This window comes from Erigeron canadensis, chromosome 5, assembly GCF_010389155.1.
Source record: "Erigeron canadensis isolate Cc75 chromosome 5, C_canadensis_v1, whole genome shotgun sequence".
Lineage (NCBI taxonomy): Eukaryota > Viridiplantae > Streptophyta > Magnoliopsida > Asterales > Asteraceae > Erigeron > Erigeron canadensis.
The window spans coordinates 14629492-14701580 of record NC_057765.1 but is presented as its reverse complement, the minus strand read 5'-3'; the positions used below and the strand labels follow the sequence as shown (position 1 = coordinate 14701580).

At 37.3% G+C, this 72089-nt stretch overlaps 1 protein-coding gene and 1 pseudogene across 1 annotated transcript; both read left to right on the top strand.

The window, feature by feature from the left end:
• Nucleotides 1-7839: 7839 nt before the first annotated feature.
• Nucleotides 7840-8337, top strand: LOC122601229. Its single transcript, XM_043773990.1, has one exon. The coding sequence runs from the start codon at nt 7840-7842 to the stop codon at nt 8335-8337; it is 498 nt and encodes a 165-aa protein (XP_043629925.1).
• A 13543-nt stretch (nt 8338-21880) lies between these two features.
• Nucleotides 21881-57222, top strand: LOC122601228 (annotated as a pseudogene).
• The last annotated feature ends 14867 nt before the right edge of the window (nt 57223-72089 follow it).

The window sequence follows — 72089 nt, the reverse complement described above, 5'->3', positions numbered from 1 at the left end:
TCGGGTTACATGGTGACTGTCCTTGGCCAGGGTATGTCGAAAATGTCATAACTCAAAGGAAACTGGAAGTACTGAGTGTTTAAGAGTACAAATATACCGGTAATCGTGGTTGGATCACTGTTCATAATTAATAATAAGAGAATTATTTCTCACTTGCAGACTTATTTAAATACTAATCTGATCTAATTTGCATAAACTTAAGATTTCTTGTACATAAATAAAGTAGCTTAGTTTTATTTTTTATTTTTATTTTTACTTTTATCTTCATTTTTGTTTACTTTTATTTTGGTAATAAGTGTCAGTTTGTGTGTCAAACTAGTTTTTATTGCACGAGAGATTTGATAAGCATTAAAAGTCATAATTCTTAGTGAATTATATAAGTGTTGCTGCTTACGGTATAGATGCTTACAAGATGGATTTTCTAATTAATACATAAGTTTTTAATTTAGAAAATGAAATGTTTTGGAAATTGAAAAGTCAAAATATTTTTGAATGTGTTTCAATTAAATTTTTGAAATTTCAATTGTTTTTGGTAGATAAGTATGCTTGACAAAGATTTGACTTACCTTAGATTTTATTTTATCGATAGGTTAAGCTTTTGGTTGTTTTGCATATTGATAATACTTTGTTGATTTTGATACATTAATGAAGTTTGTTAAGTGTGCAGGTTACAGATAATAAACTCATGATTTAGTATTATTTATTTTAATTTCTTTTTATGTATTTATACTACTTTATTATGTCTTGACTTATGATTTATGTTCTTTATTTTTGTATATGTAAATCGTTTGAATTGCAGATAAGCTTCAAACAACAGGTGCATTGGACGATCTTGATGCTGAAGAAGATTTAGAAAGTATCGATGATGAAGATTTTGAAGAAGGAGTGTTCATTACTTCGGAAGCTGATAGACAAAGGTTGCTTGAGACACCTTATGACTTTGATCGTGTCTTTAATGAAGATGAAGTCATTCAAGTTGAACCGATAGCTGAAGTAGAACATCTCAATCTCAATCCAATCAGAGATAGTCCAGATGAACCTAAAAATGCTGCAAGGTTAAGATTTGCTGTATATGCAAACATAGTCGATGAAGGATATAACAATATTTTTGATCTATACTGGAATATAGATGCTACACGAGAGGCTGACCTTGGAAGATTTAATATACCTCCGGTGGAGCAAGATCATGAGTTTATTGTTAATAGACTGATTCCAGGTTATAGAGGACATACTGGTTTGATGATACGTGATACGTATAAACCATCGATGTTTTGGGAATATATCTTAGACAAGGATGCACCCAAATACTTCTTAGTGATTCAAAGTTGGTTCTATGATCACAGAATCAAATTGTTTATTATCAAGAGAAAGGAGGGTTGCCAGTACATGTCAATAAGTCAAAGACATTTCCACTCTCTTAGTGATTCAGACATGATAGATCTGGGAAGACACTGGTTCGTTAATCTTCAGAGCAATGGACTTGCAGATTTTTACTGGAATAGATTCAGAGATGAAAGAATTAAGTATTTCAGTGACAGAGGTCTGAAGCCAGAAGAAAGGATGATAAAGCTAACACCTTTGAAGAAGATTAAGAATCCAGATGGCACATTTAGGTTTGTTCAGAGAAGGATTAAATGTGTTAAGAAAGTTCCCGCTATCAGATGGGATCAAGATATGCTGACAGAGATGACATTTTGGCAGATAGATATCAAGTCAGGCGAAGCACAGATGTTTGTTGATGATTCAAAGAAACAGATGTTGCTACGCATGTATGATCCAATGCAGGTTGTCAATTTGTCAAGAGGTGATCAGAGAAGACTTCTGGATACACCTTGTTCAGCTGTGGATTTTTGGAGAGTTGAGGAAAGGCGCTATCGCAACATTCTCGCACACTGTTTGCAAGAGAGAATTCATGCGAATAGCATCAGACTTTTGTTTAACGGATAATTTGAAGTTCAAGTTTTGAAGACTTTAAAGAGATCTAGTTGCAATCGTCAAGGGGGAGTCTGTAGATGCAGATTCGTTGTGACAATCGCAATATAGATTTGATTATCGTTTATGTTTTTAAGAACTTGTGTGTAATCATTTAAATAAGAACTTATGTTGATATTTAATAATTATGTTTGAACTTCAATATTATATCTGTTTATGTTTTGTAGTGTGTTATATATTGTTTTGCAGGTACAAGAACATAGAATCAAGGTTTATAAGTGTCGTAGAACACTTAAACGGTGATTGAATGTTATGTACGAGTCAAACAAAGTCAAACAAAGAACTAAAGGTCGTCCCTCGTGCTGACGTCATTAGCATGTAGGATGAACCTCGTGCTGACGTTAGCACGAGGTAGAACGATTAGTTATTGTTTCAGGCCTAATACGTAATTAAGGCCTAAGCCCACACGATCCAATACGTAACTAGTATAAATACAAGACCTAATCTACGAAATTAGGTGAATCGTTTTCAAATCTTGGTTAATAGTTTACGAATTTATGAGCTAAGGTTAATTGTTCCTTCGTGTAGTCTCTTACACGAACCACAAGCCTTGTGCATCTCCTTGGGTTGGTTAATTGCTCATTAATCAATGAAAGGCAATAGCAATCTAGTTATCTCAAGAGGATTCCGCACTCTTGACATAACGAATCACGTCTTATTACGATCCACGCAACAATAGGACACCTTACACTCCTAAACCATCTCCTAAAAATCTTCTTGCCGCAAACTATAATCCTGCCGATAATGTCAAGAAGGCATCTCATATATCTCTTTATGCTGATGCCCTCCGCATAAATATGAATAACTGGATGGCAAAACTCTCAACAAATCACACTGCCACTTCTATCATTGGAAGGTTGAACACCTTCTTCTTGAGTAGTCCACTCTATGGTGCTTTAACTCTAAATCCGGGCAAAATGTATCATGAATATCTCTGTGAATTCTGGTATACTGCTGTGTACGTGGAAAGTGATGAATCCATCCACTACACCTTAAAGCAAGGAACCAAACACTTCACCATTACTGTTGATTCCCTCAGTCTCCCAGTCAATTCTATCTGATATGCCTCCTCCACCCCTACTAAATACACCAACACCCCTTCCAGAACAAACAACAACAATTTTTGAATCACCCTCTGCACCAGAAATTCAACATTCTGAACCACTGGCAGTTACCCAACCAACTGAAAATATCACAAGGGTGTTGCCAGTATCATCAATCACCAGAATCACCAATCCTTCCAGTGGTCTCTCCTCTTCTTCTTCAACTGAGGTCCAAGGCCTTTTTGATAAGGTGGCGGACCTGGAGAGATCACTTCAGGCTTCTTCTCAGGTTATTTCTGACTTCAAATCTATAATTTCCAATAATCTTAAGTCAAAAATGAACATTTTTGCTGGTAATGAGAAGATAGTCTTTGAGAAGCTGGATGAACTTGTCATGGCTACAAATAGAAATTCTGAATCAGTACAAGTTGCAGTCCAGGGTATCAAGGAGGATGTGGTAAGAAGTGTTCAGACTGCCATTCAAATTGAAGTTGCTCAACCTCTGGCTAGTCTGACTGGTGATGTTCAGAATTTGACCACTAGAATAAGCTCTCTGGAGAGCAGGCCAACCCTGGATAAAAACTCAGTGGTCAGCACCCTCAGTGATGAAGTTGTTAGGAAGTTCAGAGGAAATATGTTGAAAGAAATCACTGAGGAGGTGTCTGAAACTCTCCTTAGAAATCTCCGAGATGGGTTGTTGCCTGAAGTTATGAAGATGATTGAAGCCCAATTGCCTCGCCACTTTCCTCAGGATCTTGAGATAATAAAAAAGGAAGTGATGCAGTTGAGGAAAACTGTAAACAACATTGCTCCAGTGTCTGGTCGAACATTTGACTCTGTTGACAGACATAAACTGGATCAGGTATGGAATCATCTTCAGTCTGGAGATGCTTTCAAGGGGAAGGTTCTGGTTCTGCAACAGAGAAGGTTGATCATAGGAAGAAGATCGAAGTCTGGAAGAAGGTTATTGATGAAGATGTCACTGGTACTCAAGCCAGTGGACAAGTTGAGGAAGAGGCTGCTGGTACTGATGCCATTGAGCCAGTTTTTGAAGAGTTCCCAGATATCACTACAACAATGAAAAGTCTCAAAAGAAAGAAAGTGGTATCTGGGGAACCAATAAATGAGGCAGAAGAGTATGTGTCTGCTGATGAGGACAAGGCAAAGAGACTGGATCAAGAGTGCATCTTAATTGAAATCTTCAAGAAAAACTTAAAAGATGACGTGATTGCTCACCAATTGGATATGGCCAGGCATGGGACTCTGGATTCTTACAACGCTGGTAGGTTGGGCGTACAAATTGAAGTTTACAAGAAAATGAAGGATGATCCCAGGCTAAAGAAGTGTCTGGATGCCATGGATGACGTCTATATTCGATCCATGTATGCTCAGGATGAACAAGTATATGATTCTGAAATTTATGGGGTGGGCATACTGGATCTTATTACCTAGAGAAGAGAAGAACTGAAAAATCTCCAGCAACAAGTAAGGAGTAATGCAACTGCTCTGGAGCATGAATATAGGAAGAAAGTCAAGGGTTTGCCCAAGGCACCAGTCTGAAAAACCAATGCTGCCAGAGATGCAGATCTCAGCACCTTCATTCCCTTGAACACAACTGAAAGGATTAATAAAGAAAAATTTCAACAAGTTGCTGAACAGAGAAAGGTGTCCAGGGAAGTGGATGAAATGGTGAAAAGGGCTCAGACAAAGGAAAAGTATGAACATTTGTCACAATTTAGAGCTGATGTCCGACCAATAATGGGTGCTGAGATCCATCTGGCAGAAAATCATGATAACTTCTCTAAGTTCCATGTCAAACTCTTCAGAGAAGGGAACTTTACTGATGAAAAAAAAGACACCTCAATCAGAGCTTTTAGGTGGTCAGAGTTAAGAGAGATTGGGCTTTCATTCAGGGGTAAAGATGTCTCCCAGGATATGAAATATTTTATGAAGAGGATTGGCAAGGAATGGATGAGGAAGGAGTTGATGGAGATGGAACTGGGCTTAAGGACTTCTCTTACTTCGTCTTCATCTCCAGGTGTAAAGAGGAAGGCTACTGAAGAGCCAGCTGGGCATGCTGAAAAGAAATAGGCCTGACTCTGATATTATACTTGTATTTATTTTAATGTTGATAAAATTATAACTTTCCTCCAGTTGATGTCTGTAAATATAAGTTGCAATTCCTATTTTTTTTACAAGTACTTATCCAGATTAAGTCTAGAAATTAAAATGTACAAACTGGGAACACTGATGATCTATAAAGTGGCTCTCCAGAAAATCAAATTAGACTTAGTCAAATTTTTCAAGGATTCTTCAAGCACAAACTTGTATAGATAAAAGCTTGAAAATCCTTGCATAATTTCTAAACAAATAGGGGGAATTTGTTAGGTCCAGATTTACTAGACTAGCTCTAGACGTGACTACTGGAGCCCTCTGAAGATTTGTCCAGAAATTATGAGAAGACCAGTGAACAACTTACTTGTATAGCAATCTGGATTCCACCAGATTTGTTCACTGGACTTCACTCCAGTCAAGATCTTTCCACTGAAGAACATTCTCACTTAAGTCTGAAGAAAGAAGTCTGACAAATAGCGGAGCTCACTGGAAGACTTACCAGATCTTCTGACTGGAGTCCTTGTCAGAGTTCTAGACCTTACAAGTCTGAACACTGATTACGAGGAATTGACTTTATACCTTTACAGGCCTTTAACCGGACAATCCATTTGTCTCTTGTTAAAAGCCTTACACGCATGTAAAGGTGGTTGGTTAATTAGAAGATAAGTCACTATCATGTGACTTTATTCTTGTACTTTAATCAATGCTTTTAAGGAATTAATGTAATTTCCTTAAATGTATGTAACCATATTTGTACGGCAAAAAGAATATTATATTTATTCTTTTTGCCTTTAAATACCAAGTCACTTCCTCGTCCAAATCACATACTTTTGCAATTTGGTGCCTTTGCTCAAATACTCTCGATCTAAACAGTCATACTTCACAACTTTAAGTATTTCGATCAAAGAGTTTATTTAGCAAAGATTAGATCACTTGTAATTCATAGGTTGTTTAGATACTTACTTTGTAATATCTTGTTCCGCAACAACCTTGTATTTTATTTAACATCAATAAATAAAATACTCTTGAAAATTACATTGTGTCTCACCATTTACTTATTTTCCTATCTTTATATTGCTTAAGTACGTATTACGTTATATATATTCTTGCATTTATATTTATCGTAATACTAGTCCAATCTAGTGCTTACTTGAAGTTAATACTAGTCCTATCTAGTGATTACTTGACTTGTTATTCTACACTTGTGGGTTAAACCATCGAGTGAGGGACTTCACATTCTGAACTAGTCATTTTTCTAGTTCAGAATTACTTGTGAGTCAGGTTTACTTGATATACTTGTTTTATTCGACTAACATCTTGTGCAGGGACTCACATTTGGTATCAGAGCCTCAAGGTTAAATTTATAAATTTTACAACCTTTTGATCTCACAAGATGTCTGGCACCGAAGAAACTAATCCTAATGTTAATGTTAATGCTAGTAATCCACCACCACCTCTTATTAACAACAATATACCTTTGCATAATATCCATGTACATTTTCCAAATAATCCTATTCCTAAATTCGACGGGAACAGTGTAAGTGCACGTCTATGTCAAAAGTAGTCTAGATTGTTTGGGCTTATATTGTAATATGTCTTTGTCATGTGATTGTGATTAATGTACTTTGTATTATGCATAGAATACTAGATTAACTTTGAGTATTGAATGTATAATGATATTCTGCTAAGGAGGAAATACGACCTCATAATTGCAGGGTCAATTACGAGGTGGACATAGGAATACGACCCCGTATTTGCAGGGTCAAATTCGAGGCTAGAGCACAATTACGAGGTCGTAATTGAGTTGAGCTAGGCTCTGAAATACGACCTCGACGTGCTGAAGCCTTTTAGGTATTTCCTACAAATACCAAAACCCTAACAGAGTTTAGGGTCGAACATTTGTCGAATTATCAAGCATATTTGTGCAGGTTAATAGGTCAAAGGTCGTTCCGCTAGCCCGAAGAAGACCTGCGAGGCAACAGGTGATCTAGGGGCTTTCGTTGTGAATCACCACGTTAAAAAGAGGGATTCCGCACCTCTGGATAACGGGATCAAACTATTAACGATCCTCGTCAAGGGGACTTACAAGTGTTATCAGAGCCTCTTGGTTTCATACCGGAAGGTTATAGTTTGTTGGTGATAGAATACATTGATTAGGGTCGTTTAAACGTGATTCTTTCACGAGTTTACGACCGGAAATCTTGGTCGTGGTATATCTTGGTGTTTGCAGCCGTCGTTTGAGTGTTTTTGGCATTTAGGGTTTCGAATTCAAGAGAATCATCGGACCTGTAGCGTTTGCGACCTTGCGGGCTTATATTACTTCGTCCAACTCGTATTTCGACTTGGATAGCTAATTACGACCTCACCAGTTCAATTGCGACCTCGTATATCGTTTGCGACCTTGTGAGCTCAATTACGAGCTCACAGTTCAATTACGACCTCGAGTTCTAATTGCAACCTCGTATCTTTGGACCTCGTGAACTTTACGACCTCGTTTTTTTTTAAACAGTTCATGAACTTTACTAGCTTTAAGAAAATGACGTCACAGTTACCCGCAAATTATCAGGCGTTGCTAAATCAAATGATTCTGATGGATCATGAAACCGGAAAGGCGAACTCACCACCAAAGTCGATAAGCCTTGACAGATACTTCAATTGGAAGGGCAGATTTGAGTGATACTGCAAGCTGATGGATGTGAGGATGTGGATATGCATTACAAATGGTTATACTCCTCCAATAGTACCAGGTGAAACTTCAAGTTCGAGCGGTGCTAGGCTTGCTTCATATGAGCAAATGGATGTCGATAAGAAGAAAGATTATGAAGCTGAAAGCAAGGCATTGGGTTCGCTTCGAATGGCTCTCCAAGGGGAAGTTCTTCATCTGTTTAAAAAGTATGATACATCAAAAGGCTTATGGGATGCACTCAAAGAGCATTGTGAAGGTGACGACGATCTCAAGAAGAGTAGAAAAGACTTGTTGAAGAAGCAGTATTATGTGTTCACTAGCTTCAAAGATGAAACTCTTGATGAGACACTAGTTCGTTACAGTCATCTGCTGGTTGAGCTTGCCTACTTTGGGTACAATCCGGATCTAGAAGACGTGATCGAGAAGTTGTTGGAGGCATTTCCTATCAAATGGGAAGGATTTATCACTTCTATCCAACAAAATCCCGACTTCAGTAAGTGAACTCTAAAACAGATTATTCAAAAGCTGAGAAACCAAGATATGAAAAGAAAGTCGAAGGAAGCAGGCAGCAGAGATTTTGTTCAGCGTCTTGAACTCTATCATAGCAAGACAAGCATTCCTTCCTCAAGATCTTCAAGTGGAGGGATTACAGCCTTCTACAGTAGAGATGATGAGAAAATGAAGAGGACGATGGATTCTGTCAACAACTTGCTGTATGTAAGCTCTCCGGAATCAGCGATTGTTGTGCATAATGGTAATCAGAATAGTAGTTCTCCAAGCTCGGGTTTAACAGGTATGCCGATGAGCATAAGATCTGCAGAGGGACATCTGGGCATGCTCGCTTCTTTTTTATCGGCTCATGAAAAGCTAATTGGAGGAAAACTAACTGATCCTGAACTGGTTAGGGAGGATTACAAGTAAGTTGATCCAGATGATGTTAGGTCGAAAATCGACTAAGTATGATTTGTTCAAAATAGTTGAAGTTCAGTGAAGAAAGCTTGCTCAGGATTCTGAAGTCATTCAGAATAAAGCTCACTGAAGCTTCACTTCAGATTCAGAATCAACCTACACTGAAGACGTTCAGACTAAAGTCAAAGACTGAAGACCAAAAAAGAAGATCATCTCAGAAGCAGAGCTCAGAGAAGATCTTACCTGAAGTTGAATCTGAAGAGGCTTAGTGAAAAAGTATTTACAACACTTTTTCACTGATTTCGAGGAATGTCTTTTTGCAGCTTTAACTACCTTTACCCGGTTAATACCTTTATACCTCGCATTGGGAATGTTTTAGCAAAAGGTTGGGAATAAAGTATGTAATGTCAAATCATAGAAACTTACATACTTTACCTTAAACAAACATGTTATGGATTTGTCCTACAAATCCATAAATGCACCCAACCATATTTGTACGGCATTTGCCATGTCATCAAGACATGTGTGCCTATAAATATAAGACTTCTCACACTTGCAAAATGCTTGGAACTTTGGCAATTGCAACGAGTGATATTACTCTAAGTATTCTTACGAGTAATTCCTTGTCGCATAGATCATTTGTACTTCTAGGGTTGTTTACATACTTTCACAAGTGTGATTATCTTTGTTCCGCAACAACTCTTGTATTTTGTTTATAGCATAAATAAAATACATTGAAAAATACATCTCGACTCATTTCCATAATACTTGAACATAATTAGTATTTATATAGTTTCAAGCACTTGTTCTTTATTGTTCATATCCATATCTGGATCGTGGTTCCTAACTAGTCTTTGTCTAGATTCGAACCACTTGCCAGTCGGGTTACTTGATGTAATTGTTCTTAGTGATAACTTGTTATTATATCTTGTACTTGTATTACATCTTGTGTGGATGGACTCACAGATGATCTGGAAGAAATGGACCTGAACTTGCAATTGGCTATGTTAACTTTGATAGTTCAGCGTTTCACTGATAGAACTGGAAGGAAGGTGATTGACGGCAAGGTAGGGTTTGACAAAACCAAGGCGAAGTGTTTCAATTGTGATGGCTTTGGACATTTTGCACGTGAGGTCAGAGGCCAAGACGTGACAACAATTCAGCTACAGGTCGTCAGAACATCAATCAAAGTGGTTCTATTGCTGGTCAGAATTATGGGCGTCCATATGCTAATACTGAGGACTGCAGCTCAGGAGAAGTTGACAACTCAAGAGCATTGGTGGTTTAGTCTAATGGTACATATAATTGGGGTTCGACTAGTGCCGATGATCAGAATCATGCATTCATGGCAGAAATTCAAGACTTTGATGGAGGGATGAATGATCTTGTTGATAATTCATTCGACTATACATTGTATGCCAGCTCGGATGATCATGATAGTTTTCATTAGAAGGTAGAAAAGGAACCGAAACCATCACAACCAGTAAGAGCTGAAGTAAGAGGAGCCTCTACTGAGGCCGAAATGTCCAATGTCATAGAGGTTTCCACAAAAGCTGAATCTAGTTCACAAGTGCAGAATAAAGACAAAGGTGTAAAGATTGAGATACCTGATGATCTAAGCACATAAGAGCTTGTAAACTTCGTAGCTAATCTTGAAGCTCCTGAACAACAGGTAAGTGTTTGAATTAGCTAGCGAAGTAACTGACCTTAAAAGGGAGATTGAATTAGCTAAGATCCGTTTAAATGATGCTACTAGTGATCGTTCTAAGCTAGCAACTGATGTAATGGTTTATAAAGGTCATTCTAAAGAATATCTTAATCGGATAAAATCTGAATAAGAAAGGTTCGAATCTCTTAAGGTTGAGTATGCACAGTTACTAGGCAGAAAGCAGGTGTTGGATGCTGAATTTGAAAGGGTAGTTAAAGAAAGTGCTAATAAGGACAAGGAATTAGCAGATTCTAGAGTACAAATTATTGAACTAAGTGGGAAATTAAATCAAATGAGAGACATAGGAACCATGATGGGTCACCTTAGAGATGCTAAGTCTAAAGGTGAACAACCTAGTTTTGTCTAGAGATACAATGCTGTGCCTCGACCATTTAGTCACAATTACGACAGTTTTCAGAACCTGACCTTAGAAGAATCAAATAAAACTGAATCTAAAAATGTGCCCAAGACTACCCCTTCTGAGACTAAATCTAGTGATGTTCCTATTCCTGAGACATCTAAGTCAGAGGAATCTAAGAACAAGCCTAGTGTACCTAAGGCTCACTCAGACCTAAGAGAAGCCAAATCAAAAACAGATAACAAATTAAAAGGTGTTGAAAAGGAAGTTGAAGTTGAAACTATTGTCTATTATACTTTAAAAGGTAATGACAAAGTGTTCTCAGCAAAGGAGTCAGATTTAAATGGTAAATATCCGAAAAACATTGAACAAATTTGGAGTCTTGAGGAACCAATAAAATCTGATAACTTGCCAAAACTATGTAAAGAGTTTAAAGATAAAATTTTCAAAAAGGGTTTTGTTCAAACATCCACAATGGATGCAGAAGGTCAAAGTGTACAATCTGAAACACCAGAAAAATTTGCTGAAAGAAAACTTAAAGAAATGTTATCTGTTGGTCGTGGTCCTGAGATTCAGACTATGAAAAGATATGATGATCCTATTAAAGCTCCTACTACTTGGGAAGAAGCATATACTACTCTTGAATATATTGATGAATTAAGGGGTCAAGGGGTTCCTGTACCTGAGATAGTTCATGGTGACATATCAATGAAGACTTCTAAAAGGTCATGCTTTAAATGTCGTGAGATAGGTCACGTGTCAAGTTGTTGTCCTTATAAGAAGAATAAGTCTAGGATATCACCTGAAAAATCTAGAGGCAGTATAGAGTCCAGTGAAAATTCTAGTTCATTGAAGGGCATTTCAATGAAAGATTATAAAGATAAATATTATGAAGAGTGTATAAAGAGAAATCCTGATAGTTTAGCAGTGCATAATTATAAAAGATTTTGGAGAATTTGAAAAGGACTGTGAAACTAAGGATAATAAGCCTAGAAGTGTCTCTTTTAGAGAAGGTTCTAGTGGGTCGAGTCAATCAAGTAACTGGAGATGTAAGTCTCCACACAAAACAATGTTAGACCAGTTTCAGAGACATAGTCCTAGGAGATTATCTTCATCGTCTCCTGAGAGAATGTCTAGACTTCAAAAGGATTTGAGGCATAATGACTAGAGGCTTCCTACTATTAGGAGACCTAGTGGTTCCCCAAGTCGTCGACCCAGTAAAGGAAGAAGTTCATGGACTTCTCCCAGAAAAGGACCCTCCGGCAGCTCAACTGCTAAACCGACTAAAGCATGGGTCCCTACTTGTGGTTACTGGGCCGATATGGTTTCTAATGAGGAAAATGAAAGACCCAAAGTCAAGAAGGCTAGGGGTCCCTTGAGAAACTAACATGTTTGTGAATGTGCAGGAGCTGCTAAGGAAGACCGCAGGTTTATGGTTTGTCAATAGCGGAAGCTCCAGGCACATTATGGAAGACAAGGGTCTAGTAACATAGTTTACTCCTGTCAAAGGATCATATGTCTATTTTGTTGATTCCAATGGCGGAAATATTTCCGGGGTTAGATGAGTTATTCAAGGAAGTGTTTTAATTGACAATGTTAATTTTGTTGAAAAACAGGATCAAGACTCTTTACGAAGTGTACGGATGTCAGAGAAGGACTTGGAAAAGGGAAAAGTATATCTTACACATTATACACTAAAGGGTGGTGATCGGGTTTTTACCAAGAGAGAATTTTTAAAAGACTATTTTCCTCTGGTTTTGATTGACAAAGTATGGAGTGTTCAAGTTAGCAAGGAGGATCGCAATCGTGTTCATCCTAGAGTTGTGCCTCTCGTGTTAACTCCTGAACAATAAGAGATATGCAAATCTCATGAACAAGCTATGAAGGACTTTGAAGATCGGTTAGATAGACGAAAAAGAAAACTCCGTGAAATTGATGATCATTACTTCAAGAAAACATGCTCTAATTAGTATTATCATTTATGTTTTCTAAAGTTTGTTACAGACTGTTTACTGTAGAAGATCATTTCTAGATGATGATCTATAGTATGTCTTCTTGTTTTTAGATATGCTTTATGTCTGTTCCACAATTGCAGTAATTTAATCACAGGGATGAAGAAACTGGTGTTGTTGAGGAAAGAGACATAAGTGGATGTCAATCTTAGGAGAGATTTTGGAATACATTACAGCAAGTGAATGCTTGCTCACAGGCTCAGAGGATTACGGTTAGAAATTCCTTTTATACTCTCATAAAGAAGGAAACTTTATCCACCATATCTATTCCTGTTAAGCACAATTGACTTAAAGTTTTATTTATTTAGAACTTTGTGCTGAAGAGAAATTAATGTCATGTTTTAAAAATCTTTATTCTATCAGAAGGTGACTTTAATTTAGCTAATCTGTTCACTAAGGCTTTCGACCAAACTCGTTTCGAGTTGCTAGTCCAATTGATTGGAATGAGAAATATATAGTGACAGTGTCTCTCAACAGAAACTTTGTAAAATGTGTCGTGTTGTATTGTGATATGTCCATTTATATGGATATTCCCATATCGTTTCTAAGTCATGTTAAGCTTAATTATGTGCAAATTACATGTATATTCGATGCTTTGATGGTATTGTTAGTGGTTGTAGCCTTAGAACAGGTGAAATGGTTAGAAACAGCTTTCGGATGATTAGAAGATGCATTAGGATGGTTCATGGACGCATACGAGTAAAGACAGAATGAAAACTACAAGTTTTGGCTGAAAACAGAGCAGGTGCGTCGCACCTGGTAGAGTGGTGCGGAGCATTTTCTTCTCAGAAAGTTGGAAGATGTTAGAAAGCAGGGAGGTGCGGTGCACCAACCCTGTGGTGCGTCGCATATCGGGCAGGATTATTTTTGGAAACAAGGCCAGGTGTGCCGCACCTGAAGCTTGGTGCGTCGCACCTGTAGGTCGGTTTGTGAAGACTTTTTGTAAACTCTTTAAATACAAGACCATAACCCTCCCATTCGATACACAATCACCTCCAGTCGATTTTAGGGTTCTTTGGGGCTATTCTCAGCAGCTTTTTCGTCCATCAAGGTCTAAGAGTTGTTTGTGAGCTTCAAGGCATTCGGTTATCGTTTTTCTTAGCGTTTACTTGTTTTCTACACATTGGTACAATATGTTCTTCTATATTTTTACTCTTTGTGCTTTGTTTATGATTATGAGTAGCTAAATAATTCGTCATCCACTGAGATGAAGTGATACATTGAATAATGGTTGCATAATCTTTTGAATTCAAGTTGATTTGATTTAACATTGTGTCGTAATCTTAGCTTATTAATTATTTGTTATTTAACTCTTAATTGCAGATAGTTTTTGCATGATCTCAGTGGTAACTTAGGTTGTGTAGAAGTTATTTTGATTGCTTGGTTAGAAACGATTGTTTCTGTGACGTGTATGGTAGAAAGTAATTAATAGTTAATAAAGGTTGACGGATTAATGGTTGGGTACAATCAATAGACACAATTGTTATCTAAATAACCAAAACAATTAGTTGACTAGGAAAGTTATGAAAGACGTCTTGGGGTACCGGTCTTAGTAATGGAACTAGTTAATTAAGGGAATTGAATAAAGTAACGAACTTGACGGGTACGGGGTGAGTCTTTGTTTAGTTCTCGGTTATAAATCAACATATTTGAATTGGTTCTTCAATTATATGCAACCTAAATAATGTGTATCATGGAGTCGAATTGGATGATCTTCTCATCCTATTTGATTTAAAACAATTTTCTTTTCGATAAATTCTTAGGAATTTCTAACTCTTTCAATCAACTAACTTTTAATATAAAAACCAAGATGACGGGGTGTCTTTAAAAACCAAACTCTTTTTAACTACTTAAAACTCGCTAGCTCTTTGTAGTCTCCGTGGAACGAACCTTTACTTACTTTAATCTATATTGCATATGAACGGGTCCACTGCCCGATTGTGTGCGGTATTTGATTCAGAGTATTTTTAAGGATTTTAATTTAACTAGATTTTCACACATCAAGTTTTTGGCGCCGCTGCTGGGGACTAATTTAAGAGCTTTAGTTTGAGATTTCGTAGTTGATCCTTTCTTGTACTCAAGTGCAAGAAAGTTACTTGTTTTCTTAGGTTAATTTTCGATTTTTTAGTCTTAATTTTTCTGTTTTGTTTTGTTTGTGTAACTTGGTGCGTTTTACGGTTTTCTTTGTTTGTGTTTTCAGGTTTATTTCTTAGTTAATGACAACAAGGGCTGCCGGTATACCGCTAGTAAGTCCTCAATCTAATCCGGGAAAAACGAAGAGACGAGGAAAGAAACCTTCTAAAACCGTTTACCTTTCACCTAGCAAAATAGATTTCTTAAACTTAAACGTTGAAGCTGAAAGTTCCATCCATTCCACACCACCGGAAAATAAACAACCAACTCCACCGAAAACTTCACCGAAAAATTCACCAAATTCAACATCAAACTCCACTCCACCCTCTACACCTCCTACTACACCTAGAAACATGGCCGAAGACATGGTTCATCCGTGTGATAGGACTATTGGGGAGAGTACTCGAGTCATTGCACCTAATAGGGGCTCGGCTATTCGTCCTCCAACCACCACTCCAAATTTCAATGTCAAAGGTAATCACTTGTCTCGGGTTGAAGAAAATCAGTTTGACGGGGTTGTTAAGTGGGATCCGTATGATCATGTGGAGAAGTTTGAGAAGGTTTGTCGATTGTTCAAGTATGGGGAGACTCAAATGCCACATGTTAAGCTTGAATTGATTCTGTTGTCTCTCACGGGAGAGGCGGCGAATTGGTATTAGAATCTCGATGAAAAAATATTTGAGACATGGGAAGAGTTGAGGGAAGGATTCATTGAGCGGTTCATTCCGGCTCAATTGGTTGTAACAATGAAGTTGGAGATTCGGGCGTTTAAGCAACTTAGTGGTGAGGATTTGGTAGATGCTTGGAAAAGATTGAAGGAGTTGATGAGGAATTGTCCCGGGCATGGTATTCGATTGAATGAGCACATTCTTATTTTCTTCCGGGGTTTAGATAGCCGTACTCAAAGGGAATTGGATTGGGCTTGTGGAGGTAACATTAATAATGTCACTTACAACGAAGCCTATAAGATTATGGAAGATATGGTTCGTACAAGTGTGATTCGAGAAGCGGGTAGGACTAAACCGGATCTTGTGATAACGGGAAGAAGAAGTGTGGCTCGGGTTGATAGTGGTGGAAGTAATGATGTTGTGGCTGAAATTAAGGCTTTGGCAAGTCACATGGATAAGCAATTTGCAAGCATGGATGGTAGGTTCGGGTTGATTGAAAAGGATTTGAAGACGGCGGTTGCGGGATGTGATATTTGTGGTGATAGGCATTACACGGAAGATTGTGATAAAGCACCACGGAATGAAGAAGTTGATTATGTTCAAAATCAATATCAACCACCGTTTGCAAATCGAGGGTTATTTCAAAGGAATGGAGCTTATCAAAACCGGTACCAAGGTAATTCTAATTCTTAATTTAATTCTAATGGTGCAGGAAATTATAGGTCCACATTGGGAGTTTCATGGCAAGGAAGAAATCCTAAGCCTAAGCCTTCCGGTTCGAATGATGGAGGTAATAATTATCAACACCCGAATGTTAGGAATGAGCATGTAAATGCCATTACTACTCGGTCCGGTAAGGTAGTTAATTCTCCTATTTCTCCTTCTATTTCTAGTGCTACTAATATTCCTACGCAGGTTAATAGTGAGGACGAAGAAGATGAACAAGTTGATGAAGAGATTGTAATGGAGCCGAACCAAGCCGTGAAACCACCGGCCGTTCCACTTATATCTACTACTCTGGTTGCTACACCGGTAGATAAACCGACGGTTGTTGAGCCTCAAGTCAAGCCATATAAGCCTAAAGTTCCTTTCCCTCAAAGATTGAAGAAGGATAAGCTCAAGGAACAATACGGTAAGTTTGTAGACATGATTAAATCAGTTTATATTAATGTGTCTGATGTGGCTAATTTATACCCATTACCCACATCGTTATTGGCCATTTTACTATATGTTTTAAGTCGTTTTTGTATGCATTTGGCGCGTTTATGGTGTTTGTTAGTCTTTATAGGCTCTAAACAGGATACGCATTCATTTGGTACATTTTTGGATGATTATTGGCCTGGAAGTGCAATATGATGTTGAGAGTTGAATTGAGTGGAAGAGACGGCAAAGTTTGACGAGTAATCGAGACTGAAAGAATTTGGCTCCACACAAGTACAGGACTGCGCCGCAGTGGAGATGTATCGAGTCCACTGCGTCGCAGCCCAGATCTACGGAAGTTCATTGAAATCATCTGACTGCGCCGCAGTCGGGAAGGCACGAAGTGACTGCGCCGCAGTCACTAAAGGAAGAAACGAAGCCGAGGAAAATGACTACGCCGCAGTGGTGGTCACACAAGCCACTGCGCCGCAGTCACCATTAAGTCAAAGTCAAGATCACCCCACTGTGCCGCAGTGAGGGAAGGCTCAACCCCACTACGCCTTAGAGGGTGCACGGGAGAATCAGACTTGCCTTGTTTTTTGCATCAGATTTTGGAGGAGTATAAATAGAAAACCCTAGGTCGAAAATTAGCTATCAAAAATCTTTCTAGGATCTGTTCTGCAAGGGTTCTTCTTCCTCCAATCAAGATTATTTCTTAGGCGGATTCGTTGAAGATTCACGGGCACCCATCTAGATCGTATCTACTTATTGTCTTGCATTTTATTTTCTTCAAACGATCGGTACATCATGTTTCTCTTATATTTTATTCATTATTGTGAATTGATCATAAGTGGCTAAACGTTTAATCACCCACCTTGTGAAACTAGACAGATAATGTGATTGCAATATTTTTAATTCCAAAAGGTTTATTTAATTATCGTTGTTCTGTGATCTTGATGATGTTAACTCTTTTCATTAATTAATTTTGATATTGGTTGCATATGATTCTTCGTTGGTGGTACCAGTTGAATGTGTATGTGATTTTAAAACGGTTACTTGTCTATAAGTAATTATCACTAGTTCATGGTATGATAGTGAATATCATTGTAAGAAAAGATTAATTTTGTCAACGTGATTGATATCGATTGGTGGTACCATGCTATTGTCACATAGGTTCAATTGATAATTTGATAGTCAATAAAACTGATTGTTAGAAGAATTGTCTTAGTTTTGGTGGTACCGGCTTGGGTAATTCGACTAGTAGTTAGGTGATTCGATAATTTGTTCACGGTTGGTGGTACCACGTGAGCAGCTTAATCATGTCACGATTATCTTTAAACTCTAGAGAATTTGTTATTCATTAAATGCAATCACATTTGAAGTCGAGGGAAGTCAAGGTGGATGACTTTTAATTATATTGTCTGAAATGTTCTTTTAAATTTATGCAATAATTTTGCAAACCCATTTACTTTATTTGTCAAGAGAATTTTTGAAGCAACACCCGTTTTCTAAACCATTTCATAAGCAACTAATCATTTCCTAATCCCTGAGAACGAACTCAGACTTACCTCTTAACTATATTACAAACGATCGGGTCCACTGCCCGTGAGTGCGTAGTAGTGAGTTCTTGGGTTGTTTTAATTTTATAAATTTAAAGCTCGATTTTGCACTTCAGTGTGGACAAAACCAAATGAGTGTAGTCAAACTCGAAACCTTTCCTATCACTCTCATCGGGGATGCCAAGGATTGGTTCAATGATCTTCCTGAGAATTCAATCACTACTTGGGATCAACTCAAAGAGGCTTTTATTGGAGAGTTTTATTCGGTTAGAACTCAAAGACAATTGGAGAATTTGATAAGGTCCTTTGTGCAAGAAGATTGGGAAGATGTTGTTGATGCATGGATCCGATTCAAGGAAATGTTAAGAAATTGTCCGGGACATGAGTTGACTAAGGAGAAGTATGTTGAGCTATTCTTTGATGGATTGAATAAGGGTTCCAAAAGAGAGATGGGATATGTTTTTGGTGGAAGTTTTAGTAAGATCACTCCAAATGAAGGTTATGACATTTTGGAGCGTATGGTGAAGGATAATGCGGCCATGGATGATAAGAGGTTTTTGAAGAATGAAAGCTGATTTTAGCAAAGCAAGTTTGCAAGAGCAGATGGAAGCAACAGTTCTATTGTCATTGATGAGATTCAAGCTTTGTCAGCAAGAATGGATAAAGGATTTGCTAATCAAGAATCACGGTTTGGATATTTAGAACGAGATGTGAAGGTGCTTGCGGATGGGTGTGATCATTGTGGAGAGACACACTATTCAGAAGAGTGTCCTAACCGGGGACCTGAAGATGTTAGTTTTGTTCAGAATCAACAAGGAGGTTTTCAGAGAAACACCGGTTTTCAGAATCGGTCATTAGGTAACAATTCTTATAACTCTTCTTTTCCTGCTAATACTTCTCATTTTTCTGGTAACAGGTGGCAAAGGAGCAATTATCAAAGTCTGCCACAGCAGCAGGAGACTCAGCAAAGCCAAGGATCGGGTTCTTCTTCTTCTACTACTGATCCTAATGCCGAGTTGAGAGAAATGATGAAGCAGATGAGGAGCAATCAGATTGAGACAAACACAAGTATCCAGAATATAAGGGAGGATACTAGGGAGTTGAGTGAGAGGCTAGACAGGATTAATGGTAAAGTGGAGATGAATGCCAAAAACCACGATATTAATTTTAAGGATCTTGAAAGTAGGATGGCTGCTCTCACTAGGCCCCAGGGTGCTTTGCCTAGTAACACTCAGCAAAATCCGAGGCAGAATCAAGGGTCTAATAATGGTCAAAAGTACACTCCACCTCCTATTCGTCAGGAGTAAGCAAAGGCCATTACTACTCGTACAGGTAGATCCTATGCCCCTCCTCCTAATCCTAATGTTATTATTTTAGATGTGCAGGATACAAGAAATGAAGAAGCTGAAGATGTTGATGAGGAGATTGTGATGGAAGATCAACCGACTGTGAAGACTCCGGTTACTCCACCAAAACCGACCGTGACACCCGAGGCTAAGCCATATAAGCCTAAGGTTCCATTTCCACAGCGGTTTAGGAAAGCTAAGCTGAAGGAACAGTATGATAAGTTTGTTAATATGATTAAAAATGTTCACATTAATATTCCTTTAGTTTATTTGATACAGGGAATGCCAAACTATGCCAAGTTTATCAAAAAACTTGTGATGGATAAAGGAAAGACGGATGGGGTGAATGCATCTAATTTGAATGCCGAGTGCTCTGCTATCTTGCAGAACCAACAGATTCCACCCAAGCTTGAGGATCCAGGGAGTTTCCTTATCATTTGTTCTATTCGTTCTTTGACTTGTAAGGCACTTGCCGATTTAGGTGCTAGTATAAATTTGATGCCTTACTCGGTATGGAGTAAGTTGGCTTCCGGAATTTTGAGACCTACTCGTATGAGTATTCGTTTAGCTGACCATTCTTTTCAGTATCCCATTGGGATTGCTGAAAACATGACTGTCCAAGTAGGTCATATAGTTTTTCTTGTTGATTTTGTGATCCTAGAAATGGAGGAAGATACTAAGGTACCCTTGATTTTAGGTAGACCATTCCTTTATACCGTGGATGCTATCATCCGGGTGAAAGATAAGAAAATTTCTTTGGGTGTGGGTACTGATAGAATTGTGTTTAATGTAGAAAGATCTAATAAGCATTCTTACTCTACTAATGAGACTTGTTTCAGGATTGACGTTATTGATGATGCTTTAGATCAAGAATTTCAGGAATTCATGGAAACGGAAGTTGATGAAGATCTCGTTTTCTTAGGAGTTGGAGATATCGGTGATGATGATTTCTTTGCAGAGGTGATGGCACTTAATATGGATGAGACACCTCCAGAAGATGAGAGCTTTGAAAAGGTTGTTGCTGATGGAAGCTCGAGGGTACCAAATTCGGTTGATGTACCCCCTACTGATCTGGAGCTTAAGCCATTGCCTGCCCACTTGGAGTATGCTTACTTGGCAGGTAAATCCTCTTTGCCCGTTGTTATCTCGCCCGCACTTTCGAGTGACGAGAAAAATCTTCTTTTGGCCGTGCTCAAAGCTCATAAGCGGGCTTTTGCTTGGAAGACCACCGATATTCCAGGTATTAGTCCTGATTTTTGCATGCATCAGATAGATTTTGTTGATGATGTTAAGCCCGTTGTCCAAAGCCAAAGGAGGCTTAATCCAAATATGAAATAGGTGATTAAGAAAGAAGTGATTAAACTGTTAGATGCAGGGATCATTTTCCCGATTGCCGATAGTTCTTGGGTAAGTCCCGTCCACTGTGTTCCCAAAAAGGGGGGCATGACGGTAATTGAAAATGAAAACAATGAACTATTGGCCACAAGGATTGTCACGGGTTGGCGGGTTTGCATAGATTACCGTAAGTTGAATGATGCCACCCGTAAGGATCATTTTCCCCTCCCATTTATTGATCAAATGTTGGAAAGACTTGCAGGTAATGAATATTTTTGTTTCTTGGATGGGTTCTCCGGGTACTTCCAAATACCCATCGACCCGAAAGACCAAGAAAAGACCACTTTTACATGTCCATTTGGTACCTTTGCTTACCGGCGAATGCCTTTTTGCTTGTGTAATGCCCCGGGCACCTTCCAAAGGTGCATGATAGCTATTTTCTAGGACATGCTTGAAACCTCAATGGAGGTTTTCATGGATGATTTCTCGGTATTCGGGGATTCTTTTAGGTCTTGCTTGCATAATCTAGATAAGATGTTGACTAGGTGTGAAAGGGCTCGTCTAGTTTTGAATTGGGAGAAGTGTCACTTCATGGTGACCGAGGGGAGTGTTCTAGGTCATAAGGTGTCTAGGGCCGGGATAGAAGTTGATAGGGCCAAAATTGATGTAATAGCTAAGTTACCCCCGCCTTCCAATGTGAAAGGGGTACGTAGTTTCCTTGGCCATGCCGGTTTCTACCGGAGATTCATTAAGGATTTCTCTAAGATTACTCGTCCGATGACCCACTTGTTGGAGAAGGACGTCCCTTTTGTTTTTGATGAATCTTGTTTAAGTGCTTTTCAGGTATTGAAGGAGAAGTTGACTAATTCTCCAATTATGGTTGGACCGGATTGGAATTTGCCTTTTGAGCTGATGTGTGATGCAAGTGACTATGCTGTTGGAGCCGTGCTTGGGCAAAGGGATGATAAGCATTTCAAGCCAATTTACTATGCTAGTAAAACCTTGAATCCCGCCCAGCAAAATTACACTACTACAGAGAAGGAGTTGCTTGTGGTAGTCTTTGCATTTGATAAGTTTAGGTCATATCTAGTACTAAGTAAAACTATTGTTTTCACTGACCACTCTGCTTTGAAGTATTTGTTTTCTAAGCAAGATGCAAAGCCTAGACTAATTCGATGGATTCTGTTGTTGCAAGAATTTGATATTGAAATCAAAGATAAGAAAAGTATCGAGAACTTAGCAGCTGATCACTTGAGCCGGTTGGAGGACCCAAACCGGGAGGAGCTTCAGGATGGGGAGATTAAGGATAACTTCCCCGATGAATACTTAAATGTCATTTCTAACTCTGATGAAGGTCTTTGGTTTGCTGATATTTCTAATTATTTGGTTGCAGGTGAAATACCAAATGATTTCTCGGGTCAACAAAAAAAGAAGCTCATATCGGATGCTAAGCACTATTTCTGGGATAATCCATATCTGTTTCGTATTTGTGCAGATGGTATGGTAAGAAGATGTGTCGTATGAGCTGAAACTAGGGAAATTTTGGATGCTTGCCATTACGGGCCAACCGGAGGTCACTATGGTCCGTCGGTTACAGGTAGAAAGGTTTTTGATGCAGGTTTCTATTGGCCTACAATTTTCAAAGAGGCTCAAACATTGGTCAAAACCTGTGACATTTGCCAACGACAAGGAAGCATCACAAGACGGGATGAAATGCCACAGCAAGGAATTCAGGTATGTGAGGTTTTCGATATTTGGGGCATAGACTTCATGGGACCATTCCCACCGTCTAACAAGTTTCAGTACATCCTAGTTGCTGTTGACTACGTGTCTAAGTGGGCTGAAGCCAAGGCTTTGCCTACAAACGACTTGAGGGTAGTCATTGAGTTTTTGAAACAATTGTTTAGTAGGTTTGGTTGCCTTAGAGCCTTAATTAGTGATCGTGGAACACATTTTGCTAATCATCAACTAGATAAGGTTCTTAAGAAGTATGGTGTTTGTCATTATTTTTCAACTTCTTATCACCCACAGACCAGTGGTCAAGTGGAAAACACCAATAGGGCATTGAAAAGAATTCTAGAGAAAACAGTCGGGGATAACCCCAAGGTTTGGTCGAAAAAGTTAGATGACGCCTTTTGGGCATTTAGGACCGCCTTTAAGACGCCTATTGGTACTACGCCATACAAGTTGCTCTATGGTAAGACTTGTCATTTACCGATTGAATTAGAGCATAAGGCGTATTGGGCGTTGAGGAATTTGAACCTAGACATGATGGAGGCCGGTGAACTTAGGTTGTTGCAACTTCATGAGCTCGATGAGCTTAGATTAGGTGCATATGAAAACTCAAGACTTTATAAAGAGAAAACCAAAGTTTACCATGATAAAAGGATACGTAGAAAGGAGTTCAAGGTTGGTGCAAAAGTTTTGTTGGGCTCCCACTGGTATAGACTTGACCCCGTTGAGCACCCAGCTCCAGCAGATCTACGAGGGGCAGCAGGCCAGCCGCCAGGCTTTCGATGACTATCAGAGGCGTATGGATCAGGAGGTGACTTGGTTAGGGTCGCAGCAGGCCCATACTAGCTACACTCTTAATTACTATCAGCCGATGTGGCAGGCCCAGTACACGGGGACGGAGTTTGTGCGGCCTGACCCGATTCCACCTTTCAGCCCTCCACCTATCCGTGTTCCACCGTATCGACAGGATGGCAGTTCTTACTTCTTCACGCCATCTCAGATGTCCCCACGGCCCCATGACTTGGGAGGATCTCCCCGAGGGCCAATTCAGTTTGGTCGATACACATGTGGTGATGTTGGGATTTCCTCCTCCATGCCTAATTTCTTTGCAGGTGCCAGTTTTGGATTTGCTGATTTTGTTGGAGGCTAAGGAGGATTCGCCGCTGGAGGTTCTGGACTGGGAGATGATCAGCCAGGTGGCGGCTATGGCGGTTCAGGTTCAGGAGGTACACCAGAGCAGGCTACCAGCTGGGTGGATGATTTGTTTGGCCCACCCGGTGCTCCGTATGGTTATTATGGGCATCAGCAGTGATGAAGATGACTTCCATCCGGTACCGTGGGATGGGGTCATATGTTGATTGATATTCATTCATGCTGATTGATGGATTACTGTACTTTGACACATTATTTCTTATTTTCTTTCTTTATCTGTGTTGGTATCCACCCTACGGGGTGATGAAACATTGTATTTGTTTCTTTTTCTTTTTCTTTTAGTTGTTGCATGAACAAGTAGGTATACGTATTGCTTTGATCTATTTTGGGTTGCTTTGATGGAATTTGAGCAGGTTATTACATTCAATGGCTATAGCGCAACTCAAGTGTGGGGGGAACCCCTTTGATTCTGTTCTCATCTATTCTATGGCATCAATGTGTTGATTGTGTGATGGTGTGCGTATGCTGGCAGTAAGTTCAGCGCCATATTTGTATTGCTATGTTTGATGCACACACAACTCTCACACCTTCCGTTTTGGCACAAGTTGTTTATCCCGCTAACCAAAGTGTCCTTCCTATTTCGGAAATGCCATTTGTGACACGGGGTCGATAACTTGTTTCAAAATGAAATGTGTCCTCATTCCGGTATGTGCTTTTATTTTTCTATGTCGCTTACCCCTATTTACCTTTGTTTGACCAAATATGGACATTGAGGGCATTGTCCATCTTAAGTGTGGGGGGGTGGCAAATAGGTTTAAGCTACTGGGTTTATCATTTTTGTTGTTTTGCCATTGAGATTTTTATCAGTTTTGTTGATGTGTCCCTCTCGTAGGCCTTTGCATCCTATCTAGGGGTATGAGTTTCTATTTTAAACTCTTAACTGTGATGTGCATGTTTAAAACTGGTGATATTAATTTGGCGGAATAACAGAAATTGATATGAATTTTAAAACTTGAGTTGAACTTGTCCTTGTGGTAAATTGCTTTTGACACTTAATTGATTACTTATTAAGCAATTTTACTACAAAATGTTTCCTTGACAAAAATTTTTAATTGGCGAAGTGTGTCCTGAACGGTTATTTGGCTAGTCCTTCGGGATTGATAACATTACTTGCATACTCTTATGTATCCAAAACACCCAATTGTGAGATTTCACCATTTCATATATAGTGTGTCAGGTGACGGTTTTGGTTTGTTTGCCTCGTAAATACGTCCCTCTCTTAGGCTCTTGGATTTATTCAGGAGTAAGGGTTTTCATTTTGATGCCCTGCACTAAGATGTGCGTGTTTGAGGTATTTCTAAGCCATTTCCGGGTTCTTTTCTTGATAAGAGTATACCGGTGATGTGTTGATTTCTAGAACTTGGCCTGGTGATCGTGACAAGTACATTGGATGACGAATTGGCATTTAGGTTTGACCATACTTGTTATTTCCTTCTTTTCATTTTTCTTTTGTATATCCATTTCCCTAGTATACAACCTTATACATATACTTGTCTATATTCACACAATTTTCTTTTCTCTTATACCTTAGCAATATATACACATATACATCACTATAACTTACCTTTCCATTGTATAAATCCACTTATTCATGTAAACTTTACCTAATTATACCGTTAGTCTAATCTGGGGGGCCATTGATTGTCATTGGTTTGTTTGGATGGTTTGGGAGTGTTTCAATGGGTTAAGTTATTGAAGATTGTCTTGGATTGTTCAAACAAAGAAAGTGAAGTGTTATAGGCATGTTTATCATTATAAAAAGGTATCTACTAGTAGAGTAAAAATGGTACAAAAAGAATAAATAGAATTGAAAAACCAAAAAATAAAATAAAGAGGAAAAGAAAGAACTTGGGCTACTAGTAGGTACCTCTCAACTTTAATTATCTAGAAAGTTATTGTATCATTAATTTTTGAAGATTTGGTTGATTATAAGTTGTTTGAAGTTGATACACCACAATGGTGTCAGGCTTGCGTGGTACTTTGGAGGTGTTCTCAGGATAGCATCTTATGGGTTAGTGGTTTGTTGGCAATCAATGGTATGGGTTGATTAGACTAATTTGTTCATATTCAATATAACTTATACTATAAACTCTTACCTTTCACTTTCAACCAATAAATTTCCCATATCCTTTTGTACATACTCCTTATACATAGTTTAACTAAACAACCACCCTTAATGCCTATTTTGACGATGTACTTGATCCTTGCGCCTTAATGGTGGAGTGACGATCCTGTCTCAAGCCTATGGTAAAAGAGTATACATCACGACTGAGCTGTGAGTGATTCTTCATATATTCAACCCCGAAAGTAAGTTTGTTGGAGTAGAATGATATTGATAGGATCGTTTGTTTTCATTTATGCTTAGTTGATTATCGAGGCTTGCGGATTGTTCAGGTATTGTCAAACATTTCGAGTTTTCATTTAAGATTAAAACTGCTTCACCCGTTTTCTGTCATTTGACATGCTTGGTGTTACTTCTTTTTGATACTTGTCATTTGTTTGATAGTTTGATTGTCAAGGATTACTTTTTCTTAAATTCCGAATTTGCTTGAGGACAAGCAATGCTCAAGTGTGGGGGGATATGATGTAACTAATTTATACCCATTACCCACATCATTATTGGCCATTTTACTATATGTTTTAAGTCGTTTTTGTATGCACTTGGCGCGTTTATGGTGTTTGTTAGTGTTTACAGGCTCTAAATAGGATACGCGTTCATGTGGTACATTTTCAGACGATTATTGGCCTGGAAGTGCAATATGATGTTGAGAGTTGAATTGAGTGGAAGAGACGGCAAAGTTTGACGAGTAATCGAGACCGAAAGAATTTGGCTCCACACAAGTACAGGACTGCGCCGAAGCCCAAATCCACGGAAGTTCATTGAAATCATCCGACTGCGCCGCAGTCGGGAAGGCACGACTTGACTGCGCCGCAGTCGGGAAGGCACGACGTGACTGCGCTGCAGTCACTAAAGGAAGAAATGAAGCCGAGGAAAATGACTGCGCCGCAGTGGGTGCACGGGAGAATCAGACTTGCCTTGTTTTTTGCATCAGATTTTGGAGGAGTATAAATAGAAAACCCAAGGTCGAAAATTAGCTATCAAAAATCTTTCTAGGAGCTGTTGTACAAGGGTTCTTCTTCCTCCAATCAAGATTATTTCTTAACCGGATTCGTTGAAGATTCACGGGCACCCATCTAGATCGTATCTACTTATTGTCTTGCATTTTATTTTCTTCAAACGATTGGTACATCATGTTTCTCTTCTATTTTATTCATTATTGTGAATTGATCATAAGTGGCTAAACGTTTAATCATCCACCTTGATGAAACTAGACAGATAATGTGATTGCAATATTTTTAATTCCAAAGGGTTTATCTAATTATCGTTGTTCTGTGATCTTGATGATGTTAACTCTTTTCATTAATTAATTTTGATATTGGTTGCATATGATTCTTCGTTGGTGGTACCATTTGAATGTGTATGTGATTTTAAAACGGTTACTTGTCTATAAGTAATTATCACTAGTTCATGGTATGATAGTGAATATCATTGTAAGAAAAGATTAATTTTGTCAACGTGATTGATATCGATTGGTGGTACCACGCTATTGTCACATAGGTTCAATTGATAATTGATAGTCAATAAAACTGATTGTTAGAAAAATTGTCTTAGTTTTGGTGGTACTGGCTTGGGTAATTCGACTAGTAGTTAGGTGATTCGATAATTTGTTCACGGTTGGTGGTACCACGTGAGCAGCTTAATCATGTCACGATTATCTTTAAACTCTAGAGAATTTGTTCTTCATTAAATGCAATCACATTTGAAGTCGAGGGAAGTCAAGGTGGATGACTTTTAATTATATTGTCTGAAGTGTTCTTTTAAATATATGCAATAATTTTGCAAACCCATTTACTTTATTTGTCAAGAGAAATTTCGAAGCAACACCCGTTTTCTAAACCATTTCATAAGCAACTAATCATTTCCCAATCCCTGAGAACAAACTCAGACTTACCTCTTAACTATATTATAAACGATCGGGTCCACTGCCCGTGAGTGCGTAGTAGTGAGTTTTTGGGTAGTTTTAGTCTTATAAATTTAAAGCTCGATTTTGCACATCAGTGTCTTTGGTTGATTTGCTTTCAGGGATGCCGAATTATGTCAAGTTCATCAAGGATCTTTTAACGGATAAGAGGAAGCTAAGGCTACTTTCCTCAACGCGAAGTGTTCGGCAATTGTGCAAAATCAAATCCCTCCTAAGCTTGAAGAGCCAGGGAGTTTTCTAATTACTTGTTCTCTTGATGCTAAGCTTACTTGTGATGCTTTAGCCGATATTGGTGCAAGCATTAATTTAATGCCTTTTTCAGTTTATAGGCGATTGTCTTTAGCGGCTCTTAAGCCAACTCGGATGAGCATTAGGCTCGCCGATCATTCATTTCAATATCACATGGGGATTGCGGAAAATTTGTGTGTTAAAGTAGGCCTATTGTCTTTTTAGCCAATTTTGTTATTCTTGAGATGGAAGAGGATGCCAAGGTGCCTCTTATTTTAGGCCGACCTTTCTTGTATACGGCCGATTCCATCATTCGTGTTAAGGATAAGATTATTTCATTGGGTATAGGAAATGATAGAATTTCGTTTTCAATTGATAAAGCTTTGCAACATCCTTATTCTACCGATGATTCATGTTTTAGTATTGATGTAATCGAATAAGATGAAGCTTTGGAAATGGAATTGATGAGTTTCTTGGACACGGATGAAGGAGAAGCTTTGCTAGCATGTAGTGAAGAAGAGCAAGTGATGGTTGCGGACATGGTAAGAGAGATTATGGAGGTAAGCACGGATGAGTCAACACCGAAAGATGAGACTTTTGAGGAGATTGATAGGGATGGTTTGAAGATTGAAACTTCGGTGGACAATCCACCAACCGATTTGGAACTCAAGCCACTTCCCGAGCACTTGGAATATGCATTCCTCGAGGGTAAGTCACTTCTTCCCGTTATTATGTCATCATCGCTTTCGGATGATGAAAAAGGTAAGTTAACGACTTTGTTGAAGGCTTATAAAAGAGCCTTTGCTTGGCGTACAACTGATATACCCGGAATTAGCCCCGAATTTTGTAAACATAAGATTAATTTGCATGAAAATTTCAAACCAAGTGTTCAAAGACAAAGGAGGCTAAATCCGAATATGAAAGATGCTGTTAAGAAAGAGATAATTAAACTTTTAGATGCTGGAATTATTTATCCTATCTCTGACAGTCCATGGGTAAGTCCAGTCCATTGTGTACCAAAGAAGGGGGGAATGACCGTTGTCACTAAAGAACATAATGAACTTGTACCTACTAGAACGGTTACCGGGTGGCGGGTGTGTATTGATTATAGAAAGTTAAATGATGCGACCCGTAAAGACCACTTTCCTTTACCCTTCATTGACCAAATGCTCGAACGGTTAGCCAGACACGAGTATTTTTGTTTTCTTGATGGTTTCTCCGGGTACTTTCAAATACCCATTGATACCAACGATCAAGAAAAGACGACCTTTACATGTCCCTTTGGCACATATGCTTATCGTAGGATGCCATTTGGATTATGTAATGCTCCCGCCACCTTCCAAAGGTGTATGATCACGATATTCCAAGACATGTTAGAAAGGTCTATGGAGGTTTTCATGGATGACTTCTCGGTCTTTGGTGACTCTTTTGACAAGTGTCTTTCTAACTTAGATAAGATGCTTGAGCGATGTGAGCGGACTCACCTAGTTCTTAATTGGGAAAAATGTCATTTCATGGTTAGAGAAGGCATAGTGTTAGGTCATATGGTGTCTAGTGTAGGGATTGAGGTAGAAAAGGCTAAAATTGATGATATTGCTAAACTACCTCCACCAACTAATGTAAAGGGCATTAGAAGTTTCTTAGGTCATGTCAGGTTTTACCGTAGATTTATTAGAGATTTTTCTAAGATAACCCGACCTATGACTCGTTTGCTTGAAAAAGATGTGCCTTTTGAGTTTAATTTGGATTGTTTGAAGGCATTTGTATTGTTAAAAGATTGTTTGACTCACTCACCCATTATGGTTTCTCCTGATTGGTCTCAACCTTTTGAACTAATGTGTGATGCGAGTGATTTTTGCAGTTGGAGCTGTTTTAGGGCAACGAGAAGGTAATCATTTTCGTCCTATTTACTTTGCTAGCAAGACTCTTAATAGTGCTCAACAAAATTACACCACTACTGAAAAAGAGTTGCTTGCGGTTGTGTATGCATTTGATAAGTCTAGGTCGTATTTGGTGCTTAGTAAGACCATTGTTTTTACCGATCATTCAGCCCTTAAGTACTTGTTTGCTAAACAAGATGCTAAACCTCGTCTCATACGTTGGGTCTTGCTTTTGCAAGAGTTCGATATTGAGATAAAGGATAAGAAAATGGCTGAAAATTTGGCGGCCGATCATTTGAGTAGGTTAGAGGATCCTCACCGTGAGGAACCAAAGGGGGATGATATTGATGATACATTCCCGGATGAGTCCTTGATGAGTATTGAATCTAATGTTCCATGGTATGCAAATTTTGCTAATTATCTTGTTGTAGGGGTACTTCCAAAAGGATGGACAAATCAACAAAGGAAAAAGTTCTTTTCCGATTTTAAGCATTATTATTGGGAAGAACCCTATTTGTTTCATGTTTGTGCAGATGGAATGATTAGAAGATGTGTTGCAGGTGGAGAGACTCGTTTGATTTTGGATGGATGTCACCGAGGGCCAACCGTTGGTCATTATGGACCAACCGTTACTAGTAAGAAAGTGTTTGATGCAGGTTTTTATTGGCCAACAATTTTCAAGGAAGCTCAAACTTTGGTGGATACTTGTGATGCGTGTCAACGTCAAGGGAACATCACAAAGAGAGATGAGATGCCTCAAAACTTCATCCAGGTTTGCGAAGTTTTTGATGTTTGGGGTATTGATTTTATGGGACCCTTTCCGCCTTCAAATAAGTGTCTTTACAATTTAGTGGCCGTTGATTATGTGTCTAAATGGGCCAAGGCGAAAGCCTTGCCAACAAATGATGCAAGGGTTGTGATAGATTTCTTGAAACAATTGTTTTGTCGTTTTGGTTGTCCTAAGGCCTTAATAAGTGATCGTGGAACTCATTTTGCGAATCACCAACTTGCTAAGGTGTTGGAGAGATATGGTGTTCATCATCGTTTCTCTACTTCTTATCACCCGCAAACGAGTGGCCAGGTAGAAAATACAAATAGGGCATTAAAACTAATTTTAGAGAAAACCATAGGTGATAATCCTAAAAATTGGTCGAAGAAATTAGATGATGCATTATGGGCTTTTAGGACCGCATTCAAGACTCCACTTGGGACTACACCTAATAGGTTGTTGTATGGGAAAACATGTCATTTACCTTTAGAAATAAAGCATAAAGCTTATTGGGCTCTTAGGAATTGTAATATGGATTTAATTGAAAGTAGTGAATTAAGAATGTTACAATTGACTGAGTTAGATGAGTTAAGATTGCATACTTATGAAAATTTGAAGCTCTATAAAGAAAGGACAAAGGTTTGGCATGATCGTAGGTTGAGAAAGAAAGATTTCATGGTAGGAGATAAAGTTTTGTTGTTCATTTCAAAGTTTAAATTGAAACAACCTAAATTGACTTCAAGATGGATGGGACCCTATGTCATTAAACATATTTATCCTTCGGGGTATGTGGAATTGTATAAGGGGAATGGGGAAACATTTATTGTCAATGGCCATAGGTTGAAGATTTTTAATGAAGAAACTTGTGATGAGGGAGTTGAGGTGGATCAACTCTCAATTTATGAAATTGATAAGTAATTGGGGATGTGAGTCTAGCTAACGACTCCTTAATAAATTAAGCGCTTCTCGGGAGGCAACCAGTGTATTTTAATTTTATGTTATTTCATTTTTCGTTCCTTATATTGAAAAATCCAAAAACATTTGAAAAAATCGAGAAGACCAAAAAGATTTTTGTTTTGTTAGTTTAGTTATGTTTATTTCTCGTTTTTATAGCCTTTAGTTGAGATTTGCAGGTTTCGAAGTGCCCAAAAGTGTTACGGTAAGTCATAACGAGCCAAAGTAAGTGCAAAAGGTAAGTTTGGCTAGTGGTGCGCCGCACCAGAAGGCAGGTGCACCGCACCTGAAGGTGAATCAGGAGAAGAGACTTTTCTGATAAGGAAATGTGACGCACCAAGTATGGGGGTGCGCCTCACCACCTATGCTTTTGACCAGATTGACTCAGTTGACTTTCGTTGACTTTCTGGATTGGGTTAGGATTTTGGTAGGGCCGAAAATCTGGAGAATAAGGCTACCCATTTACTCCCTTTTCTTCTCCTGGCCATGACACAAACACACACACATTCAAGAGTTTTTGTTTTCTTTGCTTCTAAAAACTTCCAATTCTTAAAATAAATTCCAATTTCTCTTTACTACATTATTATTCTTCAAGATGGTTAGGGGATTGTTCTCAAAGAAAGGGAAGCAAGTTGAGGGTTCAAGTAGCAGCGAGGAATTCATTCCCGGGATAAGGCGTGGGTATGACTTCAGTGAACCCGACCTAAATGACAACCACAGCTATAGAGATAGTGCACTCACCTTGAGTGCCAAGACTCATCCCGCTGAACCACATTCATTACATGAACTGTCTTCAAGACCTAAGGTCCAAACATGTCATGGAACCCAAAATTGTTAGTTGGGGGGATTTTGAGAAGCTAAATATAAGAGACCTTGTGATGAAAATGATTACTTGTAAGAGTAGAAATGCAAATGGTGAGATAAAAACATATAGGATGTGGGAAAATATTTTTAGTTGTGATATGACACCGGTTCGTGAATGGTGTCTTGAGTTTTTGAGCACAATTATAGTTGATACAAATTTGAAAAGGGAGGAGTTCTATACAAGGAAAGTTGTTCATTTTCGGGCAGGGGGGTTCAAAGGCATTGTACGGTGCCTGAGTTTGCTTACTTGACTGGGATGGTTACGGGGGCTGAGTTGAATCATATGGATACTTCTGAGTTTTTGAGAAAGGGAGTGTATGACAAAGATGTGACTGGTTTTGATGATAATAAAACAACAAAGGATTTTTGGTTTGAGATTGGTGGTAGTGGTAAGTTAGCCATGACAGTGAGCAAGGTATTGGAAATTCAGGTTCCTATTTTAACGGTTATCCATCGTATGATCACCCATTGCTTTTTGGTTTGAAATGATCACAATGAGAAGGTTTCACCCACTGATGCTTGGTTAATGAGGTTGTTTTATGAAGGTTCCCCCACTACTTTTGCTTGTGCACCATATGTGTTAGCCAAGTATCTTGCTACACATAAGGATCGTGTGCTTGTTTGTGGGAATTTTATTTGCAAGATTTTTGTGATGTTGGGGTTTGACACAAATAGGAATATAAGGAGTTTGGTGAAGGTTCCATGTAGTCATTTTGGAATAAATGATTTGATTAGTTTTGGTTTGTTTTTTGAGGTGGATGGAATAGATGTGTTTGTAGGGGATTTACCCGAGAAGCAGTGGCCGGTAGGAAAGAGGCGTAGGGAGGATGGCTCTAGTGCTCCCCAGTTTGGAGCTGGTTCTTATTCATCTTCTTTTGACTTATCTTCTTTGCAGGGGCTGTTTTTGGTTTACAGGGATCTATGGATATGTTGCTTGATAATGCCCGGACAGCGAATAGTATGCTTCATTGAGTGCTCGGTCAGCAAGAGCACTTCCGTCCAATGTGGGAAAGGCAATATGAGCAATATCATCAGTAGCAATATAGTCAAGTGGATGAGGATGAACGCCCAGAGATCCCTACTTATACTCCTCATGAGATAGTGCCTCCTAGTCAAGGTACTTTTGATTATCTCTTTCCTTCGCAGGGTTATCAATAGGAGACATATTCGTATAGGCCTCCCGAGTTTGATTCCACTACTCAGACTATAGGCTATGGGATGTATACCGGTGCTCCTAGATATGGGGAAGATTTCTTTAGTTATTCCACACCGGGTGGAGATGAGACTAGAGGTCTTACGGGTATGGGTACTCCTCATGTTGCTCCGGGTGATGATTGGTTTGCTGCTGAGCGTAATCCTGTACTCCTTGATTTTGATGATGTGTTTGTGACGAGATGGCGCTGCCAGATTCCGTTGGTTATATTTGGTTCACTTTGGTAGATGGATATTGGAACATTGCACATTTGTTTTCGATTTGGTTGTAATGCCCTATGTTGGCACTATAACATTTTACTTTTTCCGTATTTAGGGTAGTTTATTTGGTTATTTAGGGTGAACACTAAGTATGGGGGGGGTGGTTGTTTATACTTATTCGACTAATATTCTAATGCTTATTATGTGTGAGTTTGTTTTGGTTGTGTTTTATGCTTTTGGAGAGGAGTAATTCATATGCATATGCTGGCAGTAAGTTCAGCGCCCATTCATTTTTGACGATTTTACCGAGCATACAAACATTTCCCAGCATCCGGCAAGTTTTCATTTTCTTTTTATTTTGCTTTTACCTATTTCCCATAGATTGTCTTTAGTTCATTGTACAATGAGCACATGGTACAACTCAAGTATGGGGGGATTCGGTAGGTAAATAGGAAAAAGCCGGGTGAAATTGAGACTTTTGATAAGATTGAGTAAATTTTTAACTTCTGATTGCTTGTCCGATAGTTTAATTACTTTGTCATTTAAGATTTAATCATATTAGTAAGTAATTGAGCTATATTCCTTTGGTAAAAATGTTTTAAATTGTGAAATGTGTTTTGAATGATCGTTAAAGCAAAAAAGTTCCTTTGGGGTTAATTACATGACTAGCAGACTCTACCACAAAATACCCAAATATGTGAGATCTTGATTCATTTAGAGATTTGATAGGTGTTACGGTTTTGGTTTAGTTGCCTTGTAAATTTGTCCCTCTCATAGGCTTTTGGATTTATCCGGAAGAAAAAGTCACTTTTAGAGCTTTGAACTATGACGTGCAAGTTTGAGGTTAATTTATTCCATTTCTGCATTTCTTTCTTTGATATGAGTGTGCCGGTGATTGCGTTGATTCTAGAACTTGTCTTAGTTGATCGTCCCGTAGTTTGCTAGATGATAAAGAGGTAAATTTAGGATTAAACCCGTTTTCTTTGTTTATTCACCCTTTGTTATGTTTATCATTGTTTAACCATGTTTTGTATGCATGTGTTTAAGTAGCTAATCACATTGGTTAGTGAATTCCCCTTGTTAAACCTTTGTTGCACTCATTTTTAGTGCAAGATACACATAGATAACATGTTGAGCCTAACCTTTCGTTTGTCTTAAATCCACTTAAATATGCAACCTATCCTCACCGTACCGATAGTCGAAATCCTTGGTTGGTCATTAGTTGCCTATGCTAGTTGGAAGGTTTGGGGTTGTCTTGATTATGTCGGGTTGGTATATTCTCTATTGGGGGTAGATTGATGTCGTCATAATTATTGATTAAGTCTAGATTGTTCAGATTAGCATGATTGTTTATGATTTGTTAATGTATTTTAAAGTTATAAAAAAAGGGGATACCAATTAGACAGGGTAAAAGTAGTTCATTAAAAAGAAAAGGGAATGAAAAGAATGAAGAACAGAAAAATAAAAGAAAAAGAAGAACTTGGACTGTCATTTAGTATTTCCCTAATCTTTGGCAAATCATTGTAGAGTTGGTACATAAGTTTAAACCAACAAAGTGTTCCTTGATTGATTATAATTTTCATTTGAAGTTGGTATGTTCGTTAAAACCAACATCGGTATGTTATGGTGGTTAGAAGTCGTTTTGAAGGTCATACACCACAATGGTGTCGATATTTATCGGTCTATTGGGGGAGTAGAGTCGGGAGAACGTTTTTTGGGTTGTGGATAGATGGAAACTAGTGAAATGGGTTGTGTTGGACTAGACTATAATGTAAAACTTTGTTAATTGTTGTGTTATTTCCTTTTAACACCAATTATATCCTTAAATTTCCATACACATTGTTAATGACCCTTGTCAGCCTTTATAGGGATCAGTATGGTTGGTTCACTGTCAAAAATCCAAAGAAACAGAATCCCAAATATTCAAACAATACCATTACCAATTTTTCTAATCCAAAAGGACCCATTCAACAGTGGGTACCAAAAACAACTTAATTTTTTTTGTAGGAAATAAAGGTCTGTGTTACATATTTCCACTTTGGAAGATATTTAACACATGATCCTGGAATGAATTTCTGATCAAAGAAACCATCTCAAATAAGTGCTCATTTCCAATACGCTAACTTGCCTCTGCATGTTTTGTAAAAATCCTCTATCTCTCTAATTTCATTCATTATCTGTCAAACATTGATGCCATGTTTACGTGCAATATGTTTTATATCATGCAATGTTTGAGGGGGAGAGAAATGATAATTCATAAATCGAAGGGGAGTTTGTGTATTTGCACTATTTGATTAGAAACTCATTGTTATTTCAGAAAAACAAAATAGAAAAATAGAAAATTTAAAAACTCATAAAAATATTTCTTGTTTGTTTTGTTTTGTTTGTTTATTCTAGTTTTAGAAATCTGATATTTGAAAAAGCCCAAAAACAAGTCAAGCCCAATATCAATCAAGTCCATAACCGACCCAGATAACCAAATCCGATCAAATCAGCCTGACCCGACCCATTTTCCTTTTTCTTTCTCCTTAAGGAGGGAAAAACAATTTTTTTTTCTTTTCTTATCTGTTCACGTATACCCGTAAACTCACTAACTCTCTCACTAAAAATCTTCATAAAACTTTTTGTTGCTGATCATCAAAAGAAGATAAGGGTCTTGTTCCAAATCGTTTTGTGATCATTTCTTTCCAAAACATCATCAAATTTCAATCACATCCACAGGTACTATCTTGGTTTGAATGTAGATTTCATTTTTTCAATTTTTCTTGAATTTCTCATTTCTGTTAGTACTTTTGTGTTGAATGTGTGAATTAGAAGCTTGTTTAGGATATGTGTAAATGATTACTACATGTTTAAATGCTTTGTTTGATGATTTTGAAAATTCAAAAACCCTTCCTCCCTGTTCTTGAAAAATAATGATCAGAGTGTGTGTTTAAAAGGTATGATGCGTTTTAGTTTAGATAAGTTGTGTAATGATAATGTTAGTTTGGCTAGGGATGAATGTTATGCCATGCTGAAATTGCAGTTTGATCCATTGAATGTGGATTTAGATGTATGTTTGGCTAACTTAAAAGTGTTTGGCAAAAATATTTTATTTTAGAGTTGTTTGATTCTAAAACGATCTAAATTTAGATCGTTTTGATTTCTAAACGACTTGGAAGTAAAATAAGTTTACCATTCACCTTTTATGTTCTTTTCATGTTATTTCTCTGTTAAACCCTTGAGACTGAGACCAAAACGATCTAATTTGGATCGTTCTTGGGTCTGAACGCTGTGTGGTTTGAGAATAAGTTTGGAATTCGATTGATGGGTAACTGAATTCTTATGAATTCGGTTCGCTCAAATCTGATAATTTTTAGTGTAAGGAGAAATCATGAATTTGATTTCACTTTATATTTTTAAGTGTTAGAAAATCTTTAAAAGAGAAGTGAAGTTTTTCTCAAAATTTTTCCAAAACGATCTAAATTAGATCGTTTCATTTTTCTTCATTTCAAAAGTTTTTAACAAAACCTAAAACGATCTCTTTTAGATCGTTTTACCTTTTCTTTCCTATACTTAACATTTTTTTCTCTCTCACATGAGAAACTTAAAACGATCTCTTTTGGATCGTTTTACTTCCTTTTTCCTTTACTTAAATTTTTTCTCAAATAAAGGTTTAACACGATCTCTTTTAGATCGTTTCATCTTCAGTTTTCATACTTCATTATTCCTTCTTTAAATCTTTCAAAACGATCTAAATTTAGATCGTTTCATTTACTTTTAACTGAGTGTTACTCAAAACGATCTAAATTTAGATCATTCTAATTTTATACTTAGAAATTTTTTTTCTTTCAAAATTTTTATTTTACTTTTATTCTTGTGTGGTGTGACAAACTGTTTTGTATGATCATATAATTGTCATATATTTTGGAATATGAGGAATCGAACGCCTTTGTGTACTTCCTTATTATTCTCAAATATATCATACTTATATGATTATATATTATTTTCAAAGTTATATACATATCAAAGTATATAAGAGTACAAAGAATTGATCGCCTTTTTGAACTTCTTTGTAAACTTATATATGGAAAATATGTATTTAACTATTCTGTGGTTATTTTCTCATAACAAATGATTTTTAAAGGATATACTGAGTTGATCGCCTTTGTGAACCTCTTTGTATCTTATATAAATTGTTTGTATGAACCTTGTTATTTGCTATTCAAATATTATTTTTCTGTGTGTGTTAAAAGTTTTTATTTCTTAAAACAGAAAATTATAAAAATAATGGATCATCAAGAGGAGGTTAGACATGATGAAGAGATTGTCATTAATGAATCAATAGAAGAAATTCTTACAGCCGGAAATTCCATCAATATGAGAAATAATCGATATTTGAATGACCCTTTCAATGCTCCCGGCTTTCCAATAATTTCAGCAATCTTCCACAATCATCCTCTTACTCATGCTCTAACAGTAGATGCTGATCTAGTTGAATCATATTTATTTGACATGTGGAGATCTATTATCTTTGTGTAACCACATGATCCATCTTCAACAAGAACTAAAGCCAAAGCTAAATCTCCAGAACTTCGTAGACAAGGCCATTTTCAATTTGAACTTCATTCTGGAGAGAATACATATGACTTCGAATTCAATTTAGATGATTTCAGAAGATATTTAAGGCTACCAGAAGCAAACTCAAATGGGAGAAATGATTATGATGTATTTGAGTCAAATGATGTGATGTTTGCTGCCTTGATATCACTTGGTTATGATGGTTTCTTTGAAAAAGACAACTGATTTTAAGCTGAAGAAGTTACCAAGAATTTGGTACTATGTGTTTTCTGTTCTCAGCAACTGTTTACATCCATATACAAGAGGAATGGATAACTTGACCCAGACAATGTTGTATATATCTTATGGGTTTGTTTTCAATCAGCACTACGACATTGCTCAACTTCTTTGGGATCAGCTGATAGTAGCAGTAAATGGAAAAATATCTGCTCCCAAGAAGTATATTCCTTTCATAAGATTTCTCTCAGCAATTGTCCGAAGTATAATCAGGAACAAGAAGCATATTCCAAGACTTCTTGAAACAGGGAATGTTGTTACTCATCCATTCAAGTTTGTTAGAGACTCTGGTATCCCTAACTATTCTTATTTGATTCCATCATTTTTACTTGATATGGTTCCCGATGCTGATGATGCCAAGAAGGCATATCTGGACTGGATTAGAACAACTCTGGGACCGGAAAGCCTCCCGATTCCTACCCAAGTTGTGCATAGGTTGCCAAGTGAGGGGTCTAAGAGGAAAAGAAAAGAGAGTGAGGGTGAATCCAGTTCAGGTAGGCCAAAGAGTAAGAAACAAAGAGGTGAAATGTTTGTGATAAAGTTGAGTAAGAAAGTACATCAACAAAAGAAGAAGAAAGGAAGTTCTTTAAAGAAAAAGCAATTGAAAAGAAAAACACCAGCTGAACCTTCTTCTCCAACATCTTCTGAGGATACTATCTCTGAGTCTGGGACTCCAAGACCTATTCGATCACCACCTCCTAAAACTTCAAATATCAGAAGATCAGCATCACCAAGAACACCATCACCACAAAGACATTTTTCACCAATTCAAACAACTCCACTACCAGAAATTCTAACACCAGAACCCCCAGCAATGCCTCAATCACAATCAATACCAACTCAAATTCCTTCATCAACAATTTCTATAACTGTTTTCCTATCTCCTCCACCGACATACTTTCAAGGCCGCAGGAAGTCCATTCCTGTTAATATCAAAAAGAAAACATTCAAAAGATCTCGCTTTGAGTATGATCGTTTCTCCCGAGCTGAACTAGAAGATGTGGCTGATTCTGATATTGATTCATCTAATAATGAAGCCAATCACTTTGCTGATGATGTAATGGACATCCCGGAGGAACAAGGTGGAAATGAGGGAGGAGTCGAAAATGTTAGAGAGGATGAGAGGTCCGGGCTAGGTATAAGGCATAAAGAAAACGTTGGCCTTCCATTAGTCCAAACCACATACAATCGCCGGGTTCGACCTAGGATAGAAGACAAGAGCTCCCAACTCTTGCACGGTCAAACCTCCACTAGCCATTAGGAAGTCTCTCTACAGACTAACGTCTCATTTCTGCATGGGCAAAATCCACGTAATCCATCCTAGTCTCCTTTAGAGATTGTGGATGTTGAAGATAAAGAGACATCTGCCCCTCTCTTGACTTTCGATTCTGCACGTTTGTCTAGTACCCCTAGGACACTTACACCGATTGTTGTACCATCTGCACATCTAGGTGATGCTGCCGGAACAAACATAGAGAGCTCGGCTTTAGTGCCTTCTCAAGGATTGTTTGGAAGTCCTTCCATTGCTAACATTATACCAGCTTTGAACGAAGGCACCCGTGTAGCTGAATTGGCTCAACGACAGTTTGAACTCTCTCGAGCTCGAGCAGTTGCTGCGGCTATTCGTGCTTTGGGTTTAACGGTTGATCTAAGTGACACCGGTGTTATGTTTGTCCACTTTCCAAAGGATTCTGGTTGTGAAGCCGAATCATCAACTGTTGTTCAAACTCTTGAACCAACAGGAAATCTTGTGACAGTCATGATGTCGTCAGGTCACTCAGTAGAACCACTTGGAACTACTAATGTGTCAGCTTCTATTATTCCTGATACTCCAATTTCTAAATCTCCAGCTGTGGTAACATTATCTCCGATTGTTCGTAATCTTGTGACTCATTTGGTTGAAGGGATTGAACAAGAACAAGAAAGTGTATTACGTGCTTCAAGATATAATATTACTGGTAAACTTCCTATGACTCAAACCAGTTCTTCACCACGTAGATTGCTTACTGGTGGTACACTTAGAATTGGTTCATCTGTTGTTACTCCAATCTCAACACCTACTACACCTCATATTTCAACTGCTACAACTGTTATTCCTTTGCCGTCTCAACCGATCATATCAACACCACCGATTACTCAATCTTCTCCAATTTCATCATCAACACCCCCAGAAATTCCAACTTCATCAACTCAACAATCATTTCCTGATCCAGATTCTCCTGATTATTCTGCAAGTTCTTCATCTTCATCGGAATCTGATCTTAGTGATACTTATTTGAATGACTATACTGCTAATAGGCTTCATGAAAGTGGTATATCCACTGATACTCTCATTATGGCAGTACTTCGTCGATTAAGATCTGAAGAGACTAATCTCAACCCACCAAAGAAAGCCATCTATCATTCAATTCTTTCATATCAACATTTCTTGGATACTGATACTACTCAAAAGGATGAAACTGAAGCTCTTCGAAAGAGATTAACTGAGCTTGAACAACAATGTCGATCGGCCACTTTCTTAAGGAGTCGGGATGATCAAAATCCGGATGATCAACCCGAGGGGGAGAAAAATGTTCAAGATAGTGGAGAAGGTCATAATACAACACAAGAAGCAAGTGTTAAAGATACAACAGAAGGAAATCAAGACCAAAGTCAAAGTATGGATATTCCTTCATCATCTCAAGCTCATCAAGTTCATAATTCTGATTCAGATGATCTGCCTCCACTTGTTAAATACATCTCTCACTACTACTCAAGTACATCAAGTTCTGATCAATCCAGTGATCCTGATCCGTTTCAACCAGGGAATAGGACTGATGATGACAGTGATTCTGATTCAGATGATTCTAATAATGCTCCACCAAGACCTGCTATGTCTCAAGAACAATTTGAGAAAGATATCTTTAAAGAGATTGTCTATGATCTGAGAGATACAAATAATCTTGACACTCCAAGAGAGCTTAGCATGGGTATTAGACATCCAAGAATCACTCGAGACAAAATCTAGCAAATCAATGAAGGGTATTTTTATGAGAATTATGCACAAATGCTAGATTTGAATGTCATGCCTGAAGAGTTAGTGTGCAGGGCAAGATACATTGAAGAAAGAGCCTTCCTGATTTACTGCTCATCTGAGGAAAGACTCAACATGACCTTGAATAGGTTGAGAGCATTCTTTCTTTTCAGACATCAAAATCAAAGGGATGCATACTTAGAAATGATGAATGCTGAAAGCACAGTAAGAAGTGAAGAGTGGTATAATCAGTTCCAGAATCCAATCACAAGTGTGTTGACATTGATGGCTCCTATCAAGTATCAGAACCAAAGACTTGTCCGATTTAGAGTTCAAAGAGCTGATGGTCACATTTATGCTGTTCATGAAGAATCTTTCGAATACTTGCCAATCACTGACATCCTCTTTCTCTTCAACCATTATGCTCATTTGATTACAAAGACTTTCCAAGTATTCAGATGGCACTTTGAAATACTGCTTATTCTTCCTCAGATCCATACATGATAATCTGATCCTAGTGAAAATGAAAACATCCAGATTCAAAGAGAAAGACACATAAGAAGGATTCAAGAAACAATTGATATGCGTCAAAGAGTTAGAGATCTTATAGCTGCCAGAACTATTAGACCAAGAGAAGGAATCATTCATACTGAGACAGGTTCATGGGTTCTTTGGAATCCAAGTCATGAACGAGGTCCTCATAATATTCCTCCAATTAACTTTCAGGATAATATCAGATTGCCCGATGAACGTCCAGAAGGTGCTAACTGGCATTTCATTCCCAAGAGGTATTGGAATGACTCTTGGAATAGTTACAAGAAAAGAGTTTTTTGGAATTCTATGAAAGATAAACCATCTACATCAAAAGCAGCTCAAGATTACAACAAAAGAAAGAACAAGAAAAGACGAGCTGAGAAAAGAAGGAGGAGGAACAGGAGGAACTGATTAAAGACAACCAAGCACTAAGGGGGAGAATGTTAGAAATTTAAAATAGTGCTTAGTTGTATTTCGTTATCTTTGTTATTTTGTATATGTAATATAAGGTTGAGGGGGAGCTTATGTATTTACTTAGAGTATAAATACCCCTCAAACCTTAACCTTTTGTAACCTTTAGTCACATTTTAATAATAATATTTCCAAGCTTTCTACACACACATTGCTCTTCTCTCTCTATACACACACTAACACACACACATCCACCATTGTTATTCACCTTACTTCCGCACCCGAACACGAACGATTTCTACTATATTACATTCAAGTATTGTCAAACATTTCAATTTTTCATTTAAGATTAAACTGCTTAACTATTCTTATGGTTTTGCTTCTTTTTGGATTATTGTCATGTTTTGCAATTGAGAACCAACGGAATGAATGTTTTGAAATCTGAATTTGCTTGAGGACAAGCAAGGCTTAAGTATGGTGGGATTTGATATGTCCATTTATATGCATATTCCCATATCGTTTCTAAGTCATTTTAAACTTAATTATGTGCAAATTACATGTATATTCGATGCTTTGATGGTATTGTTAGTGGTTGTAGGCTTAGAACAGGTGAAATGGTTAGAAACAACTTTCGGATGATTAGAAGATGCACTAGGATGGTTCATGGACGCATACGAGTAAAGACGAAATGAAAACTACAAGTTTTGGTTGAAAACAGAGCAGGTGCATCGCACCTGGTAGAGTGGTGCGGAGCATTTTGTTCTCAGAAAGTTGCAAGATGTTAGAAAGCAGGGAGGTGTGGCGCACCAACCCTGTGGTGCGTTGCATATCGGGCAAGATTATTTTTGGAAACAAGGCCAGGTGCGCCGCACCTGAAGCTTGGTGCGTCGCATCCGTAGATCGGTTTGTGAAGACTTTTTGTAAACTTTATAAATACAAGACCACAACCCTTTCATTCGATACACAATCATCTCCAGTCGATTTTAGGGTTCTTTGGGGCTATTCTTAGCAGCTTTTTCGTCCATCAAGGTCTAAGAGTTGTTCGTGAGCTTCAAGGCATTCGGTTATCGATTTTCTTAGCGTCTACTTGTTTTCTACACATTGGTACAATATGTTCTTCTATATTTTTACTCTTTGTGCTTTGTTTATGATTATGAGTAGCTAAATAATTCGTCATCCACTGAGATGAAGTGATACATTGAATAATGGTTGCATAATCTTTTGAATCAAGTTGATTTGATTTAACGTTGTGTCGTAATCTTAGCTTATTAATTCTTTGTTATTTAACTCTTAATTGCGGATAGTTTTTGCATGATCTCAGTGGTAACTTAGGTTGTGTAAAAGTTATTTTGATTGCTTGGTTAGAAACGATTGTTTCTATGACGGGTACGGTAGAAAGTAATTAATAGTTTATAAGGGTTAACGGGTTAATGGTTGGGTACAATCAATAGACACAATTGTTATCTAAATAACCAAAACAATTAGTTGACTAGGAAAGTTATGAAAGACGTCTTAGGGTGCCGGTCTTAGTAATGGAACTAGTTAATTAATGGACGGGTACGGGGTGAGTCTTTGTTTAGTTCTCGGTTATAAATCAACATATTTGAATTGGTTCTTCAATTATATGCAACCTAAATAATGTGTATCATGGAGTCGAAGTGGATGATCTTCTCATCCTATTTGATTTAAAGAATTTTTTTTTCGATAAATTCTTAGTAATTTCTAACCCTTTCAATCAACTAACTTTTAATATAAAAACCAAGATGACGTGGTGTCTTTAAAAACCAAACTCTTTTTAACTACTTAAAACTCACTAGCTCTTTGTAGTCTCTGTGGAACGAACCTTTACTTACTTTAATCTATATTGCATACGAACGGGTCCACTACCCGATTGTGTGTGGTATTCGATTCGGAGTATTTTTACGGATTTTAATTTAACTAGATTTTAACACATCATATTGTGTGTCATATGGAGTCATAAAAACAAAATAAAAATCAGAAAAATCAGAAAAGAAAAAGAAAATAATAAAAAAGAGTAAGGTCATTGTGTGAAGACTAATAGACGTGACGATACTTTAGCTTTTAAGCCTACTTAATTGTACCTTAAAATTGCTTTGTTTACTGACTCCATTATATGATGTATCGATAGGCATAAAGTACCAAGGTTTCCTTATAATCTGAACTTAAATGTATACAATATTCTATGAGAAACATATTCAGATATATGGCTGAGAATACCTGCTCTGTTTTTAGAGTATGGTCCTTAAATCTTACAAAAGATCTAGCATTGTAATTTTGTATATTTGGTATTTATATTGAAGGTCTCGGGTACAAACATAAGTGTGTATTGCTTTTTCGGATGTATACTTGTGACAAGATATGCAAATATCTATTTAATCTTTTGAAATTTATGGAGCTAATGTGGCCTTTGAGATTCGGACAAGTAAGTCCTTGGGGTGTCTTTGTATACCTAGCCAACCTAAAGCTTCGAACTTGGGATAGGTGTCCAGAAAGTTCGCTACATGGGTCTCATAGAAAGTCACGGGTTTTCATAAGTGCTTTAAAGTTATGTCACAAATATGCAAGTACTTAGCATTATGCAATGTTGGGTATATTTCCGTACGATGAGTCAAGTTATGTCGCTCTGCTGTAAGGAATCACCGACCTGTCACCACTGACTTGATTCTTAAAGACCGTCTCCCTTTAGTTGCCAAATGTCTTAATCTTAGTGCTTGTGTCGATTGTGAGAATATATCTGAATGTGGGTCACTGAAGTTCGCAAACTTGATTAAGTGACATATTAGGCTACTCGGGTTACATGGTGACTGTCCTTGACCAGGGTATGTCAAAAGTGTTACAAACTAAAAGGAAACTGGAAGTACCGAGTGTTTAAGAGGACAAATATATTGGTAATCGTCTTGGATCACTATTCATAACTAATAATAAGAGAATTATTTCTCATGTGGGCTTATGTTACGTGCTAAGCTGATCTAATCAATACAGTACTTTAGCTCTTGTAACTATGTTATTCGTTTATGTTCGTGTGTGTGTGTGTTACGTGTCTCGTAAAATGTGTGTATTTTTTATGTATGCTTCTATTGTTTAAATAAAAGTTCCTATTGCACGAGAGACAGAGTCAGGATAGAATCTAGTTTCCAAGAGGACTCAACTACGTTCTTATGGAACAACGAATAAACAAGTAGGGTAGTTAAGCGATAGTGAAGAGATCAAAAGCTATAAGAAAAGTTGGTTAATTAATAAGATATAGGTTTAAGGAAAAGAACACAACGTTTTTGATTTCAATAAACAAATATTCGGTTAATGTAAATTTCTTAGAAAGAAGATATTTTTAAGAATGAGCACTGAGATGTTCATAGTTTTGAATTTTATCTTTGAAAGAAATGTTTTTATTCTTAGAAAGAAGATTTTCATAAGAATGAACACTACATTGTTCATAGTTTTGAATTTGATCTTTAAAAGAATTAGTTTGATCTTTAGAAGGAAGATTCTCAAAGAATTAAAGAGGAGATGATTAATAGTTTGAGAATTATCCTTGAAAATATCGACTTTAAACCAAAAAGATTTGATGATTTTGACTTAGTGTGAAAGTGTTTGACAGTGAATTACAGACCTTAATGTGACGTAGGTTAATAGTAGACTGTTAAGCAAATTCACTTTATCTTGCAGAATTATTCATTTCTTCAGAATGTATGTTATCACTTTGAGAAGATATGATGATCGTTTGTTGAGATGTGCAGGACAGCAAACAGATGTTTGATTTTGTAGGTTGTCAAGGAAGTTCTCAGCATGGAAGCAAGAAAGACGAATACACAGAGCTGTATAGGTCATAACAAAGAGAAATACTAGTATGATGAGGCAATCATAGAAGTATTTCTAATTGTATGTTGATCAACCATAGGTAAAACCCTTATGGTTTGTGATTTTTTCCTAAGATCTTAAAATGAGATAATTCATGAAGATTTGAATTTTGATAGTATTCGGAATATTTTCGCCAAATCCGTGTCGAAAGTTTTAGGAATTATCAACGTTTTCTTATGATCATGATATCTAAAGTTTACATGGAATTTAAAGTTTCATGAGAACACTTTTAAAAGGCAAAAAATTATGTTTCTCTCTGATGCAAAAGTATAAGTATTTAGGTTTAGTTATGTGATTTTGCTGGGTTAAAATCAAGTGACTAGAAACGAAATCAATATGGATTTGCAATGGAAGACCTCAGGGTAGGTTATCCATAGTTATACTTAGAATGGTAAGACAAAGATCTTAAGATTCTAAATTTTGAAAAGTTGACAAATAAACAAAGAGATAAAAATAAAAGGTCAAGATTTCAAAACCTTAAAATTTTATTGACATGGTTTGATTAGATATTTTGTAGTTCTTAGACTAAGATAAGGTCATATGGATTTTATGACTTATAATAGTAAAGAGGAACAAATTAGGAGAAGAAAATGAAAAATATAGTTCTAGATTAAGTCATTGCTAAGATAGTGATGAAATAATGAAGAATAACATTATCATTTTTATCTTTGTTTAAATTTTTGAGCTTGGTTGTGCAGGTGTTAGTACAAAGAAGGAAAATGTCACTATCTGGATTTGGAACATTATTAAGATCAACGGTGAACAGATTATTGTCCCTTGTACCAGTGAGTATCTACCCCCTCCGCGGTTTGAACTTTGCATTCGTATCTTTTGAAAAGCACTTGAAGATCATTCTCGTAGAATTGTCCAACACTAAAAAGATTGTGACCTAATCCTTCAACATAGGAAACTCTCTTGATAGTAACTCCATTCTTGACAATGTCCCCATAACCAAGAATAGGGGCAATATGATCATTTCCAAATCTGACCGTTCCCAGAAACTTCTCAACAAAATTGGTGAGTAATGACTTGTTTCCAGTCATGTGACAAGAACAAATTAGATATTCCTCGTCATCCTCTTTAGTAGAATCTGCAGATTCATCATCGAGTTCCTTTGACTTCTTGGTCTTTGTCATGAAGCACGCATTTGCTGCCAGTTCATTAGTCTCATCATCAGTGAGATGAAGCCATTTATCATCCTCAGCTAGAAGAGCAATCCCACTTTCTTCTTGTTTTGCCAACATGAGCTTTTACTTGTAGTACTCTGAATTCTTCAGACGAGGTTTGGTACATTCTGTGGCAATATGACGAGGATTTCCACAATTATAGCACTTTCTATCCCCATTCTTCTTTTCCAAGACTTTCCTTTCAAACATTTTCTCACTATCAAACTTCTTTTCCCCAACTGGTTCCTTGTAGGTCTCAAACTTAGGAACACTTGAATTCTTGGCATATGATGAAATTGAGAAAGACCGAAGTTGATTGTTTTAGGTTCCTTCTTGAAGAATTTCTTCTTGAAAGCTTTTGTGAAGAAAGCTAACTCTTTATACATCTCAAGATCCTTTTCATCTAGTTTAGGATCACTTACATCACTCACCTCCGAATCAGTTTCAAGTTAAATTCTGCTTTTCCTTGAACCTCTTCAACAACAAGAGCCAGTGGATCAGAATGAACAGTTTCCTCTTTCATCTTTTAAGTCTTTAGAACTTGATCAGTGTTCAATGTTAGTTTTTCAAACAAAGTGTGAATCGTCAAGTTTCCAAAGTCTACTTGTTGGTTCAGCTGAGTCCCATACACTTGCCATTCTTCTTAAAGATTCTTGATGAACTTGATGTTCAACTCCATGTTTGTTCTTTTGACATCATTTTTTCTCAGTTCATTGATGATATTACAAAATTTGATGTAGACATCATTGAGAGGTTCTCCTTTTTGCTGTTTAAAGGTCTCATACATGTTCAAAACAGTTGACAACCTTATGGTGTTAGAAACATTAGAACCTTCCATTTGTTTTTCAACCTCATCCCAAATTTTCTTTCTAGTTTCATATGAGTCCACATTGCTATATATATCATCTGGAAGTGCTTGATAAAGATAAGCAATGGACATTTGATCAGCTTCAACACGATTTTTTGCTTAGCATCCCAACTTTCTTGTGGAAGAGGTTCATTGTTCACAGGATTTTTGGGAATTTCAGGACCATCTTTCAAAGAAATTCAGGTTCATTGTTTCGTGAACTTAATATTCAAGTATGGTGGACGCATTTGTACTTGGAAATTGGTTCACATGCTTGTACATTTGTAAATTTATTTTTATCAAATAAAGCTATGGTGAATGTTATTTATAATCCTTGTTTTGAATACTCGACTTTCTGTACATCTCATCGTTCCGCCTTAGTTGGGGTGTTACAATTGTCATTTCCTTCTTGTCACCTGTTAAGTAATCTAACTAAGGACTTGGTATATATTCACTGTTTAGATCGAAATACATAAAGTTGTGAAGTATAACCGTTTAGATCGAGATTATTTAAGCAAAGGCACCAAATGGCAAAAGTGTGTTTTGGACGAGGGAAATGACTTGGTATTTATAGGCAAAAAGAATAAATATAATATTCTTTTTGCCGTACAAATATGGTTACATGCATTTAAGGAAACTACTTTAATTCCTTAAATGCATTGGTTAATGTACAAGAATAAAGTCACTTGATAGTGACTTGTCTTCTAATTAACCAACCACCTTTACACACGTGTAAGGCTTTTAACAAAGGACTAATGGATTGTCCGGGTAAAGGCATGAGATATCGCCTATTTTATACATATTTATTTTACACGATATCGTTTCTTTTATTTATTTTATGTTGGTATTATTGTCATTTTTATAGACATTTATACTTAATATGTGATTTTATATAATTATAGGTCTATAATATGAAAGTTGACGAAAGTGCGTTGAATAAAGATAAATTATGGAGTAATGAAGATCGCAGCTTAAAAGATTCAAGATTATGGACACATATTAACTTATGTGTTGCATAAAACATTAAACTAAAAGACTTCTACCAAAAATGCCATATGTGGTTTTGGCTGTTCATCTCTCGCATGATATAGATATCATGCTATACTTATTAGTTAAGTGAGCATGTGGTGTGTGTGATAGCCTGAAAAAATAAAAGGTTCAAAAGCCTTTCCATTTGTTCACATGAAAAGAAAGAAAAACAAGAGGGGTTGGACTCTTCGGGCCTTGTGAGTCGGTGGACACAAAACGAATAGACTATGGAATTAATTCCATATTTTGTTGGGCTTATGTTGACATCAAGAATAGAAAAGAGGCCACCACCTCTTTTGTTTTACGTGGGCTCCCCTGCAACTTGGATTCCTATATATATATTACATAATAATGCAAGATTCATTGGAGAGTTACGAAAGAGGGATTTTGGGCAAAGAGTTTGGTTCGTTGGTGAGAGGAACCGCAAGAGACAAAACACTAAAAAGGTTTTTACCTTTGTTCGTAAGCTCCACATAGCCGGCCATCAATCAATCTGTTCGATCCTTTACTTCTTTTATTAATATTAATACTCTTAATATTATTAGTTGCTTATTGTGAGATTATATTACTATACAATTATATTTATGGATTTTATCTATTTGATTATTGTTAGTTTTATTAATCTTGTCATGAGTAGCTAAATTCTTTATCATCCGTCTTGATGTAGTGAGACAATATGTAGGATTGCACAATTTTTATCATTCAAAGTTGATTTTAATTATCGTTGTGTCGAGATCTTGACGATTTAATTCCTTATTAATTATTATGTGATATTGGTGGCATATGTGTTCTTCGTTAGTGGTACTAGTCGAATATATATGTGATTTTCTATTAATTGTTTGTCTATAAACAGTTATCACTAGTTCATGGTATGATAGTGGATGTCATTTAATAAAAGGAGTTATTTTGTCAATGTGTTGTGTAACGGTTGGTGGTACCACGTTATCTTCACATAGGTACAATTGTTAATTAGATAGTCAAATAAACTAGTTGGTTAGGGAAATTGGTGGTACCAGCTTTTACAAGAGAACTAATTAATTAGGTGATTTAAATAATTTTACAAACGTTGGTGGTACCAGTTTGTGTCTTTGTTTTCTCACGATTATCTTTATCAACTAAAATTGAATTTGAACTTCATTAATGTGCAATCCGAACATGTTGTTGAGCGAGGTCAAGACGGATGAGTTTTTAATCTCTTTTGTCATAAAATCAAAATTCTATTTCTTGCGATTAATCATACGGGATTACTAACTTTTTCTACTAACTTTTGCAACGTGGCTACTCGGCCATAAAAAACCTCTTTTTAATCTGAATTACTTTATTTGAACAATTGCTTACAAAGCCCTTGTGTTCGACCTCGGATTTACCGGTTTATTATACTGCATACGAACGGGTTCACTGCCTGTAAGTGTGTTCTAGTCAGTTTTCTAGTAGTTAGTGTTTTATAAATTTTAAAACTCGATTTCACACATTAAGTTTTTGGCACCGTTGCCGGGGACTTAAGTTTAAGTAGTTTAATTTAGTGGTTCGATCCTTTCTTGCATTCATTTGTGAGAAAGTTAATTGCTTTATTAGATAGATTTTATTTTTGTTTTTAATTTATTTCTTTTTGTCCCAGTTGCGGTTAACGTTTTGTCTTGTGGTGATTGTGTAGGTTCTTAGTAGTTGATGAACACAAGAGCTTCTGGAAAACCTTTGGTTAGTCCTCAGTCTAATCCAGGAAGAGCCAGACGTCGCTTATTGTCACTCAGCAACACGGAGGCCTCTACATCTAACAGGATAGATCCAGAAACTGCAGAGCAAGTCCAAGAGGACATTGATTTGGATCAACATTATTCAAAGAAAGATTCACCGACAGGGATCCAGTTCAGCACCGATTTCTTAGAATCAGGTGGTGTTTTAAAATCAGGTGATAGTTCAGAAGAGGAAGATAATAAGGACAAAACTTCTATACCTGGTTCAGCAGTAATTCTTTGGGTAAATCAACCAGTTCAGGCAAGAAGAATGGGTGATCAAGAACAACCAGTCAACCCCAACAACCGTCTTAAAGGGGATCAAAGGAGAAATATACCGGACAACCGTGGCAATGCTATTCGTTCTCCAGCCACCGGGTTGAATTTTAATCTTAAAGGAAATCACTTGAAGAGTGTTGAGGAAGAGAAGTTCGATGGAGTGACAAACAGTGATCCTTACGGCCATTTGGAATGGTTTAAAGATTTGCAGGTTTTACAATTATGGATAAGGACAAAATGACATCGTGAAACTTGAGCTCTTTCCACTTACTCTTTGCGGAGAGGCAAAAGCTTGGCTCAAGGAACAACCGGATGACTTGTACTCCACATGGGCTGAACTTCGAGAAGGTTTTATTGATGAGTTCTATTCTGTAAGAACTCAAAGACAATTGGAAAATAAGATCAGGGCATTTACTCAAGATGCGGGTGAAGATGTAGTTGATTCGTGGAAACGGTATAAGGAAATGCTTCGAAATTGTCCAGGTCATAATATGACTACTGAAGCAGTGGTTGAGATTTTCTATGACGGTTTGCTTAGGAAAAGTAGAAGGGAACTTGCAGCTGCGTTTGGGGGTAGTTTGAATAATGTGACTCCAAGTGAAGGTTATAAAATCTTGGATGACATGGCTAAGGAGTTCTCTGTCAGGGAAGAAATCCAAAGTAGGAAATCGGGAAATAAGACTGTTGCTAAGGTGGAAAGTGGTGAAGAGTCAAGGTTAGTTGCTGAAGTTAAGGCACTCTCGAAGCAAATGAATGAGAGGTTTGATAACCAAGATGCAAGGTTTAAGAGCATTGAAAGGGATGTGAAGGTCATAGCGGATGGTTGTGACTACTGTGGAGATTATCATTACTTGGAAGATTGCCCGGACAAGTTAGTTATGTTCAGAATCAGCAGCAGGGATCCTACAGCTAGAACACCGGTTATCAAAACCGGAAATCCAGTACTTCTTATCCCTCATCTTCATTTAATAATACTAACAACTCTAGGTTTGGTGGCAACAGGTTCAGCAGGTTTAGTAATCAGCAAAACTCGAAGGCTGACTGGAGAGACATCATGAAGGACTTGATCAGTGCTCAGAAAGCATCTAATGAGAAAGTGGAAGAACAATCCAAGAAGATGCATTCTGCATGGGATTCTATGACTACTCGTTTGGACGGTTTGACTCATAAGCTGGAGCAAAGTACAAAGAGCACTCAAGCTACATTTCAGGATATAGAAGCAAAGCTCGAAAGGCTAGGAAATTCAAATAGGCAGCCCAGTACACTACCGAGTAATACGCAGCAAAATCCTAGGCCTCAGCAGAATAACCAAGGATCCGGACAGAAGTATAGCCATCCGAATGCTCGAAATGAGCAAGTGAATGCGATCACAACAAGAGCAGGTAATACTTATAATTCTGCAAATCCTTTGCCTAATGATATTACTCCTATTGTGCAGGTTGAAGCCGATGAAGCTGTTGATGATGAGATTGAGATGGAGCCGAACCCAGCCGTGAAGACACCGACCATTCCATCCAAGATTGTTGAGAAGACTACTGTTGAGAAACCACCCGTTAAGCCGTATCAGCCGAAGATACCTTTTCCTCAACGATTGAGGAAAGCGAAGATCAAGGGGAATTTCAAGAAGTTTGTTGAGTTGATTCAAAATGTTAACATTACTATTCCTCTAGTTGATCTTCTTACAGGTATGCCTAATTATGCAAAGTTTCTTAAGGAACTCATTACGGATAAGAAGAAGTTGGAAGAGACGAAGACGGCAGTCATGAGTGCCGAGTGTTCCGCCATCATCAAGAACGAGATTCCTCCTAAGTTGGAAGATCCAGGGAGTTTTCTTATCTCTTGTTCTTTTGGTGTTCGTTTGTATAAGGCATTGGCCGATCTTGGGGCGAGCATTAATTTGATGCCTTATTCTGTTTATAAAAGATTGTCGTTAGGTGAATTGACCCCTACCCGCATGAGCATTAGGCTTGCGGACCGTTCATTCCAATATCCCATGGGGATAGCGGAAAATTTACAAATTAAAGTAGGTCATATGATTTTCCCGGTAGATTTTGTTATTCTTGAGATGGAGGCGGATGTTAATGTGCCTCTAATTCTTGGCCGACCCTTCCTTATAGCCGCGGATGCTATCATCCGGGTTAAGGCTAAGGAGATTTCCTTAGGTGTCAGAGAAGACCGGGTAGTTTTTAATGTTGATAAGGCTCTTAAGCATCCTTACTCATGTGATGAATCTTGTTTCAGGATAGATGTTATTGAAGAAGAAGAAGATGCTTTGGAGAAAGAGCTCATGGATATCTTGGACATGGAAGATGGACAGGCATTACTTGCTTGTAGTGAAGAAGAGAAAGTGCTAGTTGAAGAGATGATGCAAGAAATCATGGCATTGAGTGTTGATGAAACTCACCCGGAGGATGAGACTTTTGAAGAGATCACGGATAGAGAAAGCACACGAGTGCTTACATCAATTGAGTGTCCTCCTACCGATTTGGAACTCAAACCCTTGCCGGATCATCTCGAATATGCCTATCTTGAAGGTACATCTTTCTTACCCGTTGTCATTTCATCTTCATTGTTGGAGGATGAAAAGTCTAGACATTTGACCGTCCTTAAGGCTCATAAAAGAGCCTTTGCATGGAAAATTTCCGATATTCCGGGTATAAGTCCATAATTTTGTTAGCACACCATAAACTTTGTTGATAATGTTAAACCAATTGTGCAAAGACAACGGAGATTAAATCCAAATATGAAAGATGTTGTAAAAAAGGAGGTTATTAAGTTACTTGATGCGGGAATCATATTCCCCATTTCGGATAGTTCTTGGGTGAGTCCGGTACATTGTGTACCGAAAAAGGGTGGGATGACCGTTGTTTTAAATGATAAAAATGAATTAATTCCTACTAGAACTGTCACGGGGTGGAGGGTATGTATTGATTATCGGAAATTGAATGATGCAACCCGCAAAGACCATTTCCCATTGCCTTTCATCGATCAAATGCTCGAACGGCTTGCCGGAAACGAGTATTTTTGCTTTATAGATGGGTTTTCCGGGTACTTTCAAATACCCATTGACCCTAAAGACCAAGAGAAGACCACCTTAACTTGTCCCTATGGCACTTATGCCTATAGAAGGATGCCATTTGGTCTTTGTAATGCCCCCGGTACTTTCCAACGTTGTATGATTGCCATTTTCCAAGATATGATTGAAACCTCCATGGAAGTTTTGATGGATGACTTTTCGGTTTTTGGTAGTTCATTTGAAAGTTGTCTTAATAGTCTTGATAAGATGTTGGAAAGGTGTGAACGGGCACACTTGGTCTTGAATTGGGAAAAACGTCATTTTATGGTTAAAGAAGGGATAGTTTTGGGACACAAAGTTTCTAAGTCGGGATTAGAGGTAGATAAGGCCAAGATTGATGTTATAGCTAAATTACCTCCACCGACAAATGTTAAATCAATTAGAAGCTTTTTGGGTCATGCCGGTTTTTATCGTAGGTTCATAAAGGATTTTTCAAAAATAATCCGCCCAATGACCAAGTTGTTAGAAAAAGATGCCCCGTTTGTGTTTAATGATGAGTGTCTTAACGCATTTAACTTGTTAAAGAAAGAATTGACTAATGCACCAATTATGACTTCACCCGATTGGTCATTACCCTTTGAGTTAATGTGTGATGCTAGTGACTATGCCTTAGTGGCCGTTTTAGGCCAAAGGGAGGATAAACATTTCCGTCCCATTTCTTATGCTAGCAAGACCTTGAATCCGGCCCAACAAATTTACACTGTGAGTGAGAAAGAGTTGTTGGCCGTTGTGTATGCTTTTGAAAAATTTCGTCTCTACTTGATTTTGAATAAGACTATTGTTTACACGGACCATTCCGCATTGAGGTACTTGTTTTCAAAACAAGATGCCAAGCCCCGTCTCATCCGTTGGGTCTTGCTTTTGCAAGAATTCGACATTGAGATCAGGGATAAAAAGGGGGCGGAAAATGTGGCAGCTGATCATTTAAGTATGCTCGAAAACCCTCACCTTGAGGAGTTGCAAGAGCATGAGATTAATGATTATTTTCCTGATGAAGATTTGATGCAGGTACAAGGTGATGAAGAACCATGGTTTGCAGACTTTGCTAATTATCTTTGTGCTAACGTTCTTCCTGAAGAAATGACATCTCAACAAAAGAAAAAATTCTTTTCTGAGATTAAGCATTATTTTTAGGAATAACTGTATTTGTTTAGAATGTATGCAGATGGAATGATCAGGAGATGTGTTTCCGGTACTGAAACCCAGGAGATTTTGGATTCATGTCACCATGGCCCTACTGGTGGTCATTATGGACCGTTTGTAACCGATAAGAAAGTTTATGATGCAGGTTTCTATTGGCCGACCATTTTCAGGAAGCTCAGACGTTAGTAGAAACTTGTGACTCTTGCCAGCGACAAGGTAACATTTCAAAAAGGGATGAAATGCCCCAACAAATGATTCAGGTATGTGAGGTTTTTGATGTTTGGGGTATTGACTTCATGGGACCTTTTCCGCCTTCAAAAAAGTTCCTTTATATCTTAGTTGCTGTTGATTATGTGTCTAAATGGGCGGAAGTCAAGGCCTTGCCCACAAATGACGCTAGAGTGGTCATAGATTTTTTGAAATAGTTGTTTTGTAGGTTTGGTGTTCCTAGAGCCCTAATTAGTGACCGTGGCACCCATTTTGCCAATCATCAATTAGCCAAGGTATTAAAGAGGTATGGTGTAACACACCGTTTTTCTACCTCTTACCATCCTCAAACTAGCGGTCAAGTAGAGAACACAAACCGTGCCTTAAAACGAATTCTTGAAAAAACCGTAGGGGATAACCCCAAGATTTGGTCGAAAAAGTTAGATATTGCTCTTTGGGCATTTCGGACCGCCTATAAGATGCCTATTGGTACCAAACCATACCGGCTTCTTTATGGCAAGACTTGTCACCTACCGGTTGAAATTGAACATAAGGCATATTGGGCTTTAAAGAATTGTAACATGGATTTGTTAAAAGCAGGTGAACATAGCTTTTTGCAATTGAATGAGCTTGATGAGCTTAGATTAGGTGCCTATGATAACTCCATGTTGTACAAAGAAAGAACAAAAGTGTGGCATGATAAAAGACTTCGTAGGAAAGAATTTAAAGTTGGTGATAAAGTCTTATTGTTTTTGTCAAAGTTTAAGATTAAGCAACCTAAATTGACTTCCCGTTGGATGGGACCTTATATAATTAAGCATGTTTACCCATCCGGATACGTTGAGTTGTTTAAAAAGGATGGAGGGTCATTTATTGTTAACAGTCATAGGTTGAAGCTTTATCATGAGGAAGAAGCCGTGGAGGGAGTTACTTTTGAGGAACTCCCATTGTTTGATTTCGAAGAGTAATCGGCCATCGAGTCTAGCTAAAGACTCGTTAATAAATTAAGCGCTTCTTGGGAGGGAACCCGAGTCTCTTTAGTATGTTTGTTCTTTTTCTTATCTTGTTTAGTTTTACTTTTCCATTTTTTCTTTATATTAAAAAATCCAAAAAAATTGAAAAATCCAAAAAAAAAAAAATCCAAAAAGATTTCGATTTTTAGTTTAGTTGTTTCTATTTCGTATTTAGGATTTTTATTTTTCATTTTATAGTTACTGTTATTATTTTTATTATTATTATTTTTTTTTCTTTTGGTATGTTTGATGTTTTTGTTGAGTGTGTGTTAGAGCTAAAAGGATGAAGTCAAATGCGGTTGACATACAGTTTATTGCTTATTTTTGGAATCAACCGAGCATATGGAGCACGCGCATTAAACCCGGGAAGTTTCTAAGTTCTTTATCTCTTTTATTTACTTTTTCCTATTTTCCATAGTTTTAATTAGTTCATTGTATATTGAGGGCATTGTACAACTCAAGTGTGGGGGGAGGTAAATAGGAAAAGGCCGGGTTAATTTGGGAGACTTTGAAACTTTTGCTTGTTTGTCCTTATAGTTTAATTGCTTTGTCATATAGGATTTAATCATATTAGTAATTAAATTATAAATTCCTTTGGGCAAATCCTTTCTGGATTGATAACATGACTAGCACACTTATATCCCAAAACACCAAATTTGTGAGGTTTTGATTCATTTATAGATATGGTAGGTATTACGGTTTTGGAATTATTAGCCTTGTAAATTTGTCCCTCTCATAGGCTTTTGGATTTATCTGGAAGTAAGGGTCTCTTGAAGAGCTCTGAACTACGATGTGCAAGTTTAAGGTTGATTTTCCATTTCCGTATTATTTCTTCTTTGATATGAGTGTGCCGGTGATCGCATTGATTCTAGAACTTGTCCTAGTTGATCATTTCGAGATCGCAGTGAGATCACTTCGGTGATATAGGTGTAACTAGATGATAAAGAGGCAAACTTAGGTTTAAACCGTGTTTTTTTCTTTGTTATTTCACCCCTTGTTATGTTTATCATTGTTTAACCATGCCTTTGTGCATGTGTTTTAGTAGCTAACCACATTGGTTAGTAAATACCCTTGTTTAAACCCGTGTTGCACTCATTTTCAGTGCAAGAAAACTTGTAGAATACCTGTTGAACCTCGCCTTGTTCGTTTGTGTTTAAATCCACTTAAATATGTTGGACTTTCCTCGCCATACCGATAGTCGAAATCCATGCTTGGTCATTAGTTGCCTATGTTAGTCGAATGGTTTGGGTTGTCTTTGTTGTGTCGGGTTAGTGTATTCTCTATTGGGGGCAGATTGATTTCGTCATGATTTTGGATTAAGTCTAGATTATTCGATTTAGCATGTTATTTATGATTTGTCAATGTAATTTAAAGTTCAAAAAGGGGGTACCAATTAGGCAGGGTAAAAGTAGTTAAAAAAAAAAAAAAAAAAAAAAGAATGGAAAAATTGAAAAACAGAAAAAAAAATATAAAAAGGATAGAAAAATGAGCTTGGACTATCAGTTGGTATTTCCCATATTTTCGGCAAATCAATGTAAGTTGGTAGTTAGTTTAAACCAACAAAAGCTTAATGGTTAAATGCTTATCTTATGATTTAAGTTGGTATGTATATAAGACCAACAAATGGTTCTTTGATGCTTATATTTTTCATTTGACGTTGGCGTGTTTGTTTAAGTCAATATTGGTAAGATATGGTGGTTAAGAGTCGTTTGAAGGTCATACTGGTAATGGTGTCAGTTTTTATCGGTCTATTAGGGAGTAGTGTCGGGATAACGTCTTTTGGGCTTTAGATAGATGGAAACTAGTGATATGGGTTGTGTTGGATTAGACTATAATGTAAAACTTTGTTAATTGTTGTGTTATTTCTTTTTAACACCAATTATATCCCAAATTTCCATACACAATTTTAATGACCCTTGTAAGCCTTCATAATGTACATTACAACCGAATAAAAGACCTCTTTTGATAGTTATGCTTGGTACTTACGCCAAGATAGAACAAGCCTATGGTAAAATAGTATGCATCACGACTAGGCTTTGAGTGATTGATACAATATTTCAACCCCAATAGTTTGTTAGTTGGAGTAGATAGTTGAAATGTTCTTCTTTCATTTGATTAAAGTGCTTAGTCATGTTTTCGAGGCTTGTAAATCATTCAAATATTGTCAAACATTTCAGTTTTCATTTAAGATTAAAACTGCTTAACCATATTTAATTGTTTTCTAACTTTCATGGTTTAGCTTCTTTTTGATAATTGTCATGTTCTTGCGATCTTGAACCAAAGAAATTTTTGTTTTGAAATTCGGATTTGCTTGAGGACAAACAAAGCTCAAGTGTGGAGGAATTTGATATCGCCTATTTTATACATATTTATTTTATGCGATATCGTTTCTTTTATTTACTTTATGTTGGTATTATTGTCATTTTTATAGACTTTTATACTTAATATGTGATTTTATATAATTACAGGTCTATAATATGAAAATTGACGAAAGTGCGTTGTATAAAGATCAATTATGGAGTAATGAAGATCGCAGCTTAAAAGATTCAAGATTATGGACACATATTAACTTATGTGTTGCATAAAACATTAAACTAAAAGACTTCTACCAAAAAATGCCATATGTGGTTTTGGCTGTTCATCTCTCGCATGATATAGATATCATGCTATACTTATTAGTTAAGTGAGCATGTGGTGTGTGTGATAGCCTGAAAAAAATAAAAGGTTCAAAAGCCTTTCCATTTGTTCACATGAAAAGAAAGAAAAACAAGAGGGGTTGGACTCTTCAGGCCTTGTGAGTCGGTGGACACAAAACAAATAGACTATGGAATTATTTCCATATTTTGTTGGGCTTATGTTGACATCAAGAAAAGAAAAGAGGCCACCGCCTCTTTTGTTTTACGTGGGCTCCCCTGCAACTTGGAGTCCTATATATATATATTACATAATAATGCAAGATTCATTGGAGAGTTACGAAAGAGGAATTTTGGGCAGAGAGTTTGGTTCGTTGGTGAGAGGAACCGCAAGAGACAAAACACTAAAAAGGTTTTTACCTTTGTTCGTAAGCTCCACATAGCCGGCCATCAATCAATCTGTTCGATCCTTTACTTCTTTTATTAATATTAATACTCTTAATATTATTAGTTGCTTATTGTGAGATTATATTACTATACAATTATATTTATGGATTTTATCTATTTGATTATTGTTAGTTTTATTAATCTTGTCATGAGTAGCTAAATTCTTTATCATCCGTCTTGATGTAGTGAGACAATATGTAGGATTGCACAATTTTTATAATTCAAAGTTGATTTTAATTATCATTGTGTCGAGATCTTGACGATTTAATTCCTTATTAATTATTATGTGATATTGGTGGCATATGTGTTCTTCGTTAGTGGTACTAGTCGAATATATATGTGATTTTCTATTAATTGTTTGTCTATAAACAGTTATCACTAGTTCATGGTATGATAGTGGATGTCATTTAATAAAAGGAGTTATTTTGTCAACGTGTTGTGTGACGGTTGGTGGTACCACGTTATCTTCACATAGATACAATTGTTAATTAGATAGTCAAATAAACTAGTTGGTTAGGGAAATTGTTTTAAGCATTGGTGGTGCCAGCTTTTACAAGAGAACTAGTTAATTAGGTGATTTAAATAACTTTACAAACGTTGGTGGTACCAATTTGTGTCTTTCTTTTCTCACGATTATCTTTATCAACTAAAATTGAATTTGAACTTCATTAATGTGCAATCCGAACATGTTGTTGAGCGAGGTCAAGACAGATGACTTTTTAATCTCTTTTGTCATAAAATCAAAATTCTCTTTCTTGCGATTAATCCTACGGGATTACTAACTTTTTCTACTAACTTTTGCAATGTGGCAACTCGGCCATAAAAAAGCTCTTTTTAATTTGAATTACTTTATTTGAACAATTGCTTACAAAGTCCTTGTGTTCGACCTCAGATTTACCGGTTTACTATACTGCATACGAACAGGTTCACTGCCTGTAAGTGTGTTGTAGTTAGTTTTCTACTAGTTCGTGTTTTATAAATTTTAAAACTCGATTTCACACATCAGCATGTAAAGGCATAAAGTCAATTCCTCGTAAGCAGTGTTCAGATTTGTAAGATCTAGAACATTGAAGTGGTCTCCAGTCAAGAGATCTGGTAAGTTTTCCAGTAAGCTCCACTATTTCTTAAACTTCTTTCTTCAGACTTCAGTCTTCGACTTTAGTGAGAATGTTCTTTAGTAGGATGATCTTTGACTAGAGTGAAGTCCAACAAACCAATCTGGTGGAATCCAGATTCCTGTACAAGTAAATCGTTCACTGTTGTTCACATAATTTCTAGACAAATCTTTAGAGGGCTCCAGTAGCTTCGTCTGGAGCGAGTCCAGTAAATCTGGACCTAACAAATTCCCCTTATTTGTTTAGAAATTATGCAAGGATTTTCAAGCTTTTATCTATACAAGTTTGTGCTTGAAAAATCCTTAAGATTTTGACTAAGTCTAAAATTTAATTAGTGTTGAATCACTTTTATCTATACCAGTTTATACATTTTAATTTACTAGACTTAATCTGTTCAAGTACTTGTGAAAAATAAAGCTTGCAACTTATATATACAGACATCAACTGGTTGAAAGTTACAACTTTACATCAAAGTAAATAAAATACAAGTACAAGACAAAGATTCAGGCCCTTCTCTTTTCAGCATGCCCAGATGGTTCTTCTGTGGCCTTCCTCTTTGCACCTGGAGATGGTGGTGTGGATAGTGCACTCCTTAAACCCAACTCCATCTCCATCAGTTCCTTCCTTGTCCATTCTTTGGTGATTCTCTTCATGAAATATCTGGCATTTGAGGAAACATCTTTACCTCTGAATGAAAGACCAATCTCTCTAAGTTCTGACCAACCAAACGCCCTCACTGACGTCTTCTTTCTTTCATTAGTAAAGTTCCCTTCTCTGAAGAGTTTCGCATGGAACTTGGAGAAGTTATCATGATTATCTCAGCTCCCAGTATTGGTTGGACATCAGCTCTGAATCTTGACATGTATTCATATTTTTCCTTTGTCTGTGTCTTTTTTTTTGGTTAATGGGTATACCCCTGTAAATTATATACCATCACCAAAAATAATACAAAACAAGTAGTATGGTTGAAATACCATACTAGTTCATATGTATGACATGCCATACATATGTAATCAAACTACCACAAATAATCAACTAGCCACACTATCTAGAATACAATAGATAAACTGCAACTAGTAACTAAATGAGCTATTCCAAGCACTCAATTATGCATCATAGATCACCAACTGCCGCGACATATTCCAAGCTTCTACCAGTCGATTAGCCTGTGTTGTATTCTTGAATCGTAGAGTAACGAGCTTCAAACGAACAGTAGTAGCAATAACATCAGAAAGCTGCGACACAGATCTTGCCTTATTTGAGAAAAGCCTTCTATTTCTTTCTTGCCAAATAAAATATGCCAAAGCAACAATCAATAGCTTCCCAATCGCAGATTTAGCCGAATTACACTTCCTTTTTGAGATCAGCCATGTAACACTATCCTCCCATTTTGGTTGGATGTCTTGCAATTAAGCCAAGTGCCTGATAGACTTCCAGACCTGTGAAGATTAAGAACAGTCAACAAACAAATGGTTATGTGAATCCGGCCCTTGTTGACAGAAAGGACAACAAACAAGGTTGAAGTTCATATTTCCTCTCGCACTCCATTTCATGACTTTATCTTGGGTCTTCAGTTTTCGAAGAAAGATCAGCCATAATAAGAAAGAATGCCTCAGTATCATTTGTTTAAACCAAACAGCAAACGCCCACTCCACCGTTGGATGTTGCTGCCGTAAGGTGTTCCAAACCACAGCCGAAGAGAAGATAACCTCATTTCCATCCTTATCCTTCCAATAAATCGAATCAGGGGTATTCGGCCTCAAAGAAACAGCAGGTATACGGTTTAATACAGGGTATAAATCCAACCAAGCAATCGGCCACTTCCAATTTCCATTTGACACAAGGTTATCCACTTTCATCTGTAATGAAAAACCCGCCCTCATAATATCACGATTGGAGACTATATTCCGAATTGGGCAGTTTTCATTCCACATATCAAACCAAGCTGAAGTAGTCATACCATTTCCAATATTGGACCATATATACGGACGTACCTAATCCCGAAGTTGCAATAACTTACGCCATCCCCAGCTGCAATTATTTGGAATAGGAACATCCCAAAAACTCCGGTTGGCAAGTCTATATGAGTGAATCCATTTTACCCATAACGATTCTCTACGCTCTAGGAAACTCCAAATATGGGTGGTCATCAATGCTTTATTAACATCATGTATTCGCCTTATGCCCAAACCACCTTCACTTTTCGGTCTACATATAACATTCCAAGCCACTTTTGCCTTCCCCCGAATATATTTTTCCTGATTCCAAAGGAAGTCACGCATTTTACCATCAAGATCAATAATAATGCTCTGTGGGAGGACAAAAACCGATGCCCAATATATATGCAATGATGCAAGAACAGACCGAATGAGTTGAAGTCGACCTGCAAATGACAGTGATTTGTTTCTCCAATCAGCAACCCTTTTTTCCATGCGTTCAACCAATACCTTACAATCTTTATATACCAACCGAGAGGATATAAGAGGGACCCTAAGGTATTTAACTGGCAAACTTCCCTCTTCAAAGGGCATTATATTCAAAATGGACAACTTCAAATGGTTAGGCACATTGCAAAAATAAACATTACTCTTAGGCTTTAAACCCGGCATATTGCTAAACTCATTTAAAGAATCACTTATTACCTTAACAGAATGCGCATCACCTTTAGAGAAAATAAATAGATCATCAGCAAAGCAAAGGTTGGTGATCCGCTGCTCGTCACACTTATTATGAAATCTGAATTGGGAAGAAAGCGAAACATTCTTGTCCAATTTAAGTGTTAAGACTTCCATTACCAATGTAAACAAGTAGGGAGACATAGGATACCCTTGACGCAATCCTTTCCTGCCTTCAAAGAATCTATGCAGATTACCATTAATAGATAATGAGAAAGATGTAGTAGTGACACAAGTCATAATCCATCTAATCATTATTGGATGAAATTCGAAACCAATCAGTATTGAACGAAGGAATTCCCAATCAACCGTGTCACTACTACATCTTTCTCCGCTTTTTGGATATCAATCTTGAAAGCACACCTAGGAGGACCCGCATTCCTATGGTAATTATGCATAAGCTCCTGTGTCAATAATATATTATCAAAAATACGACGCCCAGGAACAAATGCCAACTGATTAACACTAATCAAGTCATTCAACCCTTCTTTTATTCTGTTAGTAATAATCTTGCTGATACACTTATAAAGAGTTTTACAACATGAAATTGGACGGTAATCATTAATATAAGAAGGAGTTGTCACCTTAGCAATCAAAGCAATTATGGTATGGTTAATTTGCTGAAGCATTTTGCCATTTTGAAAGAATTCTAAGACGACCAAACTTATTTCAGAACTAATCACGTCCCAAGCAACCTTAAAAACTGCAACAGTGTATCCATGTGGTCCTGGTGCTTTATCTTCACCAATATCAAAAATTGCCTTACGGATCTCCTTATTTGAAACAGGCCGCACCATACGAGTAGCATGTCCATGATCGAAAGTTTTCTGGAAAATATCATGTGGCATTCTCATCGGATTACTATCCTCCATTCCAACAAATTTTTTATATTGTTCGAGCAGGGCTATAGGGACATCACCACCTTCATGAAGAATCCCATTTGCATCTTTTATTACTTTAATTCTACTTCTATGGTTTTTATACTTCAATGATCTATGAAAAAAGGTCGAGTTTGCATCCCCAGCTTCTAACCATTCGATCTTTGCCTTCTGTTTTAGAAACCTTTCCTCATCAAGTCTAGCTTGATTAAACTGTTTAAGACAAATAGCTTTGTGCTCTCATAGATTAGGATCAGAAGGGTCATGATCAGAAGATATTTGAGCAGCATCTAAATCAGCTCGCAACTTGTCCACACGAGCATGCAAATTTCCAATATTATGTAGCAGTTTACGCATTGGTTTTTTAATAGCCTTGAGCTTCTAGGTAACTCGAAACATATAATGGCCATCAATTTAATTCTCCCATTATTCCTTCTTCACAGCTTCAAGGAAACCTTCTTTATGGACCAGAAAGTTTGCAAACTTAAACGGTTTCAGCTTCGATCTTGAAATAAAAGGCATCCTCAGTACACATGGAGAATGATCAGAGATTCAATATGGCTAAAATATTACATACTGTTAGGTCCAGATTTACTGGACTCGCTCCAGACGTGACTACTAGAGCCCTCTGAAGATTTGTCCAGAAATTATGTTAAGACCAGTGAACAACTTACTTGTATAGAAATCTAGATTCCACCAGATTTGTTCACTGGACTTCACTCCAGTCAAGATCTTTCCACTGAAGAACATTCTCACTGAAGTCGAAGACTGAAGTCTGAAGAAAATAGTCTGACAAATAGCGGAGCTCACTGGAAGACTTACCAGAACTCCTGACTGGAGTCCTTGTCAGTGTTCTAGACCTTACAAGTCTGAACACTGATTACGAGGAATTGACTTTATGCCTTTACATGCCTTTAACCGGACACCATTTGTCTTTTGTTAAAAGCCTTACACGCATGTAAAGGTGGTTGGTTAAATAGAAGACAAGTCACTATCATGTGACATTATTCTTGTACTTTAATCAATGCTTTTAAGGAATTAAAGTAATTTCCTTAAATGCATATAACCATATTTGTACGGCAAAAAGAATATTATATTTATTCTTTTTGCCTATAAATAAAAAGTCACTTCCTCGTCCAAATTACATACTTTTGCAATTTGGTTTCTTTGCCCAAATACACTCGATCTAAACAGTCATACTTCACAACTTTAAGTATTTCGATCAAAGAGTTTATTTAGCAAAGATTAGATCACTTGTAATTCATACGTTGTTTAGATACTTACTTTGTAATATCTTGTTCCGCAACAACCTTGTATTTTATTTATTGATGTTAAATAAAATACACTTGAAAATTACATTGTGTCTCACCATTTACTTACTTGCTTATCTTCATATTGCTTAAGTACGTATTACGTTATATATATTCTTGCATTTATATTTATCGTAATACTAGTCTAATCTAGTGCTTACTTGACGTTTTATACTAGTTCTATCTAGTGATTACTTGACTTGTTATTCTACATTTGTGGGTTAAACCATCGAGTGAGGGACTTTACAATTGGTATCAGAGCAGAATGCTAACATACTTGCCTAGATCTGCATTCTCTCGATGGCCAACCCAGAGAATACACCAGGAAACCCTTTAAACACTGGACCTCCACCCATAAATGAATTTGAACAAACCAATGACCACGCTAACAATAATCCACCACCACCACCTCCTATTCCTGCTTCTCCACACGTGCATGTGCACTACTCAAACACTCATGTTCCCAAATTCAGTGGGAATGGTGATGAATTTGGCACGTGGAAAGCTAGGATGTTATTACATGTTACTGGTATTGAGAGGAATATGCTTAAATATTTAAATGAAGGACCCTATATTCCTAGAAGTCCTCTCAATCCACTTCTTGATCCAACTGGAGCAAGATCTGGGAGGAAAAAGAGAGAGGAACACTGGTCTGAAGAGGAAAGGAGATTGGTCAATATTGACACTACCTTAAAAGTCATGATCCTTGGGGCCGTTCCTGAAGCTCTTATTCCCACACTAGTGCTTTATCCCAGTGCCAAAAGCATGTGGGATGAACTAGTGAACCAGTATGAAGGTGGTGATGATACTATTGTTACCAGGGAAGTGGCTTTAAATAAGAAGTACGAGTCATTTTTTGCCCTACCCTATGAATCATTAACTGGTACCTACATCAGATTTATGTCCATCATAAACCAGTTGAGAGGGCTTGGGGTAGAGAAGGACAAGGACATACTTCTTGAAAAGTTTTGTGATATTCTTCCTTCAAAATGGTCTCATCTGATTGTGGTCTTGAGACAAGGTAAAACCTTGCATTCCCATACTCTGTCATCTTTGTATGGAGCCTTTAGATTCACTGAAGAGAATCAAGCCTAAAGAATTGAGGCAGAAAAAGATGCTATTAATCATGCTTCCAGTAGTTCCCCTATGGTTAGTCATACTAAACCACCATGTGCAACATTAATGTCTTCCGAGAATGTATTTTCGATGAAGAAGATGATGTTTGAATTAATGGATTCTGGAGTCATGAATAATATCTCTCCAGATTATGATGAAACTGATAGTGATGATCTGATGGCTATGATAGCTAAAACGTTTAACTGTTTCAAAGCCAGAGCTAATAGACCCACTAGACACAATGCACCAAGTTTTTCCACTGACAAGACCAATCTGACATGCTTTAAGTGTGGCAGAAAAGGTCATTTCATGAAAGAGTGCAAGTCCAATCAGTTTGTCTCAAAATCTGCTCCATCAACTTCGTATAACAAGCCTGATGATAGCTACAGATTAAAATACAAAAAGCTTAAGGCTCAAATTTCTCTTATGTCTGTAGAGAAAGATAATAATAAATGCATGGTAGCAAAAGAAGAATGGGTTCCCTCTGATGACTCATCAGTTGATGATGAAGAGGAAAGAGATTGTTGTTATATGGCTCTAGCTGATGAAAAGCATCTGGTGAAAGAAGATGTCACATCTGGAAGATGGGTGGACATTGTCATTAAAAAGGTAATAGATTATGAAAAAGAAACTGATCCTGAATTAAAATTGGACATTGCTGAAGCTTTAAACTCTGATTTAATGTTTGTGGAAACTGTTCTTTCAGAAATGTCAAATAACTTTGAAACAGATTTTTCTGAAATGACAAACTTACAATCTAAGTTAAAAGAATTGCAAGATATTGAACTCACTTTCAAAGCACAAGTTTTGGTTACTGAACAACTGGTCCAATAAAAAGAAGAACTGGAAAATCTTTTATCAAAAGAAAAACATGTTATCCAGTCATGGCTTGAGACCAAGAAACCATATGATGTTGCACGTAACCAATACCCCTCCCAAAAACGTGCATATCTGGGGGTGATGTTAATGCTGCTGCATTAATACCTGTTGTTGACCGACTGCTTGAAGTGTTAAAACCTAGCACTATCTATGATGAACCAACAACACCCAAAACATGTATTATTCCTCCTGTTCAATTGTCTGAGGTTAAGACTGGAGCTCCATAGATGAATGCTCCAGTCAAGAAGGTTAAGCAGAATAAACCTTTGCCTCAATTGGAAAGGCTATGGTGTCATCTAAGCCAAATGTTCAGAAAAAGAAGAATGTTGTTCCTCCACCTAAGCCAAAAGTACAGTCAACTGGAAAGGCTATGGTGTCATCTGAAGAAGATATATTGTTAAGGCTGGAGAGTCAGTTTCAACTACTGGCTCGTCAAGTTCAAAGCTGTAATGCAAGAATTAACAATTTTGAGGGTACTTCATCTGGCCCTAAACAAAATACAAAACCTTTTTCCAAGAAAGAAAAATCGAGCACAACTATTGACAAGAAAAAGAAAAAGGTTTCAAAACTGTCAGTTCCAGTGGTGTTTATTGAGAAACCCACTATTTTTGAAAGTGAAATCAACCAGATACCAGCTGGGATCCATCCTTGTGGATCCAGAGAACCCATCAGTCGATGGGTTCGCAAACCTTTAAACTAATAATCTGGTGGATGTGCAGGGCGATCGAAAGAAATATATTTGGTATCTTGACAGCGTTGCTGGCAAGACAATGACCGGATGTAAGACCCTGCTGGAGGAGTTCGAAGTTTCAGACGGACCCTCCATTACTTTTGGAAATGATGGTTCTGGAAAGACTGGGGGATACGGTGTTCTGAATAATGGTCAAGTCAAATTCAGACGAGTGGCTTATCTAAATGGGTTGGAATATAATCTCATAAGTGTGAGCCAGTTGTGTGATGATGGCTAGCAGGTGTTATTTAACATCTCTCAAGGCATCGTATTTAATAAGGATTGGAAGGTAGTATTGATTGCTCCCAGAAAAGGGAATGTGTACATAATGGATATGGAAAGCTCTCCTTTAGAGCAGTGTTTCTATTCCAAGGCTGATGAAGACACAAACTGGTTGTGGCATAAAAGGTTGTCCCATTTAAATTTCAAAAATATCAACAAGTTGTCCAGAAAACAACTTGCAGATGGGATACCTTCTGTCTCCTTCAAAAAGGAAAGGCCATGTCCAGGATGTGAGATGGGGAAGCAGAAACGCACCAGCTTCAAGACAAAACAGAATTTTAGCATATCTGAACCTCTTCATATGCTTCATATGGACCTCTTTGGTCCAGTGAATGTTCAGACTCGTCCTGGTAAGAAATATACCCTAGTAGTTGTTGATGAATACTCCAGATATTGTTGGGTAATATTTCTTAGGTCAAAGAATGAAACTGCTGCTGAAATCATCGCTCTTATCAAGCAAATTGAACTCAAATACAAGCGAAAAGTGTGTCAGTTAAGAAGTGATAATGGAACAGAATTCCAGAATGCAACTCTGGAGAAATTCTGCACTGACACTGGCATCTCCCAGAATTTCTCATCAACACAAACTCCAGAGCAGAATGGAGTTGTAGAAAGAAAGAACAGTATGCTGATAGAAGCTGCCAGGAGTATGCTTGCTGAATCTGGTCTTCCTAAAATGTACTGGGCTGAAGCAATTGCAACTGCTTGTCACACTCAAAATCTTTCAGTATATGTGAAGAGACACAAGAAGACATCCTATGAAATATTGAGAAATAGAAAACCAAATATTGGTTATTTTCACGTTTTTAGATGTCCAGTATACATCCTGAACGACTCCAGTCAGTTAGGCAAATTTGATGCCAAAGCTGATGAAGGATATTTCTTAGGATATTCAGCCATTCACAAAGCCTTCAGAGTCTACAACAAAAGACTGGAAAAGGTCCAGGAGTCAATACATGTCACATTTGATGAGTCAAATGAAGCAATTAATAAAAGGCCAACACTTAATTCTCCCCCAGAAAGTCCAATTATCTTTGGTGAATCTGATCCTATCAGCTACAATAAAGATTCATCTGAAGATGTTTCCAGTCATCTTGACTTGGAACCAGTGCAATTTGAAAAACCTCCCAGTAATACTTCATTCTATCCTTCAATAAGTTTCAAACTACCCTCTGAACTTGTTATTGGATCAGATGTTCGTACTACTCCTCCAGTATCAGATTCAATTGATTTTGAGCCAGTAATCTAAGAAATGCCTTTAAATGAAGAATTTCATGATGCAAATCGTGATCTTACAAATTCTGATGAAGATGCTGAAGTTGTCTGGCAAGATCCTACTCCAGAGAATCAATTGAACTCTTGCACTGATATTGTTGTAAGAAACATTCCTAGTCAAAACTCTAAGTGGACAAAAGCTCACCCAATCAACCAGATTATCGGTGACTCTAGTAGAGGGGTTCAGACCAGAAGTGCCTCTAGTGAACAATGTTTATATGTCAGCTTCTTATCACTGATTAAACTGAAGAAGATTGACAAGGCAATGAATGACCCAAGCTGGGTGATAGCTATGCAATAAGAGCTTCACCAGTTCGAACTACATAAAGTTTGGAATCTGGTTCCTCCTCCAGTTGGCAAAAAAGTACCAATTGGAACCAGATGGGTCTTCAGGAATAAGGTTGATGAAGATGGTCATGTGATCAGAAATAAAGCCAGATTGGTGGCACAAGGGTACGTCCAGACAGACGTTGACTTTGAAGAATCATTTACACCAGTAGCAAGTTTAGAAGCCATCAGAATGTTTTTAGCCTTTGTTGTGCATCATAAGTTCAAGGTCTACCAGATGGACGTAAAAAGTGCATTTTTGAATGGAGAATTAGAAGAAGAAGTTTATGTCAAGCAACCTCCAGGCTTCATTGATGAAAAGCATCCACATTGGGTATATCGTCTGGACAAGGCACTGTATAGCCTCAGACAAGCCCCTCGAGCCTGGTATGCTACTCTGACCAAACACTTATCAGAAAATGGTTTCAAAAGTGGTGCAATTGACAATACCTTATTTATTCTTCGTGAAAAAGGTAATCATCTGTTAGTACAAGTTTATGTTGATGATATTATTTTTGGTTCTACTGATGAATCTTTGTGCAACAAATTTTCAAAAATCATGTCTTCAAAATTTAAAATGAGTTTAATGGGTGAATTAACATTTTTTCTTGGACTCCAGATTAAACAAACCAGTGATGGTATTTTTATTAATCAAGAAAAATATGTTAGAGATATTTTAAGAAAATTCGATATGAATTGTTCACCTTCAAAATCAACTCCAATTTCTGCACCTTTAACAATAGATTCAGACCCTGATGGGAAGCCAGTGAACACCACTTCCTATAGAGGCATGATTGGTTCACTAATGTATTTAACTGCGAGTAGACCAGATATAATGTTTGCAACATGTCTTTGTGCCAGATATCAGTCTAACCCAAAAGAATCTCATCTGGCGGCTGTAAAGCGCATTTTGAAGTACCTTAAGGGTATTCCCAGTTTGGGTCTTTGGTATCCCAAAGGCTCAGGCTTAGATCTAATGGGTTATTCAGATTCAGATCATGCAGGTTGTAAGATAGACAGGAAATCCACTACTGGTGGATGTCATTTTCTTGGTGGTAAACTGGTGAGCTGGACCAGTAAGAAGCAAACTTCAGTTTCTTTGTCCACTGTTGAAGCAGAATATGTGTCTGCAGCTAGTTGTTGTGCTCAGATACT

Bases quoted from the DNA above. Each gene is read 5' to 3' on its own strand.
- LOC122601229 (XM_043773990.1), top strand. From the start codon at position 7,840: ATGGATGTGAGGATGTGGATATGCATTACAAATGGTTATACTCCTCCA.